Here is a 50541-nt window from a genome sequence, read left to right as displayed (position 1 = left end):
TGTTTCCAAGGTGAATTGAAACAAATGTGTTTTAATGGGAGATTTTTCCAACACTTGTTTACCATCGCTTGCTTGATGTGTGCCAGTTTTAAGAAACAATTTTCATGCATCCATATATAAACTGGTGAAAACTTGATGTTTATGTATACAGAGATATCACAGGTAGCATCTATTCTGATCAGAGCCAGCGTGAACAGCTTGTGCATGACATGAAGTGCCATGTTTGCCCACTCAGTATGGCACAAGTGCAAACACTCACAAACAGTGCAATGTGAGAGGCACAAGTGAATGATAGAATGCTCGTGTTCAACAGCTATTGAAGAATATAGGCCAGTTTTTCTTTATACTTTTGTTTATAATGAAGCTAGATTGGTTCAAAGAGCATAACAGTTGTATATATTTGCTATCCCATGGTTTACAAAATGCTTTCTGTAAATTAAAGATTGGTTAATATAAATAAAAAGGTTTATATTATGTCATCTTGGATTACCTTAAACTGACTTTAAAAAACAAGCTGAATCTTGTATAACTTATAAAAAAGTTGAAAATTGCTTTACTTATTTCGATCAGTTAAATCAGTGTAAAAACATACGCCATAACTTATTGATCATATTTTTTTTACAGTGTATTATAGGTAATATTTTTGCTCCAAAAACACATTAACATTAAAATTACATAATTAAAAATCATTTTTCATCTTTGCCAGTTATAGCTTATAGTTAACCATTAAACATACTTTTACTATAGCATTTTTCCATATATATTCTGTTAATTACTTTAACATGAATCGCCAGAGAATTTGAGGAAATGTGTGCTGTCTATTGGTGTGATATACGTGAATTGTCCAGTAGATGTCAGGAGACTGTCAACATGAGACAAAAATGTTGGCACGTGTGGTAGTGATAAACTTGTGTCGAATCTGTGTATTTAAAAAGAATATTAAACTCTTACTGTTATAAGAAAGTTATTTTTGTGCCAGGTTTCCTTTTCAGAACAAGCATATATAAATAATTAAATTCATGTTTTCCTAAAAGATGGTTTGGTGCAGACTACAAAGTGCGGAAAGCTAATCTTACCACCCTATTTTTATAAATTCATATCACATTCGCAAACTATGCAAAATTAATTTTAAAATAAAAATAGTTGTAGAAGCTGTTAACTGTAAACCATAAAAAAAGCACAATTTGTCATGTTTCACTGCTTCATCACAAATAAAATTACCCAATATGCTTACATATTTTAATAACATTTAAATAAAGGTTGTCAATTCTCAAAAATGTTCATTGTATTAACTCACATTTTTAATTTCAATAAACTCAAAATTTTAAGGCAACCAGGTAACTTACTTATTTAATATGAAAATATTTTATTTACAGTGTGAAAGTTACCTAATATTGTTAAAAAATATACATACTATATTTTAAAATGTCCTACATGTAATGCTCCTGTATAGAGTATTGTAAAAAAAAAAAAAAAAAAGTAAGTAAATAGTATATTAGTATATTTTAAGTATAGTATTACTTCATATTTTAAAGACAGAACATTTATATTATATTTAACAAAGTGAACACATTTACTGTAAAATACTGTTGAAATTATTTTTTTACAAAAGGAAAATGTATGAAAAGCTATATTGTTTATGGACATTTGCCTCTATTCCCCCCACGAACCATCACACTTATTTACCTTTTATTCTTGCTGTCTGTCACATTTGAGTGTTTATGTGTCGTTTAACGGAGGCCTATTTTGAAGTCTGAACATTGATTCATCTTGTGGCCTTCCACACTTGTGTTCTTCTCAATACATTTTCCAGTGTCAGGCAGATTTTATTAACTCAGATTAAAACACAGGTTGGTATAATAACATTACACTGTTAAAGATTTTAGTGTGAAATATATATTTCAGGTTAATTAAAGGTGCACTATGTAGTATTTTTGCAGTATCCAAAAACCACTAGGTATATATATATATATATATATATATATATATATATATATATATATATATATATATATATATATATATATATATATATATATATATATATATATATATATATATATTATACCACATATGTACCGCATATATATTTTGTTCAGTTGAGTACCTACAATATCCCAGAAGTTTCCAACTATTTGTAAATTGTGAGAAAATTGCTATTATAACTAAGGACAGGGACGTTTCAGCATTGCATTTGAGGGAGTCGCCTGTCAATTGCGCTCGGTTTCGGCTTTTATTTGGCAGGAGCGCTTTACTCTTAGCAGTGTGAACAAGTGAATGCACTGAGTAAAGTCATAACATCGTTTTGAACACACTTAAATGTATCTAATATGATAAACAGAGCTACATTACCTCAAAATCATAACCGGAAGAGCGGATCTGTGCAGGCAAACGGCGACTGTGTCCCGTCCCGTCATAATAAAAGTCCCGGTATTCGCGAGCCGAGTATTTGTTTAACAATCGCTCCTGCAGCTGTGCTCAGCTCCACAACACTCGGTCCTGCTCTGCTTTAGACTACAGTAACGTTAATAACCGCATGCATGAACGTGATTTCTGCCCGAGTCCTATTTTCCACCGGCTGTGATGAGAAGACCACATCTCCCAAGATGCTGCGCTCACACTTTGCATCATCAAACTATGATTAGTTTTGAATAGGCGCCCCTCCAGTGGACGGAAAGCTGCATAGTGCACCTTTAATTGCATTACTGCATTACTTTAAAAAGGGGGTTTTAGTGTGTATCTACAGTATTGGATTTTTTTTTTTTTTACTATAAACAAACACCATCATAGTGTATTTCTACAGTGCATATCAGATGCAAAAGCCAGTTTGGTCAAAAATAAGATAACAATACTATGAGTGAATGCTATCTGCAAGCCGTTCTGTGATTGGTCAAGTTTTGCGCTATTTTTTATTCTGTATTTTGATTTACAGTAAATTAAAAATACTGTATTTCAGTGGTGCCAGGGGGATATTTCCCACAATGCAACTTTAAAATACAGTAACATACTGTATAACTGTCTTACAGTAAAATACAGTTAATTTTACAGTTAATTACTGTGAAATTTACAGAACTTGCTAACAGTGTACATTCATAAAACACTTTAACTTCAAACCCATTAAATCCCAGCCTCAGCCCATTCAGAAGTACTGGTATTTAGGTAGAAAAATCTATGCATGGAAGCCTGACAAAATTGCTTATTTTAACGGAAAATGTCAGATGGCTAAATGTTTAGAGGCTTTTGCATCGAAAGTCTTCATACACAGCAATGCAGCATGAATAGATCATGCTGTGGAGTTTCTTGGTTTCATTTGATCTGTGATGCTGAGCTTATTGCGTCACTTTTAACAGTTTGTGTTGTTGGTTTAGGTTTGTAATGTTGGTTTATATTATACGTCATATCAGGATGTCACGTGTCAACTCGACCTGGGACCGTTAAGTGTTGTGTGTGAAAGCGCACATATTACGGTATTTCGCTGGCAGTGTGAATGGACCAAATCTATGGGCTATAGACTACTATAATGACACTGGCTTGTAAATGTGAGCATCGCGATCATTTGGAGTTTGAAAAAAATAAAACCCATAAAATTATATTCATATGACATGCTGAAACATATGCCACTGTACCTGGGATGAAGACATTTCACACGCGACACAAGCAGAACACCTGCATGTGAAATCAGGGTTCAGGGTAACTGTTAGCGTTGTGCCGGTCGGCTTTTTTTCCAACCCGCGGGTCCTGCTTTTATCAAATTATTTGGCCCGCCCGCACCACTGTATATATTTTTACAACCCACCCCACACCCGCGACCACCCGTTCATCACTGGTTTAGGGCTATCATGGTTGTCATGTCAACAAATGCACCCGCGGATGACAGAGTTTACGACAGTAGTAGAGGACAATATTTTTTTTTCAACTGTATGGGGACCCCGAGGACAAAAGTTACCTAGTGCTGCTTTAAAACTAAATTAGGCCTAATGAACAAACAACAGGTTTTTGCACGAACCCCTGAAACCCCCCATACATTTTGTAAAAGTTTTTATTCATTTTTGAATTTGTTTGTTCATTTGGAGGTTTGATAACTACGTTGGGTCCCCCAATCTTTTACTTGACCGTTCATTACAAGAACCATTTTTTTTCTATTCTAATGAACTAAGAATAATCTGTAGACCCCGTTGTAAATGTTCAATGGGTTTCAGGTTCTTAATGGAACCTTATGTTCCATTAAAGAACATTTATTTATAAGAGAATGCCAAATTGATCACCTGATGATTTTGTCCATCTATCTGGGACGTATTGGCAGGACAGCTATCGCGGGAATTTAAGAGGACAGCGCCACCGTCTTCACGAGCCTCGTTTAAAACCGGATGTAAGTGTAGCGGCGGCATCTACTTACCGCGCTCGTTATTGCTAGGCGACGGGCTTCTTGCGTGACCCGATTCGAGCTCCATCCAGGGTCGCGTCGTCATTGTAGCAGCTCCCTTTCCACTCATATTCTCCTCGATAGCCCTCTTCCCCCTCTCTCCTCTGCATCCCTCCACACATATCCCAGGTAGACAGACGACCTAGAAAATGTCTTACGCGGGGAATCCGTTGGTGATATTATTCGGGGTGTTGATGCTGCATTCGGGCTCCGCTGATAACGGTAAGGACTTTCATATATTGTGCTTAAAGAACCGTTTCATCACAGATTCTGGAGGTTTTCTTGATAAGGAAACGGTTGCGGCACGTGCGGATGCCTCGACCGCACGGGATAAACTCTCACCAATCCTCAGCATTGCTTTTGGAAATATACTTAACTAAATAGCCGCTCAGGTTGACAAAGGTGACATTTATGTGTATTAAATATTTAAGAAAATATGTCCTTGTGGGTTTAGATGGCTACTGCGTTCCGCATTAAAATACCAGTTTATATGTCCCATAGGCTACTTAAGCGGCTATAGCCTATGCTCACAAATACATTTTAATATAGTGCCTTGTCCCACAGGGAGCGTCTATTTGTGACTGTGATTATGGTTCTCTTAGAGAACATTCCCTGTCCTGAGAATCATTTGGATGTGCTTAGATGGGTCACCGGCTGCTTGTCACAAACCCAAACCCTGCTTGATCCACCGCGGACCGATCAGAATGCAGAACTGTGTTTCGCACTTGTGCTTGATTTGCATACGGCATATCTAATGACTCAGGGATTGTTCTCATGTTCCCGTTTGTTTTTCCGAAGCAAACCGATCCTTTTGCATGCATCTCTCACTCGCTCGTCAAATAAGAGCGGTAGAGGCAGGTACTCCCTTTGAGCACCGGTCCTCTGCAGCGCCGTAAATAGCAGCAGTCCATTCTGCTGCATGTTTCTATTTATAGAGCCGATGCAGCAGCGGTATGCATGGCGTTAATGTCCTCCCCGTGCGCGCGGACCCGTTAAAAGTCTTAACGGAGCAGCGCCGCGGTGCATTATGACGTCATGGACGCGCTCAGTTAATGAGCGGTAACGCATGAGCCCGTCCGCACTTCACCTTCATCTCCTGGCCATGAATTACCATTTATGAATTGCCATTTAACTAATGCGCATCGTTATCGCAATTAAAATAATGTTATGAACAGACATCCAGTAGGAAAATAGCATTAATTAAGCGGAGTTGACTTGGTTACACACCTGAATTATGGTTACTTCAAATGAGTAGCCTATTAATTTGCATTTTTGAAGAAAAAAAAGAAAGAAAAAAAAAACTTAATGTGATAGACACTGAAGACTGGAGGAATGATACTAAAAATTCAGCTTTGCATCACAGAAATAAATGATAATTTAAAGTATAATTGAAAACCAATTATTTTAATTTGTAATAATATATCACAATATTATTTTCTCTGTATTTTTGATCCAATAAATGCAGGCTTGATGAGCAGAATAAACTTCTTTCAAAAACATTACAAATAGTAATATGTCCAAACTTTTGGCCTGTACTGTATAGTTGAACCTCAGCACTGTTTCTGAATAACTAAAGTATTATTACCAAAATTAGACAGTATTTAAATATACAAACTTAGTATACCAAAAGTACAATTGCAGGGTGTTTATATTAAGTACATAAATATGTAAATGTATTTGTAATATACTTAGCATGAGATAAATGTATCTCAAATACATTTGAGTATATTTATTTTTCGCAAGGGTATTTTAATGTCCTATGCACACTTAGAATTTGCATTTAGCATTGTTTGCTGTTGGCGGGCATCTTTCATTTGGAACAGATCAGAATATCCAGAACCCACTGTTATAGCCCATTGTCTGTTTGTGAGTAGCTATAAGCTCATATGACACTTTTCCTTTCATCTCACTCACGCTTTTTATCTCTTGGTACAAATGTGTGAGCACTCACACACATTTGATCAAATGGATCATTTTGGCCTAGATGTTTTTGCAAGGTTATAGGCATAAAAGCACAACGGTGCTTGCTGCCTTCAGGCTGACAAGGCTTTTGCTTCTATCTTTAGTGAGCTACTAGTTATTTGTATGCAAATACAGCAAGCATACAAGCCCTGTCCACATACGATAAGTACAGGTCCATTCGCTCCTCAAGCTTAGATGCACTTACATTAAAAAAAGACTGTCATATAGTTTCCATACCTTTAAATTATGTGGTTTAAATGTAAAAATCATATCTGGTCCTGCCTTATTTCTCATTGTGGCTTTATAGGATTGTATCCAAAGGACACTTTTTATTTTTATTTTCTTTTAAGTTGTGTTATTGTTCTGTTCTTCCTAGCACAAATGGACTGATCCCACAATACATCCTTTGCTATATGTATAAAGTAAAGCAGTATATAAGTTGGTGCAAAATTAAAACAAGGGTAGATAAAAATAGAAATGCAAACAAAATATACACAAATCATAATATAGTTATAAATATATGCGTATTTATAATTGTATTTATATACACACTAGTGCTATTATTACCATATTATTAATGTATTATTAATATACTGAAGTCACACTCCAATAAATCCCAATATAGCTACAGTGAGGCACAAAAGTATTTAGTCAGCCACCAATTGTTAGTGGTTCTCCAAGTTCTCGCACTTAAAAAGATTAGAGAGGCCTGTAATTTTCATCATTGGTACACTTCAACTATGAGAGACAGAATGAGAAAGTAAATCCAGAAAATCACATTGTCTGATTTGTAAAGAATGTATTTGCAAATTATGGTGGAAAATAAGTATTTGATCACCTACAAAAAAGCAGGATTTCTGGCTCTCACAGACCTATAACTTCTTCTTTAAGAGGCTCCTCTGTCCTCCACTCGTTGCCTGTATTAATGGCACCTGTTTGAACTTGTTATCAGTATAAGACACCTGTCCACAACCTCAAACCGTCAGACTCCAAACTCCACTATGGCCAAGACCAAAGAGCTGTCAAAGGACACCAGAAATAAAATGACAGATCTGCACCAGGCTGAAAAGACAATCTGAAATAGGTAAGCAGCTTGGTGTGAAGAAATCAACTGTGGGAGCAATTGTGATTTGTGAATAAGTAGGTTTCGTTAGTTGCTTTTGCACAGTGCGTGACATTTTATCTGTATGTTATGCCGCTGTCAATGGGCTCCGACGAGGAATTCACACCCACAGCGACTTCGAGGAATGAAACAAATCAAGCAGGGTTACTTACTTGTCAAACAGAAATCTGGCTAACTCTGCATCGGTTTGTTATCCTTTTAAGGACATGTAACGTTAGCTCCCTCCACCACCTCGGAAAAGCCGCTCCAATGTTTACCCTCATTTTATTTCGGGCTCTATCTAATTCTTTCTTTTTGTCTTTTTTATCATCCTCATCTGTCTTTTTCCGTTTACCTGTCTTTAGTTTATGAGCAGGTGCCACTCGAGGAATTGGCAGTTTGGATTGTTTGTCTGTCATAAGCAAAGCTGCTGCAGCGCGCGCTGTGCATGAGAAAGCGCACAAGAGGGGTGTGATCAGCGCACACAAGCTTGATTGACACTGCTAAGACACTCCTCCTGGCTCTGATTGGTTGTTTCTTACCGGGAGCGGTGTATTTCTGCTAATGGCAATAGGACCACTGGAAGGAGCCAGAGGAGCTTGATTTTCTTCACAGATTATCTATATCATTTTCTACTGTCAGGACACAATGACAGGTTTAACAAATATGTAAAAAATACATTTTTACAAAAGTTGCCTACTGCAGCTTTAAGCCAGTACATGTCCAGGCCCATCTGAAGTTTGTTAGAAGGCATTTGGATGATCCAGAAGAGGATTGGGAGAATGTCATATGAAACCAAAATGTAACTTTTGGGTAAAAACTTAACTTGTCGTGTTTGGAGGAGAAAGAATTCTGAGTTGCACCATACCTACTGTAAAGCATGGGGGTGGAAACATCATGCTTTGGGGCTGTTTTTCTTTAAAGGGACCAGGATGACGGATCCGTGTAAAGGGAAGAATGAATGGGGCCATATATCGTGAGATTTTGAGCAAAACATCCTTTCATCAGCATGGGGATTGACGATGAAACATGCCTGGGTCTTTCAGGATGACAATGATCCCAAACACACCACCCGAGCAATGAAGGAGTGGCTTCCTAAAAAGCATTTCAAGATGCTGGAGTCTCCAGATCTCAACCCCATAAAAAAACCTTGAAAATCCATGTTGCCCAGCAACAGCCCAAAAACATCACTGCTCCAGTGGAGATCTGCATGGAGGAAGGGGCCAAACTACCAGCAACAGTGTGTAAAAACCTTGTGGGGCGACTTAGAGAAAACTTTTGACCTCTGTCATTGCCAACAAAGGGTATATAACAAAGTATTGGGATTAACTTTGTTATTGGCCAAATACTTCTGTTATTGACCACCATAAATAAATTATTTAAAAATTAGACAATATGATTTTCTGGATTTGTCTTTCTCATTCTGTCTCTCATAGTTGAAGTGGGAGAACTTGCACAATTGGTGGCCGACTAAATACTTTTTTGCCCCACTGTATAATATGTATACACATTATTAGTATTATTAATATTATTATGCTTAGAGCATGCAAGTAAACAAAATCTCATAATAAAATGTCATATGCTTTGTTTTCATAATGACAAAACAATAATGACACATAAATGACTAAATGATTAAGCTTCACAAAACACCTGTCAGGGGATATTGTTCAAATATCATGGCTTTATTATTTATGCATAGGCCTATACATTTTTAGTTTTGCTTTTGAAATCTAATAATGAGTGTGTCCACACTTTGTGTCCCTTTTGTTTAAGGGGGGGGGGGGGTATTTAACCCTCTATAGTGAATAATTATAGTGAATAAGATTGTGTTGTTGAGATTATATGCACTTAAGCGCCGATTGCGAACAAAAACACAGACATTTGATGCAGTTTCAGTCACCGCCTGCGGTTTCGAAACTCCCCCCTGCCCTTTTAAATTTCAAAACAAGTTTTTAATAAGGTTTTTACATTGAAAAGCAGAAAGCACTGATGATTAAACACTGTCAGTTTTGTTGCAAAGTTGTTATATTGTTGAACGCACACAACAAACACTTACTACACTAGTTATATGACTGTTGACTCTTTGCGAGGCTTCATATCTCTGTATTCACTCAGTTTAGACAGCAGTTAATGAGGGGGTGGTGGGCAGCCCTCCCCCTCTAAATGCCTACCTGCTCATCTACTGTAGGCTTCTATGGAAACCGCCTGTCCATCAGTACACCCACACATGAATAATGAGATTGCACTGAGGTGCTTGGATTTAGACTGCTTTACTGACGTCTTTCCATAGAAGAAAGGCTATGGGATCAGATTCATGAATCTAAATTTTAACAACACGTAAAAAATATAACGCACAAAACTGAAAAATCAATGCAAAGTTAACCAGAATCACAAACAAAACGGCCACAGAAATAAAAATAATAAGAGTCAAACATTTAAACAAGTTTAAAATTATATTGCTCAAAAATGAATCACACAAAATCATGGTTTCTACTTTTATTGTAATTTTTTTGTCTTTTCTCCTTGGCTCTTGTTTCCGCATTCTGCGCTTGCATTTCCAAATGTTGCAGTTCGAGTTTCATGTAAATCAGGGGCAGCCTTAGGATCACCATTGGTCCGCTAGTCCTAGATTGACAGCTCATCCCTATAGCCAATCAATCGAAGAGGGAAGTTGACATCACAAAGCGTCTCCTTTGCTCAGTTCAGCCAGCCGCTGTTGACTTGAGCTACTAGTATAGCTCTCTATCACTGTATCTGCAAGGAAATACATTTTTTTGTTTCAGTTTTATTAATAGGAAATTCAGTTTTATTATTATGAATATAATCTTAGGAATCTATTCTTTTGTATGATAGATGTTTTAGGGGGGTTCTCTCAATTAAAGCAGTCAAATGACTGGGTGCTTACTGACACTTGGCTGGTCGCTCAGTCCATCAAGTATAAAAAGCGTTCTCTCAAACCTATTTAAACCTTTAAATAAAAGGGTGAGCTATTTACACTGAGAGATTAGTTCACACAAAATGTTTAATTATCCCATAATTTAGTTATATTAAAAAATATCCTAGCTCTTTCAAGCTTTGTAATGCCATTGAATACAGTTTTTGAAGCTCCAAAAAAGTGCATCATAAAAGTTATCCCAATGACTCCAGTTGGTTAATAATTGCCTTCTGAAGCAAAGCAGTGGGTTTTTGTAAGAAAAATATCCATATTTAAAACTATAAACTATAATCATCAGCTTCTGTCGTATGTGTGTCCGCAAGTTAATCATGTTTTCATGTTTTTTTTGGGCTTCAAAAACTCTATTCAATGGCATTACAAAGCTGAGAATTATATTATTTAATATAATATATAGAAAGTCATATATGATGTCTTTAGGGTGAGTAAATCATGAGGTCATTTTCATTTTTGGGTGAACTATCCCTTTAAAATCAGTGCTTCGAGGTGAAAAAAAAGTTAAAATATAGGTCAGATCAGAGATTTTATGTCTTATGGCCCCTGACCCAGTTTCATTTTCCCTAAAAAGACATGAGTGAGTAAATAACACTTCTGTGCACAGCAGGATCTTTCACTAAAAATTTTTTATAAAAAAACGTGTGTTTTCTCATTGAACAATTGTTAAATTACTTTTGGTTTGTAATTTGAGTTTAATTTTTTATTAATTTTTTTATGTTTTCTTTTTCCCACCCAATGCTCTTTCACTATCCTTTTTTTTCTCTCCCATCTCTTTATTTGTCACGTTTTTCCTGTGTTCCCGTCTCTGTGCCGCCCCTCAGCGGGGTTTGTAAAGTCCCCCCTCTCTGAGACTAAGCTGACGGGCGACACCTTTGAGCTGTACTGTGATGTTGTGGGGAAGCCCACGCCTGAGATCCAGTGGTGGTACGCCGAGGTGAACAGGGCCGACAACTTCTTCCAATTGTGGGATGGCGCGCGCAGACAACGCGTGTCCATCAACACCGCGTACGGCGTCAATGGCGTAAGCGTGTTAGCCGTCACTCGCGTCACCATCGAGGATTCTGGGATTTATGAGTGCAGAGCCAGTAACGACCCGCGGCGTAACGATTTGCGCCAGAATCCGTCCACTACCTGGATTCGAGCCCAGGCAGCAGTTACGGTGTTGCAGAGTGAGTTAACAGTCCCCGGCCCGCTATTGGTGTGGCAAAAATAAACCATCCGCCCCCTTGATATTACCAACATATAGTGTAGAGCCAAGGTCAGCATTTCCTGTAGTGGATCTTCCCTTTTCATCCTCCTTTTGTTTTAGTCTATAGCCAGTCAGAGCACCATCCTCTTAGATCACTAGTCGCTTGTAGCTGCTACATACAGACAGTGACCTATTTTTGCTGTCAAATGCTCTTATTGAGTGTAAAATGTCCTTGTCCTCATTAATGAGATATTTCAAGGTTGCTTTCTTTGTGTTGATTATGACAATATACAGTTTCTGTTCCAAGGAATCATGGCATCTGGTAAGGTACAGTAGTTAATATTCAACTGATATGGGATTTTTCAATGACTGATTGCTTATATGGTGGCAATACTTCCTATATACAATGGAGTCCAAAAGTCTGAGACCACTAGGCTATACGTCTTTATCCACCTCATGTTGAACGTCAGAGTGGGCACAGCCATGTATAGTGAATGTGTCTGTGTTTCCGGTTTCATTCACTTCCAGTTATTTTTAGCTGTATGACAGCATGTTATGCTGCTTGATATTGCAAAACAGGTATTTCTTACCATATTACTTGAATGCTTGTCTTAATGATAAACTATGGAAGATTGTGTCCACCAAAAAAAAGATAATTGAAACATTTTTCTCACGATTGCGAGTTTATATCAATTATTCAGTGACGGAGACAAGCTTCCATAATAAACTCACTGGTTTGTAGCACAAATAGGTTTAATGTGTTGTTCTTTTAGTTTCTTTTTTATAGCGGCTAATGAATCGGAAGTATCACACATTCACAGTAAAATAGCTTACTTCCACATTGCAAAATGAGGTGGATAGAATTCAGAACAAATTATATCGTACTACAAAATATATGATTTAATTTAATGTGAAAAGCTGTACTAAACCATGGTTATCGTTAACCTTTTACATGACAGCATTTGGCCTTTATTTTACATGACAACCTCGTTTTTGGGGTCTCAGATGCGTAGGTGTATTACATGTTCAGTCTATAGGCGCATAGTTTTTTCTTAAAAAGTGACTTTGCCACCTCCTGGCCTGGCATGAATAATACAGCGTTTTTAATCGTTTTCATAGATCCGAACAGGGACCATTTGACAGTGTTGACCGCTTTATCCAATAAACGCAATGCAAAAAACGTTCTGCTTTAGTACCTCGCTTAAACGTACCCTAAAACTGAAAACCATTAAAGAAACTATTTTTTTTTAACTTGAAATGAGTACTGTTTAAGTACTAAATAAACTAAAGCAAATACATTGAAAATAATCAAATTTACATAAAAATACAAAACAAAATTACTAAACCTTGATACCTGAAATGTAACTGAAAACATCTCATTTAAAACTATTAACAAAACCTATAAAACTATATCAATGACATTAAAATAAATTACTGAACGTACTGTATGTTTCAAGATTTAGAATTTGGTTTGTGTTTGTGTGCAGAATCTTAGCATTTTATTATTTATTTTTTATCATAATGTTTCTTTGATTTGAATGTCAAAATCCTAAAACTTTGTATGTTTATTTGACGTTTCAGACTTTTGGACCGCACTGGATATAATATATGAAATAAAGGAGAATGATTTTGTATGATTAAAAAAAGTATGGCTATTATAGTATTATGGCCATAGACGCATATTATATAACTTACATTATGAGATTTTGTATTATAATGTATTTTTATTGTATGAGATTCATAAGTTTAATTGTGAGCTTTGAATATTACATGATATTCTATACAAGTCAGATTAACATGTGAGTATTATTAATCCTATTAATCCATTTACACAAAGCAGCATCAAAAAGCTGCTTGGAAAAGCTCAGTGTTTCCTTTGCGTGTTGCTATACAGTATATCCAGCTTTATCCCCATATTTATTTTTCTCCCCGACTCTTCCACACAAACACACCCACACACAAATATATAGATGTATAGATCCCTGTCGTCTTGAATCAATGTGATGTAGTATTTCTCTGGCCTTGACTGACGCATCTGTATTTTCAGAACCATCAATCGATTCCTCGGAACACATGATTCTACCCGTGAGTTACCACATCCCACCAATCACGCTTCAGTGCAACCTTACATCTTCCCAAAACAACCTCGACGAGAGCTTCTGGATGAAAAACGGGGTGGAGATCTCTGACACAAAGAACAAATTAAAGAACACAGAGTACAAGTAGGTGCTGTTATTGAACATTTTGTGAGCTGTTTTGAGCATTGAGTCTGAGCATTGTGTTTAGCATACAAAACAAATACTATATATATATAGTATTTGTAAATATATATATTATTACCGTTATTTAACCAGAAAAAAAAAACTCATTGAGATTAAAAATCTCTTTTCCAATTATATATATATAGTATTTGTGTGTGTGTATATATATATATATATATATATATATATATATATATATATATATATATATATATATATATATATATATATATGTATATATATATATATGTATATATATACACACATATATATATATATATATATATATATATATATATATATATATATATATATACACACATATATATATATATATATATATATACACACATATATATATATATATATATATATATATATATATACACATACATACACTGTGTGCATATTGTTATCAAAAGTGACAAATGTCACTTTTGTGTATGAGGCGCCATGTAGGATTTAAATCAAACTTCGCTTATCAATACATACATAACACACGTGCATATACACCTATACATTACTCGCATATACATGTATACTATTGGATGTTAAAAATACATATATGAAATACACGTGCACACTAATATGAAATCCATATTAATACATATATTGCTAGTAATGAATGCATACACACTTGTGAATTACTTGCATATACATATAAACTTCCATGCATATACACCTTTAAATACTCGCATATACATATAAACTTTCATGCATATACACCTATAAATACTCGCATATACATATAAACTTCCATGCATATACACCTATAAACACTCGCATATACATATAAACTTTCATGCATATACACCTATAAACACTCACACATACATATAAACTTTCATGCATATACACCTATAAACACTCGCATATACATATAAACTTTCATGCATATACACCTATAAACACTCACACATACATATAAACTTTCATGCATATACACCTATAAATACTCGTATATACATATAAACTTTCATGCATATACACCTATAAACACTCGCATATACATATAAACTTCCTGCACGCAGACACACCTATACTCACTCGCACATACATATAAACTCGATGCGCGCGTACACATCCATAAAACACTCGCGCATACATACAAAATAAAATGTAGATGCATGCTTTAGTTCGATCTCAAAATGGGCGGGCACAAAACGCCCCTTTCCTCTGATTGGTCAACCAAAGATCAAGCCGTGCCATTCTTATCTCCAGAACTCCGCTCAGCGCAATCCTCATTTATAGGCCTAGCGCTTCTTACAATACAGATTATTTCAAAGCAGCTTTACAGATAATATAAAAATTAATAGACATAGTTCCCTTTCAGTCGGTCACGTTCGACGTACGTCAGAACTGAACCGACGAATGGGATCTTACTTTAGAGACCAATCCTACTTCGAGCATCTAACAACGAGCCAATGAAATTTGGCATGCGATCACGCATTCCACGCTCCGCCCCGCAGCGCGGGTATAAATAGGAAGTGGAATGGTAGATCAGCGCTTTCTACTTCGGAGCCGAACAGTTTCATTTGCTGTTTCTACGAAGAGCTTTCTGACTACGAGTCAAAATTCCTGTGAACGAGAGTTTGCCAGTGCGGGTGATACGGCGCGTCAGCGAGAGACCGTCCACATCAGTGACTGAGTGTACAAAGAGCTGTTGGTTCGCTGAGCGTTTCCTTACATTACATTACATTACAGTTGGTTCGCTGGGCGCTACACACATATCACTGAGAGCTCACGCAGGCTTGCACTATCGAACTGCGTGGAGCCGCGGTCATCTCCCTGAGTGCTTCAGCACTAAAAGAGCAACTTCCATTCACAAAAGAGCAACACGGTTTGACCCTGCGTCTTTTTCAAGATGTCATTCAAGCCGTGTGTTTCTGGGTGCGGTCGATTTCTGTCTCCGCTTGACGGACACGTTCGTTGTCTCTCGTGTCTGGGCGCACAGCACGCTGAGGCTGCGTTCGTGGATGAGACATGTTCCCATTGCGGGAATATGTCCATTGCAGTGTTGCGGTCCCGTCTCCAATACCTCAGAAGAGGTGGAACGCCATCGTCCATCCCCCGATCTAGTGGTCCTCCAGCTGCAAAGCAGAGGGCTACTACTTTGGCTGATGACCTTGGTGGGGACCTGAGGGTGTCGGTCAGGGTAAACCCGACGGGTCTCACGGCTCCTCGGGCCCCTCCCCCCTCCACTGTACCGGTGGAGCTTCCGGAAGGGCGCGCTGACCTCCCACGTGGAGCGCCAGTCGTCTCTTTTGGGGCTCCGGCGGAGGACCAGATGTCGGTTGCTGCATCGGGGGATGAGCTAATGGGTTCCGAGGATGAAGACTCGGCTGCGTTGCCCCCTTCGGGTGTGACAGCGTTGCCCGAGTCTGACCCGGAACTTACGGCTATGCTTGCCCGGGCCGCCGCAAGTGTCGGGCTTGAGTGGAACCCTCCACCACGTCCCGAACCTTCGCGGCTGGATGATTGGTTTCTCGGGACGGGTCGCGCTGGTTCTCAGCGTCCCGCCCCGGTGCCTTTCTTCCCGGAAGTGCATCAGGAGCTCACGAAGTCCTGGGTAGCGCCGTACAGCGTACGCCAGCGATCGACTGACTCCTCCATCCTCACCACTCTCGATGGTGGTGCAGCTAAGGGTTACGAGGGGATCCCTCCAGTCGAGCGGTCGGTTGCGATGCACCTGTGTCCTAAGACCGCTGCGGACTGGAGGCACGCCCCGCGTCTCCCCTCCCGGGCGTGTAAGTTCTCGTCCGGCTTGACGGGCAAGGCTTACGCAGCCTGCGGAGAAGCTGCATCAGCTTTGCATGCCATGGCGCTCCTGCAGGTCCACCAGGCCAAAGCGCTCATGGAACTGCACGAGGGTGGTTCCGACCAGGCAGTTATGCAGGAACTGCGAGCCGCGACGGACCTCGCCCTCCGGGCGACGAAAGTCACGGCCCGCTCCCTGGGTCGGGCGATGTCCACCTTGGTGGTCCAGGAACGCCACCTGTGGCTGAACCTGACAGACATGCGGGATTCGGACAAGATTCGGTTTCTAAACGCCCCTGTCTGTCAGGCCGGCCTCTTCGGCGACGCCATCGAGGACTTTGCCCAGCAGTTCTCGGTGGCCAAGAAGCAGACGGAGGCCATCAAAAACATCCTGCCCCGGCGGCCCGCTGCTGCCTCCACCCAGCCGCCCGGGGCAGCCCCCCAGTCTGCTCGTCGCCGAGGGCGTCCTCCAGCGTCCGCCTCCGCCCCTGCCAAGCCCAAGCAGCAGCCTCCACCCGCGAAGCAGGGCGCCGGACGCAAGGGGGGCGCCCAACCCGTCCAAGGGCCCGCCAAACCTGCCGGCAAGCGTAAGGGGAAGCGGCCCTGAGACGGGCAGCCCAGGGAGAAGAGGAGCTGCTCTGAGGGAGATGATGTCCGCATCCCTCCCACCCCCCCGGAGGAGGACCGGGGGGGCAACACTGGTCACAACATCTCTGCCGCTGGCTCTCCGGAGTCCAGCGGTACCCACATTTTCACCAAAAGAGCAATTTCCTCTCTCTCTGGGCCCCAAGAGGGTCAGGTTGGCAGTGTGCGACGCCCACGGGCCTTGTCACTCCTTTCCTACCCTCCCGTCGCCAGGGGGCAGCTGTGTGGGCCTCGAGGACGCCCCCGGGCCTTCTCACCCACACACTGCCTCTCTTGTGAGCACTCAGTCAACACTCCGGGCCGCCCACGGGCCTTCCGGGTCGGGGCTGAGTGCTTCACTTCCCTGCCTCCGGGCAGTGGACAGCAGAGTGGGCTCCGAGGACACCCCCGGGCCTTCTCACCCAATCTCTGTCCAAACCAGGAGTGCTCAGGCAACACTACGGGCCGCCTCCGGGCCTCCCGAGTCGGGCCAGAGTACTCCGCTTCGCTGCCCCACCCCGGGCACGTCTGTGGTGCCGTTGGTCCCGCTTGTACGGTCTCTGGGGGCCTGGCTAGGTCTCCCCAGGCCGTCTCGCTGGCTCATCCGTACCATCAGACTCGGCTACGCGATTCAGTTCGCACGCCGGCCACCCAAGTACAAGGGCATCCTCTTCACCTCCGTGCGAAGCAGCGATGCTCAAGTCTTGCGGTCAGAGATCGAGGTCCTACTGGCGAAGGACGCGATCGAGCCGGTTCCTCCAGCCGATATGAAGACGGGGTTTTACAGCCCCTACTTCATTGTGCCCAAGAAAGGGGGTGGGTTACGGCCAATCCTGGACCTGCGAGTTCTGAATCGAGCCCTGCACAAGCTCCCGTTCAGGATGTTGACGCAGAAACGCATTTTCCAATGCATCCGTCCCCAGGATTGGTTTGCAGCGATCGACCTGAAGGACGCGTACTTCCATGTGTCTATTCTCCCTCGACACAGACCGTTCCTACGCTTTGCGTTCGAGGGGAAAGCATATCAGTACAAGGTCCTGCCCTTCGGGCTGTCCCTGTCGCCCCGCGTCTTTACGAAGGTCGCGGAGGCAGCCATTGTTCCACTCAGAGAACGCGGCGTTCGGATTCTCAACTACCTCGACGATTGGCTGATCCTAGCCCAGTCGAAGGACCAGTTGTGCGAACACAGGGACCTGGTGCTCAGTCACCTCAGCCAGTTGGGCCTTCGGGTCAACCGAGAGAAGAGCAAACTCTGTCCCTCACAGAGGATCTCTTATCTCGGTATGGAGTTGGACTCGGTCAACCGGACGGCGCGCCTCACCGAGGAGCGAGTCCAGTCGGTGTTGAACTGCTTGAATATGTTCAAGAGCAGGACAGCGGTCCCACTGAAATTCTTTCAGAGGCTCCTGGGGCATATGGCATCTGCAGCCGCGGTCACGCCGCTCGGATTGCTTCATATGAGACCGCTTCAACGCTGGCTCAATGGCCGAGTCCCGAGGTGGGCGTGGCAGAGCGGTCAGTACCGGGTCCCAGTGACTCCTTACTGCCGCCAAACCTTCAGCCCGTGGTCCAGCACTTCGTTTCTCCGGGCCGGGGTGCCCCTAGAACAAGTGTCCAGGCATGCTGTGCTATTGACGGATGCCTCTACCACAGGCTGGGGGGCCACGTACAACGGGCATGCAGTTGCTGGTCTGTGGACGGGGCCGCAATTGCATTGGCATATCAATTGCCTCGAGTTACTGGCAGTACATCTGGCACTCCGCCGCCTCAAGGGGCCGCTGCGTGGCAAGCATGTACTGGTCCGTACGGACAGCACCACGGCCGTTGCGTACATCAACCGTCAGGGTGGTCTACGCTCCCGTCGTCTGCTCCAACTCGCCCGCCACCTCCTCCTGTGGAGTCAGAAGCAGCTGAGGTCGCTTCGGGCCATTCATGTCCCTGGTGTGCTGAACCAGACAGCCGACGAGCTCTCTCGTCAGCCGACACCTCCGGGAGAGTGGCGACTCCACCCCCAGGCGGTCCAGCTGATATGGGACCAGTTCGGAGCCGCACAGGTCGACCTGTTTGCCTCTCCGGACTCGACCCATTGCCAGTGGTACTATTCCCTGACCGGGGGTACCCTCGGCACAGATGCACTGGCGCACAGCTGGCCCCGGGACCTACGCAAGTATGCGTTTCCCCCAGTGAGCCTTCTTGCACAGACTCTTTGCAAGGTCAGGGAGGACGAGGAGCAGGTCTTGTTAGTGGCGCCGTATTGGCCCAACCGGACCTGGTTCCCAGAACTCACACTCCTCGCGACAGCCCCTCCTTGGCCGATTCCCCTGAGGAAGGACCTTCTTTCTCAGGGACGGGGCACGCTATGGCACCCGCGTCCAGACCTCTGGAATCTTCATGTCTGGTCCCTGGACGGGACGCGGAGGTTCTAGATGGACTACCACAAGCTGTCGTAGATACCATCGCTTCAGCTAGAGCCCCCTCTACGAGGCGCCTCTATGCTCTGAAGTGGAACCTGTTCGTTGAGTGGTGCACTTCCCGCCGGGAAGACCCCCGAAGGTGTTCGATCAGTGTCGTGCTTTCCTTCCTGCAAGACGGGTTGGAGAGAAGGCTGTCTCCCTCCACCCTCAAGGTATATGCTGCAGCAATAGCAGCGTACCATGATGTAGTAGAAGGTAAGTCCGTGGGGAAGCACGACCTAATCGTCAGGTTCCTCAGAGGTGCGAGGAGACTAAATCCTCCTCGTCCATCCTCGATACCCTCTTGGGACTTAGCTCTAGTGCTCCGAGCACTTCAGAGCCCTCCCTTCGAGCCTTTGGCGTCTTGTGAGTTGAAAATCTTGTCAATGAAGACAGTGCTCCTGACGGCATTGGCCTCGATCAAGAGGGTAGGGGACCTGCATGCACTTTCGGTCAACGAACTCTAGTGCCTAGAGTTCGGGCCAGGTAACTCTCACGTCGTCCTGAGACCCCGGCCCGGATATGTGCCCAAGGTTCCTACCACTCCCTTCCGGGATCAGGTGGTGAACCTGCAAGCGCTGCCTTCGGAGGAGGCAGACCCAGCCCTGGCTTTGCTGTGTCCGGTCCGCGCTCTTCGCGCTTACGTTGACCGGACCCAAAGCCTTCGGACCTCAGAGCAACTCTTCGTCTGTTACGGAGGCCAGCAGAAGGGAAAGGCTGTCTCCAAGCAGAGGTTAGCCCACTGGATAGTGGATGCTATAGTCTTGGCCTACCAGTCCCAAGACGTGCCTTGCCCGTTCGGTGTAAGAGCTCACTCCACTCGGAGTGTTGCTTCTTCCTGGGCGCTGGCTCAAGGCGCCTCGCTGACAGACATATGTAGAGCTGCGGGCTGGGCGACACCTAACACGTTTGCTAGATTCTATAGCTTACGTGTAGAGCCGGTATCTTCCCGCATCCTCGCCCCCAGTGGCCAGGAGCGCTAAGTGCCCGTTCTAAGTGTCGGCTTGCGAAACGCCACTCCCGCCCTCTGGGCCGGATACGTGCGTCTATTGTCTCCAGTTGTGTTCCCCGGGAAACCGGCTAACCCTGTCGAGCTCCTCCGTCACCCCTCCGGTGTCAGACGCTGCGGACCGTCTGACGCCAGGCCTGCACCCGTATGCTTGTGAAACGTGGCTGTAGGCTGGGTTCCATATGTAGCGGTTCCCTCACGGCAACCCCATATGTGTATTCTTCCACGGTACCAGCTACCCTTCGGGCTAGCCCCGTGTCTTTCCCTCGACAGAGCCCGCTCTGTCGTCTCTGGGCGTGTTCTTTCCCCCCTTCAATCAGGCTGGAACCACCCCAGAGACTGCCATATGTTGCACTACCCTGCCAGGTTAGTCCTTATGTGTATTCTGCCACCTCTCCTTCCCTGAAGGACGTGGCCCCGCAGCGTACCCTCTCTCTCAAGAACGAGGTAGGCACGCTTTCCCAGCGTTATCCAATAGTCATTCTGAGTGGGTCTTGCAGAAACAGCAGTGACTGTACTCCCTGCTTGGAGCCCTGACTTCCGTACCATACTAGACGGTGCAGTGCGCTCAAGCAGGACGCTGGAAGGGCCAGCATCCTGGCGTTTTCCATAGGGATCCCATTCGTCGGTTCAGTTCTGACGTACGTCGAACGTGACCGACTGAAAGGGAACGTCTCGGTTACGTATGTAACCCTCGTTCCCTGAAGGAGGGAACGGAGACGTACGTCCCGTCGCCAGATGCTGTGCTTCCGCTGGGAGTCCGGTCACCTTCGGCTCCTCAGTAGGAAAAGCGCTGATCTACCATTCCACTTCCTATTTATACCCGCGCTGCAGGGCGGAGCGTGGAATGCGTGATCGCATGCCAAATTTCATTGGCTCGTTGTTAGATGCTCGAAGTAGGATTGGTCTCTAAAGTAAGATCCCATTCGTCGGTTCAGTTCTGACGTACGTCTCCGTTCCCTCCTTCAGGGAACGAGGGTTACATACGTAACCGAGACGTTTTTTTGGCTTTACCAACAGCTCTAAGATAAAGTTTATCGAGCTATTAAAGTTCTTGATTGAATCACTTTCGTTGTAAAAATCATTAACTCAAGACGCTTAAATGATCTTTTTAACTGAAAACAGAACAGAAACAGAAATGTTTAATCCGCTCTTGCCGTTCATTTACATGTTTTAGAAACTATGAATTAACACATTGAAAAATAAAGCCAGAGATGAATATATATTTCGATATTTATTGCCACCAATTAGCGTCATATATTAATTAGTCAAACAAGGCTACCTTTTTAAAATAGCTATATCTTATTAAATATAGGCATACCATCTTTTAATTTAAAATCTTAAATTTATTCAATACAGTTAGAGTTTGAAACTATATTGTTTCAGCCCAATCTCCTGCGCTGCAAAGGTGGCAATGCAGCATCTGAAGTTGCTTATAGATGTATTTGCACAATTTAATGCTGAGAGAGTTCTGTACATTCACACAGGAGAGCAAATATATAACCTAATGCAATGACATTAGTTTTATGTTTTATACAAAATGCTTTGAATACAGAAATATGAAATAGAATTACAAGATTAAACGAATATTAAATATTGCCAGTAGGTGGCAGCAAGTCACTGTTAATGAATGAGTCATTTTGTTCAGTTGATTCGCTCGAACCGATGATTCATTCAATAATACAAAGGCTGTATGGCTGGTGAGTCACTCAACCGATTTGTTCAAAGACTCGGATTCATTCACGAATTAACTAGCTTACTCTGTGCGCCTTATGTTGCGAGTCGCACAATGATCTGGTTTGCTTTAGAAATTTAGCTGGCAGAAAAAAATAAAGCATTGTTTTTATTGGACTGCTGATCACTTCACTGCAACATTCTCTCTTTTATTAGTCTGGCTGTTTGATGAAAACAAGATTAAATGTAGTTGCACTAAACTCTGTTAATAATCTGTACAAGGATATATTCTGTTGCGCAATGCGCGGAGAACTGAAGGCGCGGCTTGATCTTTGGTTGACCAATCAGCGGAAAGGGGCGTTTTGTTCCCGCCCATGTTGAGATCGAATATTCAAGCTGTTTATCCATTTATTTATTATTTTTTTTCCATTTGGCGGATTAGAACAGAGTGTGATTAAAACAAAAATAAAAATATGAGGGGGAAAAACGACTCAAGGTTTGTTTATTTATTCTCATAGGGAGGGTTGAATATATGATAAAGGAATGCTTTCTTAGTTTTTCCGTTTGGAAGACAAAAAGGAAAAAACAAATTATCTGAAGGTACACGGACCGCCAAGTAAGCACGTTTCGCAAAATTCTATTGCTTCAGTTGTAGCACGATCCCTCTCCATGATTGCAAAGTTGTAAATGCGGTAAATATAGGCAGGTTACTTCCGTGTACACACAAATGACTTCCTTTTACAATGAAATGACTTCCTTTTACACTGAAATGACTTCCTTTTACACTGAAATGACTTCCGTTTGCACTGAAAAGTTCACGCACAACCACATATGAAATCACTCGCACATCCACATATGAAATCACTCGCATATACATATATACACAACTTAAGCATGCATCCACGTTTAATTTTGTATGTATGCGCGTTTTATGGATGTGTATGCGCGCATCGAGTTTATATGTATGTGTGAGTGTTTATAGGTGTATATGCATGAAAGTTTATATGTATATGCATGAAAGTTTATATGTATATGCGAGTATTTATAGGTGTATATGCATGAAAGTTTATATGTATATGCGAGTATTTATAGGTGTATATGCATGAAAGTTTATATGTATATGCGAGTATTTATAGGTGTATATGCATGAAAGTTTATATGTATATGCGAGTATTTATAGGTGTATATGCATGAAAGTTTATATGTATATGCGAGTGTTTATAGGTGTATATGCATGGAAGTTTATATGTATATGCGAGTATTTATAGGTCTATGCGTGCGTCAAGTTTATATGTATATGCAAGTTATTCACAAGTGTGTATGCATTCATTATTAACATTATATGTATTGGTATGGATTTCATATTAGTGTGCACGTGTATTTCATATATGTATTTTGAACATCCAATAGTATACATGTATATACGAGTAATGTATAGGTGTATATGCACGTGTGTTATGTATGTATTGATAAGCGAAGTTTGATTTAAATCCTACGTGGCGCCTCATATTTGTGGGATTAATTTTTACCAAGTAGTTTTATAAACACTTACCTAAAGGATTATTAGGAACACCTGTTCAGTTTCTTGTTAATGCAATTACTGTATCTAATCAACCAATCACATGGCATTTGCTTCAATGCATTTACTGTAGGGGTGTGGTCTTGTTCAAGGCACTCTCTGAACTCCAAACTGAATGTCAGAATTTTGAGCGTGGCATGGTTGTTGGTGCCAGACGGGCCAGTCTGAGTATTTCACAATCTGCTAAATTACTGGGATTTTCACGCACAACCATTTCTAGGGTTTCCTAGAAAACATAACATCCAGTATGCAGCAGTCCTGTGGTGGAAAATGCCTTGTTGATGCTAAAGTGGGTACCACTGGGTACCACTCATCTCCACTACAAATAGGAAAAAGAGGCTTCAATTTGCACAAGCTCACCAAAATTGGACAGTTGAAGACTGGAAAAATGTTGACGGTCTGATGAGTCTCGATTTCTGTTGAGACATTCAGATGGTAGAGTCAAAATTTGCCGTAATGTTCTCATTAACAGAATGAGAACATGGATCCATCATGCCTTGTTACCACTGTGTAGGCTCGTGGTGGTGGTGGTGTAATGGTGTGGGGGATGTTTTCTTGGCACACTTTAGGCCCCTTCATTCCAATTGGGCATCATTTAAATGCCACGGCCTACCTGAGCATTGTTTCTGACCATGTCCATCCTTTTATGACCACCATGTACCCATCCTCTAAAGGCTACTTCCAGCAGGATAATGCACCATGTCACAAAGCTTGAATCATTTCAAATTGGTTTCTTGAACATGACAATGAGTTCACTGTACTAAAAGGGCCCCCACAGTCACCAGATCTCAACCCAATAGAGCATCTTTGGGATGTGGTGGAACGGGAGCTTCGTGCCCTGGATCTGCATCCCACAAATCTCCATCAACTGCAAGATGCTATCCTATCAATAGATCCCCAACCTGTCGTTTGCACTTCCTGGTGTCTATAAAAGCTTCTCTTTGACTAACAAGGATGTTTTCAGCTCTGAAACTTACAGGATATTCTTATATTACCATGAACTTTTATATATCAAAAGCTCAAGGGAGAGTTGATTTCTCATATCATTACCCCTTTAATTTAAAGGAATAGTTCACTCAAAAATGAAAATTTGATGTTTATCTGCTTACCCCGAGGGCATCCAAGATGTAGGTTTGTTTGTTTCTTTAATAGAACACAAATGAAGATTTTTAACTCAACCGTTGCTCGTATAATGCATGTCAATGTGGTGTTTTCTAGAGCCACTATGAGAGTAAAGAACACACAGACATACAAATCCATATTAAACCCTGTGGCTTGTGATGATACATTGATGTCTTAACACACGAAACAATTGGTTTCTACGAGAAACCCAACAGTATTTATGTTATTTTTTTGCCTCATATCAAACGAATCTCATCTAGTATTCCCAACGCCATTACTTCCACCGAATGTACTATGATCGTGCCGGGTTTTGACCTTCTGCGGCAGAAGTAATGGCGTTGGGAATACTAGTTGAGATTCGCCTGCTATGAGGTCAAAAAATAACATAAATACTGTTCGGCTCTCGCAGAAACCGATCGTTTCATGTTCTAAGACAAAATCATCTGCCTCGACGCTTCTTTTATTCCATTTAACTACACACGGATGTTGCAGAAAGACATTTTTTGTGTAAGGGCTGTGAGTGACTGTAAATATAAGTGTTGATTTTAATAAAGACGCGGAACTCTATTTCTCTGTAAAACGCAATAAATGCGTGGCGTTCTTAACTTTAGTTTTCAGCTCATGTTGACCTCAAAGACCGTAATGCGAGAGAGCGTCATCAGCACTGGTAGTATCATTTAGTCTGGCTATTTTTAAATGAACTGTATGTAAAAAATGTATCGTGATTAATCAAAAAATGGCCCTGATATGTCAATAGACATTAAGAAATCATGTTAATTTAAAATACTTATATCACTGACAACAATAGGATATTGTAATTTAAAAGTTGTTGCAGCCCTCAACTGAGGTTGATGTTGACATGTTGTATTTTGGCCTGAAGCTCCACCCTTTCACCAATCTACCAATCTACCAATGAGACCACTAGGTAGACCACTATCTACCAATCACAAAGTCCAATATCCTTCCTGTCCAATATTTTTAGCTTCTTACAAAAGCCACAAAGCCTCCAAAAGACAGTATGTATGCTTATGTCATGCCTGAGCTGAAACATTACGGTTATGAAAAGAATCGATAGCTGGAGCCCTAGTTTATATGTGTTTTTTACTCTCATAGTGGCTCTCATAGAAAAAAAAAACATTGACATGCATTATACGACCAACGGTTGGATTTAAAAATCTTCATTTGTGTTCTACTAAAGAAACAAACACACCTACATCTTGGATGCCTTGGAGGTAAGCAGAAATATATCAAATTTTCATTTCTGGGTGAACTATCCCTTTAATATTAGATAAACTGAAAATATAATACTACATTATTTAATCAATGCAGTACATTTATTTACATTGACCTTAATGTAGGTCATTAATGCCACTACCAGATCAAAATATAATAACATAGGCTTCTAGGTATGCCATAATGTAGTCCTTTGCATTACCCAAGTTGGTTTTTGTTTTGATAAATGCATTATCTCAGTGACTCTCAAGCCTTGGCTCAATTTCTGTTGCTCTGCATTGGTCTAAATCCTGAGCAAGGCCTCTGTCTCTAACAACACGTGTTGATAATCTCTCTGCCTGACTTCTAATCTAATCAGGCTAACCATATAGGCACACTAGCACTGCTGACAGTTAACCTGCATTCATTTTTTTTTTCCACAACATGTTGGTGTGCTTTTTATTCTGATTGATTATATATTACTCCAAGCTACTGAATACATTTATACTTGCATGGTACTAAAATAGTAACGAAACATGTTTTATATTTTACACAGAATTAATAGACCAAGGCCAGATGACGCGGGCGAGTATATGTGCGTTTACACATTTGACTCGGCCCCCCCGGCTAATGCCACCATTGAGGTAAAAGGTAAGATTCCCTTCAAATTTCTCAAAATGTAAATCATATAGAAATCGAATGGTCAGCTCAGTGGTTTCTTTCCAGTATCACAGCAAGACTGATTTGCAGATGGTTTGTCAACATTTTGAAGCTGTCTGTGAGGTCAGTGTGTCTTTCCATCTCCTCCACACAACACATGCTGAGTCAGACTCAGAGCGAAGCTTGGACACTAGCAAAGGCCATGACAGCACGGTTGTGAGCTTGGTTTGTTAGTTGAGTGGGTAAAAACATCCAGGGTTTGTTCACTACGCAGAGGACTGTGAATACATTTTTTGCCATCTTAATCATTAGTATTATTTGATTATATAACTAGCAAAATCTGAATAGTAACGATTGTTATTATTACTATTCAGATATTGCTAATTATATAATAATATACTAATAATAGTAACTCAATTATAATAATAGTTGCACAATTCATAATTAGTCATTCATTTGCAATATTTGGTTAATAAAAAAACATTTTTTATTGTTTTGTTTTATGGTTTTAGTGTTATTATTATGAGCAGTAAGATGAAGTGCATTTAGTGGATCATCTCTTAACAACACTGCAAAAAATGCTTTTCTTACTATGTCTTGTATTTTTTGTCTTGTTTCTGGTCCAAACATCTATAAATTCTTAAAATAAAAAGTATTTACTAGACAAGCAAACGTAATTGTCTTAAAAAATTCTTACTCTAAAAGTAAAAATAGCTAAAAATTAAGAGTTTTTACTTAAAATAAGCAAATAATCTGCCAATGGGGTACGCAAAATAATCTTAATTTAAACAGAAAACGTCTCAGGTTACGTATGCAACCATGGTTCCCTGAGAGGGAACGAGACGCTGCGTCGAAACGCTACAGGAACGCCTCTGCGTGATTGCGTCATGAAGCATTAGTGAAATCTGTCCAATAGCGTGGAGATACGTCATTGGCGGGTGACGTCATCGACCAGGAAGCTATAAAGCACACCCGGACCAAACAGTCGTCAGCTTCTGAAAAATTCGTCGGTCACAGGCATGCTGGGTGTATGGCATCGCGACGCAGCGTCTCGTTCCCTCTCAGGGAACCATGGTTACATATGTAACCTGAGACGTTCCCTTTATCGAGGGAACTCGAGTTGCGTCGAAACGCTACGGGAATGAAATGCCCACGTCGCCATAGTCCCAAGTGTCTGTCTATGTGAAATGCTCAACCCACAAACACCCGGGAACCTGGGGTAGAGGCTACATCTAGGTTGTAAAACCTCACAAAAGTGTGCGGAGAGGACCACCCTGCCGCATCACACACCTCTTGAAGAGAAACTCCTGATACTAGAGCCATAGAGGCCGCCATACTCCTGGTTGAGTGGGCTCGGACTTTCAAAGGTTAAGGATGTCCAGCCGACTCATGCTAATGAAATAGCCTCAACTATCCATTTGCTCAACGTCTGCTTAGATGCTGGTTTTCCCTTACTCGGGGACCCAAAACACACAAACAATTGATCCGATTTTCGCCACAGGGCAGCTCTGTGGACATAGGCATCTAAAGCCCTCACCGGGCACAGCAGATTTAACCTCTCCTGGTCTTGGTCTTGGAATTTTCTAAGGCCTCAAGTCAGCAATGGGTGTAAACCGTAATGTCAGCCAGCCCAGTTCTCCTTGTGATCATGTGTTTAATAATGGCCTTTAAAGCTAGCAGGCGGTTTGGTTTGTGTGTTAGAGATCACCAGCCGGTAAAGTGCCATGCGGTTTAAGCGTGTTCTGGTCACCTCTTTCTGGTTATCCTGCGGTCAGCTCACAGGCACCAGATGGTGGCCTGCATGTCTGAGGGGGTGGGGATGTAAATCTGTCTCTCTTTCTCTGTGTCTCTTATCTGAGGTATTTGGTGTCATTTAGACTGAATTAAGCTTTAAACTCTCCTGTCATGATTCGTCATTTGACTTTTGAATCACAAAATGTGGAAATGATTTACATGTAGATGTTTTGGGTATTTGTGGGAGTACTTGGCATATCATAAACAATACTGCCTTCTTTTGATGCGAATGCTTCAATACTCTGTTGGTTTCAGTGATTAAACCTTTGAGATTGTGAATCATCTCATTATGGCCTCATATATTCAGTGTATGCATTTTTACATAGTGCATAAAAGTGTCCTTTGAGATATTATATCATTAGATGTAATATGTCAGTGACTAGCAAAAGTGTGCGCTCAGTGAGATTTTCTTAATGTTTTTGACATTCTGCTCACCAAGGCTGCATTTATTTGATCAAAAATACAGTTAAACAGTCATATTACATATATTACCATTTCAAATAATGGTTTTCTATTTTAATATATTTTAAGCTGAATTTTCTGCATCATTACTCCAGTCTTCAGTATCACATGATCCTTCAGAAATCATTCTAATATGCTGATTTGTTGCTCAAGGAACATTTATTATTGTGAGCTGCTTAATATTTTTGTGAAAACTGTTTTTGTAGGATTTTGATGAATTTTTTTAAACAATATAGTATAGAATTTTTGTCTGATAGTTGTTTATTTTTGCCCACAACAGCATAGTTTTTGGAATAATATCGGTGCATCTCTATAGACTTATTCGATTGCCTTTGTGCCGCTTAAATAAATCAATGAGATCTTGAACCAGTTCTTGAACCAGCTCGACTGGTAAAGCGTGGTGCTTGTAATAGCAAACTCACATGGATGATTCCTGAAGAACTGAATCAGCTTGAATTGCAACCAAACCCTAATGCCTAACCTAACAGTCTACTTATACTCTAATGAGAGTTAGTTGACATGCATTTGCAAAATTACTTACAGCTAGTAGAATGTTTAAAATGGACCTCTGAGATAAAGTGTAATCAAATAAATAATTGTGAATGAGAAAACCATTTTGGTCCAAATCAGCTTGTGTGGCAGCACATCAAATTGTTGTGGAGAATTCTTGATTGATTCACATTTGTTTGGGCAATCCGTGCATATTTTCTGATCCACCACTAGCTTTTAAGCCAGGGGTTTCAAATCCTGTTCCTGGAGGGCCACTGTCCTGTAGAGTTTAGCTTCAACTAGGGCTGGACGATATGGCCAAAATTCATATCACGATATTTTTCTTAATTTCGGTCGATACGATATAATTCCGATATCGATATGAACTATATAAAAGCTTTAGAAAAAACTACTAAGAACTGCCACAAAGGATGTCTGTACCTAAACTTCTGAAAAATGTATTGGCCAAGTCTATGAATAGTCCTCCTATAAAATATAATATTTTAGAAATAAAACCAGTACAAATAAATTAATGTTCACCTTTTATTTGTATTTAGCCTTTATATGAAAAAGAAATGTGAAATCAACATCAAATAAACATAAGACTCTCACTTTATTAATATTAATATCTTTAAGTTTAAACTATAACATAGGCTGATTATATTATTCTTAATATAGATTAAACAAAAGTGCTTCAGCCAGGATTCAGCCTGACTCTTCTAGAATATTCTAGCGGATGGATCTGCTTCAGATGGTGGATCTGCTTCACAGCGTACAGCGCTCCTATGCAGCAGACGCAGTTTATTGAGCATTTTCTTTTAAGTTTTAAATTTCAGTGAAGAACAATTCATAGCGCTCTATTTTCCATTTATGCAAAATTATAGCATATATTTAATGCTGCAGTTATTTAATTAAAAATGCAGTAAACAACGTAATACAGTGAAATATTATTCTGATCTACATCATCTGTTCACTACGTGAATGTGTTCACTACGTAGTGTCATTTATTTCTGTGATCAAAGCTGAATTTATCATCATTACTCCAGTCTTCAGTGTCACTCATCATTCTCATATTAGGATTTGATGCTCAACAAACATTTATGATTATTATCAGTGTTGAAAACAGTTTTGTTGCTCATGATGCTCCTTCATTGCTTTCATATATTGTCGCAATCGTCTGACTGTCTATCGTCACCTTTCAGCTCATAACGATTTGTATGTATATGTAACGTCCTTCAGCTGTAGCTCCAGCGTGACAGTAACGTTAGTTCTGCGAATCCGCTTTTGGACTTTCTGTGAGAGAGCGTCCTCCTCATATTTAGATACGAATAAAATGACAGGTCATGCATAGATTATTTTTTGTCTCTGAAATTAAATCTTGATGTATTCACGTTGGTTTCTATGTATACACTTGCCCGTGACCTCAAGAAGCGCGCAATCAACCGAGGTTAGAGAAAGCGGTCTATAGCGTCCCTGTTAACTTGCCCGCCCTCGCTCCAGGTAATGCCGTTTGGAATCCCGCTCGGAGCGGGTCGACTAGGACCGGTGAGACCCAGTAAAAGTGCGGGGGACACGCCGAACCACTTCCACCCCACTGAATTAACGTTAGTCTCTTCTCTTATCAACTATTTCTTTCTCCTTACTTGTGGAAGTTCGTTCAGTCACATTTGTGTTGCGGTCAGGGAAACTCTTTAAAACTTGCCGCGTTGGATCTATCAGCCTATTACTGCTGAGCACTGACTGCGTTTCTGTGTGGTGTACGTCATCGCGCAAGTAGCCAATCATGTTCTGCTCTTTCTGACGGCTGCGCCCTGAACGTCAGTCAGTGAGGAATGCTGTAATAAATTTATCGAAATATCGGAAATGTGTTTAAAAATCATATCACCGTTATTGAAAAAATTTATATCGCGATATATATTGATATTGAATTATTGTCCAGCCCTAGCTTCAACATGCCTGGAAGTTTCTCGTATGCCTAGTAAGACTGATTAGCTGGTTCAGATTTTAAAGTATTATGCTATTTAAAAGTTACGTAAATTTGTTTCATTTTCTCTTAATATTCATCGCACATCACCAAAATATTCAGTGATTCTCAAATGACTCGATGGATGAATAACTCTCTCTAAATCCCTCCTTTCCGCAAGCCTACTCTGCTCTGATTGACCAGACAGCCCAGTCTGTTGTGATTGGTCTACCGCGGAGTGTGTGTTTTGGAAATAAACGGCATTACAATAACTGAACTCCAGCTCTGTTCCGGAGGCTTCCTGTTCCTATAACTCAGCGATAGTACACACCGTAAAGCAATGATGATGTAGATTTTACACCAATCCTAGCATGAGTCTGAAAATCGTTTGAAAATTATTTGTTTAACTGACTAGGAGTCGACTTTTACATATGAGAGACAATAACTTTATATATCCTGCACTTTCAGATTTAAAACTTTGCATGATGTTTTCATTCACTCCGAACTATGTCACACACTTCATGAAATGTAATGAAAAAAATCCATAATAGGGGATTTTTAACTGGGGTTGGAGCTGAACTCAGCAGGACATTGGCTATCAGGGAGGAGGATTGGACTCCCGTCGCCCAAAATGACATTGCAAATGGCATAAGAAAAAACATCTAATAGGGATTGAAGATCACAATGCTTAATAAGGTTTCTGCATTGAAATCTGTTCTGACACTGAAGGACTCACTGTCCTTCTGCTCTCCTCTCATAGCTGCACCAGACATCACGGGACACAAGCGCAGTGAGAATAAGAATGAGGGTGAGACAGCCGTCCTCTACTGCAAATCCGTGGGTTATCCTTATCCCCTGTGGACCTGGCGTAAACTTGATAACGGCGCCAATATGGTATGGTCATTTTGACATAAGAGTGAATCTAAGATCTAAGCTGTTTGGTAGATTTTAAAAAATGATGTACCCTCATGTCTTTTTCACTGTAAAGCCTAACATAAAATAGTAATCTTGGGGGGAAATCTAATGTTTTGATGCATGTAATTTTTGTTGAGAATCCTATTTGATGCATCAGGCTTTTATGACTCATATAGTAATATATAGTGAGAACATGGAGCTCATACTTGAAGAGGAACAAACATCAGTTTTATTGAGACACCCAAACTGAGCAAAATAATTTTGATGGCCTATCAGTAAGATGAAATTCTGATGTAATGTAAATAAATGAGGTCTTTATAACAGTATAGCAAAATAATATCAGATGTCACTCTATATCTATGTCTTGGTAAGATATTTAATTGCTTAGTTTTATAATCAAAGCTCTGTAGTTTGTATTGTGAAGGCAAATGCAATATAATGATTTAATTTTTATTTTACAAATAAATGAAGCCTGATGTAACATAATTCATACTCACATTTAAATGATTTTTCTAAAAACAAATAAAATATGAAGTAAACATAAGTTGCTTCGTTCCAGTGTTCATCTTGTAATATTACTAACAATATGAAAGTTATTCTTGTTAATAAAAATCTCTAAAGATGCATTTAGAGGTGGGATGTATTTTCTGTTACTTTAGCTATCTTTAAAAATGTATTATATAATTAAAAGTATTTTTTAAATTAGAAATACTATTTGAGCATCAGTGGCTTTCCTTCCCCCTCATCTGTCATTGTTTTTCTTCCCACTCCTTCAATCTCTCAGGAAATCGACAACTCCTCTCGCCGCTTCTTCATCAGCAGCAACGATAGCTACACCCAGCTGTCCATCATCAACCTAGACCTTACGACCGACCCCGGAGAGTACGAGTGCAATGCCACCAACGCCATTGGCACCACCTCCATGACATCAGTCCTGCGGGTCAGGAGCTACCTGGCTCCCCTTTGGCCCCTCCTGGGCGTCCTGGCAGAGATCATCATCCTGGTGCTGATCATCGTCATCTATGAGAAGCGCAAGAAGCCTGATGATTTGTCTGATGGTGAGTTCAAAAGGGTGGGTTACTGTCTCAATATGAACTTCTGATGTTAGGCTGATTTTTATTTTACAAATGTTGATAAGAAATTGAATTAGAAGAGATTTAAAGGGTCATTAATTACTTACCCTCATGTCGTACGACACCCGTAGATCTCCATTCATCTTCAGAACACAAGTTATATTTAACACAAGATATTTGTGTTGAAATCCGATGGCTCAGACAGGCCTTCATTGACACCAATGTCATTTCCTCTCTCAAGACCCATAAAAGACACTAAAGACGTCGTTACAAAGCCCATCTCACTACAGTGGTTATACAATCATTTTATGAATTGACGAGAATAGTTTTTGTGCCCAAAAATTATTGACACACTTAAGATATTCAGAAATGTACAGTGCCTTGCGAAAGTATTCGGCCCCCTTGAACTTTGCGACCTTTTTCCACATTTCAGGCTTCAAACATAAAGATATAAAACTGTAATTTTTTGTGAACAATCAACAACAATTGGGACACAATCATGAAGTGGAACGAAATGTATTGAATTTTTCTAACTTTTTTAACAAATCAAAAACTGAAGATTTTGCTGCGATTACAGCTGTAAGTCGCTTGGGGTATGTCTCTATCAGTTTTGCACATCGAGAGACTGACATTTTTGCCCATTCCTCCTTGCAGAACAGCTCGAGCTCAGTAGGGTTGGATGGAGAGCGTTTGTGAACAGCAGTTTTCAGTTCTTTCCACAGATTCTCGATTGGATTCAGGTCTGGACTTTGACTTGGCCATTCTAACAGCTGGATATGTTTATTTTAGAACCACTCCATTGTAGATTTTGCTTTATGTTTTGGATCATTGTCTTATTGGAAGACAAATCTCCATCCCAGTCTCAGGTCTTTTACCATCTCCATCAGGTTTTCTTCCAGAATAGTCCTGTATTTGGCTCCATCTATCTTCCCATCAATTTTAACCGTCTTCCCTGTCCCTGCTGAAGAAAAGCAGGCCCAAACCATGATGCTGCCGCCACCATGTTTGACAGTGGGGATGGTGTGTTCAGGGTGATGAGCTGTGTTGCTTTTACGCCAAACATAACGTTTTGCTTTGTTGCCAAAAAGTTCAATTTTGGTTTCATCTGACTAGAGCACCTTCTTCCACATGTTTGGTGTGTCTCCCAGGTGGTTTGTGGCAAACTTTAAACTACACTTGTTATGGATATCTTTAAGAAATGGCTTTCTTCTTGCCACTCTTCCAGAAAGGCCAGATTTGTGCAGTATACGACTGATTGTTATCCTATGGACAGAGTCTCCCACCTCAGCTGTAGATCTCTGCAGTTCATCCCGAGTGATCATGGGCCTCTTGGCTGCATCTCTGATCAGTCTTCTCCTTGTATGAGCTGAAAGTTTAGAGGGACGGCCAGGTCTTGGTAGATTTGCAGTGGTCTGATACTCCTTTCATATCAATATTATCGCTTGCACAGTGCTCCTTGGGATGTTTAAAGCTTGGGAAATCTTTTTGTATCCAAATCCGGCTTTAAACTTCTCCACAACAGTATGTCAGACCTGCCTTGTGTGTTCCTTATTCTTCATGATGCTCTCTGCGCTTTAAACGGACCTCTGAGACTATCACAGTGCAGGTGCATTTATACGGAGACTTGATTACACACAGAGGTGGATTCTATTTATCATCATTAGTCATTTAGGTCAACATTGGATCATTCAGAGATCCTCACTGAACTTCTGGAGAGAGTTTGCTGCACTGAAAGTAAAGGGGCCGAATAATTTGCACGCCCAATTTTTCAGTTCTTGATTTGTTAAAAAAGTTTGAAATATCCAATAAATTTCATTCCACTTCATGATTGTGTCCCATTTGTTGTTGATTCTTCACAAAAAAAATACAGTTTTATATCTTTATGTTTGAAGCCTGAAATGTGGCAAAATATTGCAAAGTTCAAGGGGGCTGAATACTTTCGCAAGGCACTGTAAGAATGTCAAATAAACAAAATGTCAACTCAAGATATGTTGTTCAAAATTTAGACAAAAAATATTCTGAAATGTTCTATCCACAAAAATGACTTATAAAGACAGAGTATAATTTTTTTTGCAGATGTGGTTTGGTATTTTATATCTAATCCAGTGACATTTCACTATTTTTAAGTGTGAATTAAGTGTTCAAATAATATTTGAAGCCACTGTATACAATACAAACAGGAAAAGAATGAAGAGTATGTACACTATATTGCCAAAAGTATATGCCCTCTCCCAAATGGCACACTTTTGGTCTTGTGGATGTACAATGGCCGCTGTGTGCACGTGTCCGTTAAGTCCACGAGACCGCAGCGTGTCCCATTTTAAATTTTAGGTCTCAGAAGTGCTCGCGAGCGCCCCCTTTGAGGTGGATATGGTGGATATGGTGCGGGTTACACAGAGGACTTCTACCCGGCAGTCAAAGAGGCATTGCTTCGTGAAAATGCGGACTCAGAGGAAGACCGTAAGGGTTTAGGGTGCTATTTGGGACAGGGCCATAAGGACACCCCCACCAGATCATTGAATTCAGGTGTTCCAATCAAGTCCATGGCCAAAGGTGTATAAAATCAAGCACCTAGGCATGCAGACACTTCTACAAACATTTGTGAAAGAATGCATCACTTTCAGGAGCTCAGTGAATTCAAGCGCAGTACAGTGAGAGGTTGCCACCTGTACAATAAGTACATTCGTGAAATTTCCTCACCTCTAAATATTTCACAAGGTCAACTGTTAGTGGTATCATAACAAAGTGGAAAGCAATTGGGAACAACAGCAACTCAGCCACTAAGTGGTAGACCTCGTAAAATCTCAGAGCGGGGTCAGCGCATGCTGAGGTGCACAGTGCGCAGATGTCACCAACTTTCTGCAGAGTCAATAGCTACACACCTCCAAAGTTTGTGTGGCCTTCAGATTAGCTCAAGATCAGTGTGTAGAGAGCTTCATGGAATGGGTTTCCATGGCCGAGCAGCTGTATCCAAGTCTTACATCACCAAGTGCAATGCAAAGTGTCAGATGCCGTGGAGACGTGTTCTCTGGAGTGACGAATCACGCATCTCTGTCTGCCAATCTGAAGGATGAGTCTGGGATTGGCAGTTGCCAGGAGAACGGTACTTGCCTGACTGCATTGTGGTAAGTGTAAAGTTTGGTTTCTCCCAACTTCGTGGAAACAGTTCAGGCATGGCCCCTTCCTGTTCCAACATGACTGCACACTAGGGGCCTGTTCTTCGTACGTCGCTAACTCAGTTAGCTGGATTTGATTGTTGACGATTTGGCTTGATCTCGGATTGTTTGGTTCTTCGAAGCTCATCATGGACTTGCTGTCATAGCAACAGGTCCGTTAGCTTAAACCTGCTCTGGAGCAGCTTATTTCATGTAAACAGGATTAGATTGCATCTTGAGGTGATACTTAAAACCTGTCCCAGCCACTGCTACTTTATTACAAGAGTTCATTGAACCAGGGGCAATACAAATTTTAAATAATAATAAATATAAAAGTTTATTTGAAAATAATATTTTAATGTTGTGTAAAATTTGTGTTTAATACTATAGACACAGTCACTTGATTCAGAAATGCATTTTTGAATTGTGATGGAATGATTACTTTATAATTCTATTGGAGGTTTACACACATTGTGCAGATAATCTTTGTTTTTTGTTTTTGTTTTTATTGTCAGAAAAAAAATTAAAATACAGCAAAGAAAATATATTTATACACATATACAACAAAATAAAATAAAAAATAAATTAAAAAAGAACAATGAAACAAAATTATTTTTTAAAAATTTTTTTATTCATAATATTCTTTAAGCTGGTGCAATAGTCCTTAGTCTCCTGAAGAAAATGAATAAAATGTGGCTTGGATCCTGACCATTTCTTCTTGTGTATATGACATTTTCCCAAAATAATAAAAAGTTGTACAATAAAGGTGAAATTATTATTATCATTGGAATAATATATACATATATCAAAATTATTTAATTTAAATATAACATTTGTTTTCCTTCTAATGAAATTTTCAATGTCCACCCAAATATCTTTGTGTATATACAATCACAAAAGAGATGAATAATAGATTATTTTTCTATTGAACACAAATCACATGAATAATCAATATCTAAATTAATCCTCTCTAATACATTTTTAGCTGGATATATACCATGTATATACCTTTTACTTTATTATTTAATGCTTCACAAATACATCAAGCTTTATTCCAGTTTATATTCCTAAATACACTGTTCCACAATAAACTTTTATGAGAAGCTGTTTCACTGTTTTTTTCTGTTTTTCTGTTTTTTCTGTTATAATATCCCTAATATGTTTATTAGTACAACTGTGTTTCAGAATGTCAATGTCTCCTAAAAACATGCTGTCTTGAACATATACTGCCTCAGAAGAATCACTTCCACACGCTCTTACAAATTGTATAACTTGTTGAGGTGTGTAACTGGAAACCCAAATTTATCCAAAAAATCACAATAAGATAATAAAATACAGTTTGAATGTAAAAGTTGTTTAAATAACACAATGTTGTTTTCATACCAATTATTATAGAAGAGAGATCTATTTTTATATTGAATGCATCTATTATTCCAAATGTGCAGTTAATGCAGTTAAAGCAAAGGGTGAGCCAACTCCATATTAAATTGTTTAAGAATGGAATGTCATTAAAGTCCATGTGCATGTAAAGGCAGACGTCCCAAAACTTTTGGCAATATAGTTTATGTGTGTGTGGGGTCTGGATGGCCTCAGACTGAATTATTAATGGCCAAAGTCAGGATCAGTTAACAACATGGACAAGTTAAAAGTCTTATGATGCAGTGAGAGAAAACTAGGTATAAGAACTGTATAGGATGTGATAAAAACAATTTGTAAAAAAATATTACCTAGAGTAGTGTTTTATACTTACCGTATACTACTGTTATAAAGTTATTTACTTTTGGATTGGTACAATATAGGATATAGGAATAATGGAAACAGTTTATTACAAGGAATTACACTGTAAATACTGTTGATATTGACTAAGAAATATTTCTTTATTATATCAAGTTTAAATAAAGGATGTCACTGAAGATAAACTTATACTACTGTTTAAACGTTTGGGGTCAGTAAGTTTATTATTAGTAGTAGTATCATTGAAAGAAATGAATACTTTAATTCAGCAAAGACACATTAAATAAATAGAAGTGTCAATAAATAATACATTTATAATGTTACAATAGATTTCTGTTTCAAATAAATGCTGTTCTCTTGAACTTTATATTCATCAAAGAATTCTGAAGGGAAATAAATTGTGGAAACCAAAGCAGCACAACTGTTTTCAACATTGATAATACGAAATGTTTCTCGAGCAGCAAAACATCACATTAAAAATGATTTCTGAAGGATCATGTGACACGGAAGACGTTTTAAAATAAAAACAAACTATATTATTTAATACTATTTCACAATATTACTGTTTTCTGTATTTTAGATCAAATAAATGCAGCCTTGGTCAGTATAAGATACTTGCTTCATAAAAATATGGAGACATTTACATCATTTAATGACATCATTCAATGACATCATTTACTAACCCCAAACTATTGAACAGTAGGTAGGCCTAATATTTATTTACGAATTATATTTATTTAAAGTAAGATTAGCATCCATTACATCGTATACAGTTCTTACCTAGTTTTGTCTCATTGCGTCACAAGACCTTTAACGTGAACACTTTGATATCTGATCCTAAACCGGACCCTTACTCAATAATTCAGTCTGAGGCCATCCAGACCAAACATACAGTGAGGAAAATAAGTATTTGAACACCCTGCTATTTTGCAAGTTCTCCCACGTAGAAATCATGCAGGAGTCTGAAATTGTCATCGTAGGTGCTTGTCCAATGTGAGAGACATAATCTGAAAAAAAAAAATCCAGAAATCACAATGTATGATTTTTTAACTATTTATGTGTATGATACAGCTGCAAAGAAGTATTTGAACACCTGAGAAAATCAATGTTAATATTTTGGTACAGTAGCCTTTGTTTGCAGTTACAGAGGTCAAACATTTCCTGTAGTTTTTCACCAGGTTTGCACACACTGCAGGAGGGATTTTGGCCCACTCCTCCACACAGATCTTCTCTAGATCAGTCAGGTTTCTGGCCCGTCGCTGAGAAACATGGAGTTTGAGCTCCCTCCAAATATTCTCTATTGGGTTTAGGTCTGGAGACTGGCTAGGCCACGCCAGAACCTCGATCCATCTTTAATGCGCTAACTGAGGGAAGGAGGTTGTTCCCCAAAATCTCGCAATACATGGCCCCGGTCATCTTCTCCTTAATACAGTGCAGTCACCCTGTCCCATGTGCAGTAAAACACCCCCAAGGCATGATGCTGCCACCCCCATGCTTCACAGTTATAGGGATGGTGTTCTTGGGATGGTACTCATCATTCTTCTTCCTCCAAACACGTTTAGTGGAATTATGACCAAAAAGTTATATTTTGATCTCATCTGACCACATGACTTTCTCCCATGACTCCTCTGGATCATCCAAATGGTCATTGGCAAACTTAAGACGGGCCTGGACATGTGCTGGTTTAAGCAGGGGAACCTTCCGTGCCATGCATGATTTCAAACCATGACGTCTTAGTGTATTACCAACAGTAACCTTGGAAACGATGGTCCCAGCTCTTTTCTGGTCATTGAGCAGCTCCTCCCGTGTAGTTCTGGGCTCAGAGCCCCAGTCCGAGGGAGATTGATTGTACGGGGTGGACAGGTGTCTTTATGCAGCTAACGACTTCAAACAGGTGCATCTAATTTAGGATAATAAATGGAGTGGAGGTGGACATTTTAAAGGCAGACTAACCTTTGAGGATCAGAATTCTAGCTGATATACAGGTGTTTAAATTTTTATTTGCAGCTGTCTCATACAAATAAATTGTTAAAAATCATATATTGTGATTTCTGCATTTTTTATTTTTTATTATGTCACTCACAGTGGACATGCACCTACGATGACAATTTCAGACCCCTTCATGATTTCCAAATGGGAGAACTTGCAAAATAGCAGGGTGTTCAAATATTTATTTTCCTCACTGTACAAAGGCCTGCTCGTCATTCTTTTTCCTTTAGGGCACCTGTGTTAGTCATCTGGACACTAATCGGATATTCAAGAGAAATGTGACTCTGCAGTGTATGGGTAGGTAGTGGGCAGTGAATTATTGATGCGCGTGGATGTGTAAGTCCCACTCCACTTTAGTGCTCTCCTACAATGGAAAACGAGACTGTGTCAATCCAACAGATTGTGCTGTTGCGAGCCAGTAAATTCACTGTTGACGTAACTTTATATAAACCACCAGTTTTTAAGTTTAAAGCCCGCTTAGAGCAAATAACCTTTGGATGAAATTATTTTTACATTTAGTTAGTATCAGTCGATATTTCCAAACAAGCTGACCAGCTAACTTCAGACTGTGAGTGAGTGAGTGACGTTGAGTGGGACGATGTTGCCTGTCCAGCATCCCCACCTAGTGGTTTACCTCGGTATTCATTGCCATCGACAAATAACCCAGAAGCAACCTATTTATGCGTCTTGTTTGATAAAAAATGTGTTCTTATTGTATATTGTTTGTGGATTGTGGCAGATATAAATGTACAAATATAATATAAGATGTATGAATTCAGTTCAAGTTTTATTTGGTTTATCTGCACTGCATAGGTCTTTGTGTTCTAGTCATTTGTGAATCACTGCAGCATTATTTTATCCATTAAATCACCGTTTTGGAGTTTAATGTAAGAGAATGTACCTGTCATTAGGAAATAACAACGTTAACATTTTTTTCTCTCTGAATGGCACAACCTAAAACACTGGTAAGTGAAAGACCTGCATGCAGCTTGATTGAACATATACAAGCATTGCACTTATTCACTTTCACCCTATATGCCTACTTTAGTTTGTGCATATGTCTTGTTTGAATTAGGATAAAATTGTTTTTTATTTTTCCTACATTATTAAAATGCTGTCTGTTGCTGTTTAACCTTCAAATGACCTTCATTTATCTGTATACCCTCTTCACTAGAGTCTCTTCAAATATATTCATGTTGGCATGAGCATGAGATTTGACCCTCTCTTTATTTTCACATTTCATTTTCTTTATATATATATATATATATATATATATATATATATATATATATATATATATATATATATATATATATACATACATACATATACACACACAGTCAAACCCAAATTTACCCAGACACCTTCAACATTTTATTATCAGTCATATCAGTTTCACAGTCCATATAGTTGGTAATACCAATAATACCAATTGACCAAAGAATGCTTCATTTTGTTCAGTTTGTGGTGTAAAAGGCACATTTGCAGTGAAAGAAAAAACACTTGACCAAAACATGGTCAGGTGAAAGTGTCTGAATAATTTCGGTTCCAAATGTTTTATCATTTTTACTTGTAGTCCACAATATAAAGATTTTTTGGGTATATGTCACAGTTTACTTTATTTTGCTGTCCTCACTTACATAAATAAATTATAGTGTCCTGCACCCACTAGTATAAAATTATATCTGGTGTATGAATAATTTTTGGTTTGACTGTATATACAGTATATATATTTTAAATGTATATATATTCTAAAATATTATATTATATAATACAACATCCTATGCAATTTAACATATAATAGATAACATTAAATATGAAGCATGAATGCACCATCAAGTTTTATTAATTTTAGAGCTATTTAAGTGATATAGAAGACGTGGGATATAGGTGCGGTTGCATGGTTGTATTTCTTCTGCTTTTGTATTGTAAGCCATTTAATTACTCACACCATGGCTGAAGGAGCGAAGCTTTGTTCTGTTTTATTCTACTGCGCAACAATAACTCCAATATTGAAAGACAATATGGCCTTGAGTTGTTTATAGCTACTTAGCTACGGCATTTATTCAATAATGTGAATATTGTGCCAGCTGGAAGCATTGCTGCCTCAAAGTAAAACTGTCCCTGTTTTGCTTCCCATTCAGATGACGAACCAGCTGGGCCAATGTGAGTATCAGATTTGCATTTAAATAAGAACTGGAATGATGCAACTGTCCTAGATAAGTGATGTCAGCGGATGTGTAATTTATACCGAGTGTAAAGAGTAAAAAGAAACAGTGAATTAAATGTAATTATATATGGGTACATATTGTATTTTGGATTGTCATATGGCAGTCACACTGACTCGTTTTTATGATCTCCTCTTCAAGGAAAACTAATTCCACCAACAACCACAAAGATAAGAACCTACGTCAGAGAAATACAAATTGATTTGACCATTACAAGGTGAGTATTTAGTTACACTGAGCATATTTATATTAGTTGAACTCTGATATAAACTTAAACGTTATAAACTGTGGTTTTAGTAAAAAAAAAGAAAAAGATAAAAGTTTCATCTTCACACACACACACACACACATACACACACACACACACACACATGCACGCACGTTGGTCTATGTGGTTTACAGGGACTCTCCATAGGCGTAATGGTTTTTATACTGTACAAACCGTATTTTCTATCCCCTTACACTGCCCCTGCCCCTAAACCTACCCATCACAGGAAACATTCTGCATTTTTACATTTTTACAAAAACATTTAGTATGTTTATGAATCCATGTACATGTTATTTTCTTATTTAGTGCTGTCCTGAATATGATATTTTACTTAAAAGATGTTTAAATATAGTCCACAATGCAAAAAAAATAGCTGAATTTATTAAAATGGCCAGTTTATGTACCCTTGAATCTCAATAGTGTGTGTCGTTACCTGGATGATCCACAGCTGTTTTTGTGTTTGTGATAGTTGTTCTTGAGTCTCTTGTTTGTTTGGAGCAGTTAAACTGACTAATGTTCTTCAGAAAAATTTCTCCAGATCCCAACAATTCTTCAGTTTTCCAGCATCTTTTGCATATTTGAACCCTTGAACCCAGCAGTGACTGTATGATTTTGAGATCCATCTTTTCACACTGAGGACAATTGACGGACTCAACCACAACTATTAAAAAAGGTTGAAACATTCACTGATGCTCCAGAAGGAAATATGATGCAAGGGGTGAAAACGTATTGAGTTTAAAGATCAAGGTCAATTGTACTTCATTTGTCTTCAGGGAAACATATAAGTATCTTCTGATGATTTTTGTAGGGCAGTACTAAATGAAAAAATTAGATAGTTAAACAATATAACAAAACTTTTGGACATCTAGATCATGTTTCCTTCTGGGGCATCAGTGAATGATTGAAGCTTTTTTAAAAGTGTCATGAACTGGCTTTTTAAAAATGTGTATACTGTTGTCTGAGGTCAACTAATGACGTTTGTGTGGTTTTTACATTCAAAAACATCATAACTAATATGTAATAGGCTATTTTCTACACTGGTTTTGAGGCTGTGTTCTGAACGCTGGGTTTTGATGGGCGTGCCGCACTGAAGACTTGGAAGTAAACGCCCACGGCTAGGATTGGAGAAGATTTGCATATTTAATGAGCTTCAGCTCCCCTGTCAGTTCAGTTCACGAGAGATGAGTTTTTTTGAAAGTGGCACCCGGAATAAATGTCTTTATCAAACAAACATTTCTCATCCACCCACGATTGATTGGACTATTAATTTTGTATTACATTGCCCGCACGATCGGTCGATATAAGCGCGAACACACACACACACGTGCGCGCGTGCCCTTTAAATGTCAAGTCAAGAAAGAGAGAACACTGCAGAACAAAAAAGGACTATTATGAAATTCATTGGCCTGCCGACGGGGTTCTGTTTTGGTAACCCGTCTGGAAAACACACAGCCCTGGGATTTTAGGTTTTGCGAGCCCCGGCCCATACGAGTCCAGCGTGCTAAAGGTATGTTCTGATTGACACATAACCATAAGCAAAACCATCAACACTATTACATAGTAATCAATACTATTACATAAGAAAACACATTTTACTCACATAAGTGTGTTGCACCATTCCTGTCGGATCCAAATCCAGCATCGACCGGAGATTTGTTTACAAACGATCCCGCAGTGAACTGAAGAGAACATGTCTTCCCCACGTGAGCTGGAACTTCATTAAAAAATAAAGTTCAACCACACAGTCGCTGCATAAGCTTCCTTCAGATCCTAATATTAGGATCCGAAGGAAGCTTACGCAGCGACTGTTCTTCCACAACCAGGAATACCGCAATATCTCACTATCTTCTTCGCAGCTCCATGAGTTGGTGGGCGGGGCTACTGAATTACACGCACTTATTCTGTTGAGGCATGTTTCGTCGCGCGATGATGTAAAGACGCGCACACAATCGTTTTCTAGTCCTGGTTTCTATAAAAGCTTTTCTTTGACTAACAAGGACGTTTTCAGCTCTGAACCTTACAGGATATTTTTATATTACCATGACCTTATATATCAAAAGCTCAAGGGAAAGTTGATTTCTCAATTCATCACCCCTTTAATAGGTGTGTTTGAGCCCCTCAATTGTCCTCAGTGTGAAAAGATGGATCTCAGAATCATACAGTCATTGCTGGAAAGGGTTCAAATAAGCAAAAGATGCTGGAAAACTGAAAAAATTTTGGGACCTGGAGGATTTTTCTAAAGGATGTTGAGCATTTTAACTGCTCCGGACAAACAAGAGACTCAAGAACAACAGGGTCGGTCTTATAAATGCAGCTATTTTGTTGTGTTGAGGACTGTAGATTCTCTGTGTGTGTGTGTGTGTGTGTGTGTGTGTGTGTGTGTGTGTGTGTGTGTGTGTGTGTGTGTGTGTGTGTGTGTGTGTGTGTGTGTGTGTGTGTGTGTGTGGTATATGAACTGAGATATCAACTGATATACAGCATTGCCATGGACGATGACCTACACTGAATCCCGTGACTGACCAATCAGAATCAAGTATTCCAGAATGCCATGCAATGAATGTCAAGGACCTAGACAGACGCAGTAATGCTCATATGTATAAGCATTTGTCAATCAGCATTTGTAACTCTCCCGAAAACCCCACATTATTAACCAGCTTTTGACACTGCTGTTTCTCTTTTACAGATAAAGCGATTCACATCATGACCATATGAACGTTACTCATGAACGGTTCAACGCATTGGTAAACAAATCAAAGGTGGGGGAGTTAAATGGAAGACAGGAATGAATGAGCACCCGGGGCCTGCCTTATAAATCTGGTGTGAGGAGGACGTGTGAACAGAACGGAACCTGATTCTGAACATTTTCTTGCATGATTGTGTTGCGTTTTCTTTAGAATCTCTTTTATTCAAGTCAACTTTTTTCCATGTCAGGCAGAAATACAAAAAATAATAATTGCATGCAAGATATTCTACTGTTTGATACAGGCTTTTTTTCCGGTTTGTGTATTTATGAATGACTTCTGTTCAAGCAAGCCTTTACCTTATCGCAATTATGCCACCATGATTCTGGTATGACAGTTTTTGTACAGATTATCATGTTACTGTATACCATTTGGTATGGTGGCATACCATTCTATCAATCAATTAAGGGCTTTGCAATGTGTCCTGCTATGTTTAATTTGTACATGTATTGTACATTGATGTATGAAATCACTTGAAATATCTATAGATATCTGAATGTTCTTCATACTGATGCACTTATCTCTTCAAATAGTATTCTCGCAAACCAGTGACTTCATTTTATACTTCTTTACCTTATCTGTCTTTAAGTCTACATTGCTGATTGCTTTTTATGCATAGTATACAGCATGGCTTTTATTCTATGCAATATCTATACATACAGTAGAACAAACTTTTTAGCTTTTGGTTGTGTATAATTAAGCTTTAATATTATATGTTGGCAGAGTGCTCTGTTCAGGCCATGAAAAACAATCTGCATTATTTAATACGTCACTGCATGAGCTCCACACATAAAAGGCCTACTAAATCAGAATGTGAAGAGAAATTAATATTATCTTAATTGACTAAGGCAAATACATGTCATTTTTAACAATTAAAATATCCAAAGTCAAATGTGTTGTCCTTTTTTATAATATGATGCGATGCCTTGTTTATTTTAACACAGGTTCATGTAAATTTGATTATTGTAACTAATCATTGTGCACATGCAAAATCCTATTTGATAAACTAGCAAACAAGGACATTTGAAGAAAAGGTTCTATATAGAATATAAAAGAGTTCTGTCAGGCTCATTTTAATTCACTTTAAATTTTCATTCAATTTTAATGAATTAATCAGCATAACGTCACTAGAAACATTTAAAATAACCCGTTAACCCTTAAATTCATAACTCAGATCTTTACCCAGACTAGTGTCAGCCCACATCTGGTACGTGTTGAATCCACATGTATCAGATGTGGCCCGGATCTGGGCCAACACCATGTTGCTGTCTGGATATCCCTGGACGCGATTCTATTTTCTAAAAAAAGGTGTATAGGGACCCGAGGTATGTAATAGTTTATCACCTTTATTCCTCAAGGTGGCAATTTCTGATACACAATGATGACAATTTTTCACCATACTCCCGAAAAACTTACAATAGGCAAAGAGGCGGGATGTGGGCAGAGCTGAGGTGACGTGTGACTAGCAGACAGCAGACCAAGGACAAGCAACCTGTCACTCAACTTTAAGACTTTATATAATGTAAATAAATAAGTTATTTAAAAAAAAAAATCACTCCCTCACAGTTGTCATAAAGGGCAAAATGATCTATACAGACCAAAACCACAATTTGTACCAGGTTGTAAACATGTTTTTTTTTTTCGCTGTAAAGTTAGGCATTTTAAAGCTACACTGTCCCCCATCTAGTGGTGAAAAGATATATGCCCATCCAGTGAATAATAGTTTCTGCTCCTCTCAATTTCAATTTCGTTTCAACTCCTACGGTGGCCGATTTAGTCATGGCTTCCAGTTCGACCTCTTCGGTGAGTGTTGCTTCAAGTGATGAGGTTACTTTTGAAAACTATTATAATTTGCAGTTATTTAATTTGCCAAATGATCTATGATCAAATTAATCTATGTAAAATGAATAATAGTTTTACGTTTTCGTTATTTTTTACCATTTCATTGCTAACATCAGCTATCAGGTTCCCAGACGAATGCAAGCTAATCTTAGTAAAGTAACTTTTATCAGTGCTATCGTTATTCTGTATATTGTACGACATCACTAGTGTAAGGCAAACAAATTATAATGCAATTAAAATATTAATCTCATGTTATCCGTCATAGAACACGGATTTATGTTATAAGGTAAACAATACTTTTTCATCATTGACGCGAGGAAAACTATAGACGTCGTTCTAGTGTTATGCACAGCACACCATGATATAATTAGCCAAGCAACAATAAAACTTCCAATATACACAAATAGGCTGAATTAATATTACCTGTCGAGAAGAAAGCAGGCAACGTCGGCGTCCTTTTTAAAATCGTTGCTCCTCATGAGCTCTTTCCATCTTGGAAAGGCCACTCCAATATTTATTTTGTCTTGTTGATTTGCCCATTGCGTTGCCGTCTTAATTCTCTTTTCCGCTTCCTTGGCGACATATCCCGCAATGTTACTAGGTCCCCGACCCGAGTCGAATTCGGTAATCAATTCCGGGACATGGTTGCTTTCACACAGAAGGCGACCCGGCAATGTTCCGGGAATATTGCGGGTCCGACGTGCAGTGTGAAAGGGGCTTAAGAGTGATCCTCCATCATCATATTGCAGCCTCAAGCAATCCTCCTCTTCACATTCGACACAGTGCCATCGAGTGTAAAAACGCGAAAAGCGAAGCTTGAATTTACGGGTATGTCCCTCTTTGGCAAATGTACTTTCAAGATGGAGGAGCAACATGGCGACCGCCATCCGAACCCTCACCCGTATGTATTTTCAATGGTATATTATAAAATTACGAGAATACATTATTACTTGAAAGAAGTAAATATACATTAATGAGCACATATATTTTTGAAAGAACTAAGTGATTTTAGCTAAGAATAAACTAAAAAAGTTACACAGTGTAGCTTTAATAACATGGGGCTCTAGATTCTGCTTCCTTCTGGGGTCTCTAGCGGCCAGGCGATGAGTTGCAGTTTAGGTCACTCCTGTATTGGCTTCAAGAAAATCTGGGGGAGGTTGCTGCTTGTTTTTCACTCATAATTACCACAGGCATAAAACAAAATAGGAAGTAGGCCTAGCTATCATCAGCAAAACTTGAAACGGCTCAGCGATTTGCTGCAAAGTGAACCCTTAAAGTTCCGAAAGGTAACAAAATATGCTTTATTGTATTCTTTAATAATTTATATTAAAATTAGGATCATTTTATACTACTGCAGCAGTTAGAGATCCATCTGTGTTTGCTAAAGACCCCAAATATGTAATAATGATTGTGGAAACACTCATGCATTTAAGGGTTAAACATCATGTAATCATGAGATGTTTCCTTATATAGAACGTTTAAATGTTCATTTAAAACCCTAGGGTTTTACACTAAAAGTTGTAAATAAAATATTTAGAAACAAATACTTCAAAATATCACGTTCCCCCATTTTTTGTAATCATATGTGAAATGTAGCCTACTACTAATATCTGAGTGAAAATTGTAATATAAGATTTTTTTATTGTTTATAAGAATGCAAGCTAAAAAGAATCAACAGCACAATATTGCTTTGTTTCCGAAAATAAGTAAATGCCATCTGCTTCAGTATTAACATATTTGTGTGGGTTAATGTTGTAATTTTTTTTAAATAATCATCCTAGCCAGCAGTCCTAAAACAAATATGCCTGTACACCAGAGGGGGGCATTGCTGACCAAGGCTGAAACTTCAGACCCTCCAAGCGCTTAATTAATGTGTGTGTGTGGATGTTTGTTTCCACTCCACTAGTTATAGACATTGCAACAAAAATTAGCTGTGCAGTATTGGAGATAACATTTCGTTTTATCATCTACTCTCATTCGCAGCTATTCAATTTAAACCACTTCTGTGATGTAAATATAAATTGTATCCATATGTTTAGCACATGACTATAAAATAGAACATTGACATGCGAGAGGCAATTGTTTTAAATCTCATAATAGCTTATAATTGTGGCCTGTACGCTAAATCCATACAAATATTACAAGGTGATATTATCTGACTGAGTTGTTTTCACAGACAGCAGGTTAACATACAACAGAATGAAAGATGATATTTTCATATATACACACACACACAAATCCCATCCAAACAGAATAATCTCACAGTCATTTCTCCACCATAGCCACAGGGACAGATGATTCCTGGAAAGGCAGTGATTGTCACAATGCATTTTCTGCTCAAAAGGCAGAAAGCTGTCTTTGCCCTGGCGCTAACAGATTATAGTGCCATTATTCTCTCAGTATCTAGTTTCATCAGATCACTTGGTGCCCTGGCTTCCCCATCTGACATGTTGTGTTGTATCTGGACCGCACAGTAAAAACAGGGACATTAGTTGTTTTAAAACAAGTTTTTGCTGTCCTTTTTGAACATTAAAACATACCATAACATGGATATATTTCTTGAATATGGCAGAATAATCATTTTATTTCTCATAAGAATTATTATATGTATTTACTTGTGTGGTTGTGATGCTCTTATTGCTCCTCTTTGTTTATTCATCACACGTATGTGTCATAAACATCTAAACAAGACCCTTGTCTATGATATAAAGAATATCACAGCTGTTGTCCTCACTAGCCCTCTATAACCAGCAATACTATCTTGTTCAACCAGCATACTTGTCCACCAGCTACACCAAACCTGAATAAACCAAACATGAAAGCGGCACCCCTCCCCCACACCGTTGTTTTATTTATTTATTTATTTTTGCAATAATGATATTGTTTTCTGACAACCATAGGCCATATACAC

The 50541-nt window shown here is 39.6% G+C and overlaps 1 protein-coding gene across 2 annotated transcripts; it reads left to right on the top strand.

Annotated features, from left to right (window-relative positions):
* Positions 1-4334: 4334 nt before the first annotated feature.
* nptna (neuroplastin a) lies at positions 4335-46680 on the top strand. Of its 2 annotated transcripts, none has more exons than XM_067437173.1 (8): positions 4335-4645; positions 13674-13848; positions 26874-26968; positions 32446-32579; positions 33385-33658; positions 42708-42717; positions 42921-42996; positions 45731-46680. In XM_067437173.1, the coding sequence occupies exons 1-7, from the start codon at positions 4573-4575 to the stop codon at positions 42979-42981; spliced, it is 822 nt and encodes a 273-aa protein (XP_067293274.1). In that variant the 5' UTR covers positions 4335-4572; the 3' UTR covers positions 42982-42996; positions 45731-46680. The 2 variants fall into 2 exon arrangements, with proteins under 2 accessions (XP_067293274.1, XP_067293273.1); XM_067437172.1 differs by having other exon boundaries at positions 42696-42717.
* Positions 46681-50541: the final 3861 nt, after the last annotated feature.

This window comes from Pseudorasbora parva, chromosome 25, assembly GCF_024679245.1.
Source record: "Pseudorasbora parva isolate DD20220531a chromosome 25, ASM2467924v1, whole genome shotgun sequence".
NCBI lineage: Eukaryota > Metazoa > Chordata > Actinopteri > Cypriniformes > Gobionidae > Pseudorasbora > Pseudorasbora parva.
The sequence above is the reverse complement of the archived record's forward strand: the minus strand, read 5'-3'. Positions and strand labels throughout refer to the sequence as shown.

Coding starts and splice junctions, on each gene's coding strand:
- nptna (XM_067437172.1), top strand. CDS start 4,573: ATGTCTTACGCGGGGAATCCGTTGGTGATATTATTCGGGGTGTTGATG. Junction 4,646..13,673: donor TTCGGGCTCCGCTGATAACG/GTAAGGACTTTC, acceptor CTGTATTTTCAG/AACCATCAATCGATTCCTCG. Junction 42,718..42,920: donor GACGAACCAGCTGGGCCAAT/GTGAGTATCAGA, acceptor CTCCTCTTCAAG/GAAAACTAATTCCACCAACA.